The sequence below is a fragment of the Brienomyrus brachyistius genome, unplaced genomic scaffold (genome assembly GCF_023856365.1).
Source record: "Brienomyrus brachyistius isolate T26 unplaced genomic scaffold, BBRACH_0.4 scaffold155, whole genome shotgun sequence".
Classification (NCBI taxonomy): domain Eukaryota; kingdom Metazoa; phylum Chordata; class Actinopteri; order Osteoglossiformes; family Mormyridae; genus Brienomyrus; species Brienomyrus brachyistius.
In genome coordinates, this window is record NW_026042430.1 from 2,400 (window position 1) to 74,488 (window position 72,089).

Sequence of the window (72,089 nt, forward strand, 5' to 3'; positions counted from 1 at the left end):
CCTGTGAGAGCGGGTTAAAAAAAAAACAGTCCTGCGCAGGGCTTTAACACTAGCGTTTGTTTTTAGTTCTTGATGCCCCCAGTCGGTAGCCCATGTATGTAAATATGTGGGTAGGATAACGGTTAAACCCCCCGATTCCCATGCAGCATTTGATCACAATTGATTGCATTCATGCTGGGAGGAGTCATCCTGTCTTAGCAGAGTCTCTGCTGAAGCTGTGTGTCAGCTTATTCTCCAGGTCTGACTAGTTTTTGTGTCGCTCCCCACACTTCTGTCACAGTAGATAGTCCTGACTCCCATGCGGCTTAATTAATGAAGCGGCTCTTTCCTTGCATCTAATAAATGTAGCAGCTATTTACTTGCATCTCTCACAGAAGCAGATGCTCCCTTACATTTGATCTACTACAGTTTTTTATAAGGTGTTTCCTTTGCTTTTGTCAGCCCTAATTCCCAAGTTTCTTTTGCAGTTTTTCCTGATATCTCTGCCACAGCTTCAGCTTCATTTTTTGCAGCCTCTCCTACACTGTCTGCTCTGGCTGCATCTTTGGCTCCTTCAACCTCCCTCCTATAGCTCCTGCTGCAGCCAAAGCCCCCACAGCTACACCCACTATTCCTACTACTGCTCCTACACCTAATGCCCCAACCGCCTCAGCTTCTGCAGCTGCTGCCCCAAATGCCCCAGCTCACTCTCTCTTTCTCGTCTCTTGATCTCAGACTCCTCTGCTTTCTCTCCCCTCTCCTCCATCTCTTCTTTTGTCTTTTTTCACCTCCATCGCTATAGCGTCTGCTATTACCTGGAGTGATTTATTTGTGTAATGACAGGGAATCCTTATTCCCTGGCCTGCTATGTAGTTCAATGGGTTGTTTGAGCAGCTTAAAAGTTGACACCCTTCCAGTCATGGAAGAAGGCTGGACTTTGGTCTGTCTCACCTCTTTGTTTTAGGGTTTTATTTTATCCTTGACTTTTGGTGTATCCTGCTTGTGTCTTGTTTTTTCTGTGATAGCATAACATGGCACAGGCAAGGAAAAGAGTATAAAGTCTATATTCCTAGTATTTCGGTTTTGATTTTTTGTCAAGTGAAAGTCTTTATGACCATATATATGTGTGAGTAATTTGGTGATTATTGGTGGCTGTTTTGGTAATATGATGAAGACTGATGAAGTACCAGTACAGACTCTGTTTTGGAAAGGGGGGGGGGGGGGGGGTTAATTGACGGAGACTGCTACATTCACTCACCTGGAGATAATGAGACTGAGGATTTAATGGGAATTCTGTCTTTTATCACGTGTGTATCTTCCTGGTCAGGATTGCGATGTTGATTGCTGTGTAGACTTTCTTATTGGTGCCGTGCTGTGATGAGCTGGAATGATTTATTGCTTTGAGAGCGTAACCTAACTTATTTCACATGTGCTGTGCTGTTTTATCAGACGCCCTTAGTGTATGCGGGGTAATTGTGTGCTGCGAGGCATCCAACGTGAGCCCATTGATTAATGAAATAATTGAATAATAAAGTATTGTTATCGCCTCAGTTTCCCTGATTCTGAGTGGAGTATTCTGACCTACTGGACAAGACCGGGGTATAATTAAAGGTGGTGGCAGCTTAACCTGTTGTTTACTGAGGTTTAAATATCGCCCTCTAGTGGCAAGGAAAATCTATTACAGTACATTTAGTCACGTTAAGCCTTTTCCTTATAACATTTACATTTACAGTATTTGGCAGACACCCTTAGCCAGAGTGACTTACATAAGTGCTTCAAGATGCTGCGATGAATTTTTCCGATACTAGCTCAATAAGGACCCAAGCTATGAATACCATCTATCCGAACACTGTTAAGAAAGTGCAACAATTTTTTTTTTTTTTGTACATATACACACACACACTAGCATTTTATATTTTTTTTGTCAAGTGAAAGTATTTATGACCAGATATGTGTGTAAGAATTTTGGTGTCGCTATTTTGGTACATTAGACCACATTAACCCTTTTCACATTAAGCGTTTTAGAATGTCCCCAAATAAGATGACGGAACAGAAAGTGGAAATGCTGCTGCTTTGAAAAAGTGTACTGCTTAGAAAAATTTAAATAATTCCGTTACATAAAATGCACAGAAGGCTCGTGCATGTGAACAGGAACCTTCATTCCCAATAACATGTGAAACAGCGACCCTGAAGTCACACATTACGATGGTCACAAAATACGATGCAACACCTGTAAGGAGCTACCCAGCTCCGCCTGGACCCTTTGGAAATGCCAGACGGCGTTTTGGCCAGAGCGCACCGCGTACATTCTTTGTTGCTCTCCGATTTTCGTTCTGCTTCATATACGTATCTGCTGCTCAGCGGTCGCCCATCTTCTCGGCACGAGCGGGGTGACGCTGCTACACCCCCTGCTGACCGAGACAAGCCAAGAAATATGAGCGCAGGACCAGTGTCACCGACAGAGCGGTATCACCACCATCCTGCGTAAAATGTCAACGTAGATAATGTGAGAATCCTCAGCACTACAGCTAAATATACGTTGGGACCTCATTCAGACCGTGCATGTGATATACACGTATGCTATACTTACACACTCAGTTTTCTGGCACAGAAAGGGAGGCAGGACGCCAGGAAACAGGAAAATGCAGGGTTTAATTAAAGCGAAAAGGAATGAACAAGCAGCAAACACATATTGACAATATAATGACTAGTCTGGGGAAACAAACTGAAACGGGAACTAAATACATTGAACTAATGACAGGAATGAACATGTGGAATCCACACGCTGATGAGGGGGCGTGGCCACATGGGAGGATCCGATGAGTGGGGAATGATACTTTCCCTCACAAAACGAATATGAAATTCTCTATTCTACTTTAAACAGGTGTCAGCTGAGGCCCAGCACTGTTTCAAAGTAAGAGATTTTTGTTGATCGTTTAATGATTAACAGTACTATAGTGCTTTTGAATACCAGTGATTGTTATGGCATCTGCTGCCAGGAAGGGTCTCAAGGCACTGGGTCCAGTGTATAACCACCCCTTTTCTTCCAAATATAACCTTTTTCTGTTGCTGTGCTGTATTTGGTGCCAGTTAATCTTTGTCAAGAAGATACACACACTGGCCACACAGTTGCAGCACATTTGTCTGCTGTACCCTCATGACCCTGGGGGCGGCATGGTGGTGCAGTGGTTAGCACTGTCGCCTCCCACCTCTGGGACCCAGGTTCGAGTCTCCGCCTGGGTTACATGTGTGTGGAGTTTGCATGTTCTCCCCATGTTGTCGTGGGGTTTCCTCCAGGTACTCCGGTTTCCCCCCACAGTCCAAAAACATGCTGAGGCTAATTGGAGTTACTAAATTGCCCGTAGGTGTGTATGTGTGAGTGAATGGTGTGTGAGTGTGCCCTGCGATGGGCTGGGCCCCCATCCTGGGTTGTTCCCTGCCTCGTGCCCATTGATTCCGGGATAGGCTCTGGACCCCCTGCGACCCAGTAAGAAAAGCAGTTTGGAAAATGGATGGATGGATGTACAAATGAATTAAATTATTTTGGAAAATGAACAACAGAGAATGAAAAGGTATTATCTGCATTTTACTGTGGTGGCTAGTGAACATGCGCTCATAGCCATGTGATCAAATCTGGCCAAACCTGGCAGCTTCCCATGATTGTCAATCAGATCTGAATCTGCTGCTCTGGATGATAACAGGCCAGAGGATCTTTAGCCAGAGTCATTTTGCATTTATGGTTGATCTATGCAGGGACCAAGTGAGTTCAATGCAATGCAAAAACATGAACATTACATTTTAAGAGCCATATAGACATTCAAAATGATGATCTTTAAGGCTGCAAGCCATTATCACTGAAACATCACTGCGCTTTTCAGTGAGTTGTGGCTCCTTTGCTCAGTGCCGAGATGGAGGGGGGCACTCAGGAGCACCTTGATGGGAGAACTTCAGGACTGGGGCTCCACAGGCTGACCCCAAAGGGCCCTGCTGTCCCTCAGAGCCGGGAAATGCTGAACGTGGCCCCTGCTCTCAGTCCATGAGCTGGGCACACACAGCATATGTCGCGTGAAACATACATGTACATAAACACACATGTGGTGTTAAACACTTATGTGCATAAACATACACGTCATGTTAAACATACATATAAGCTCCTAAATATTCTGATATTATGACAGCTGATATTTGGAGAGGCAATCTCACCTCCTCTGTCCATGAAGTCCTGCGCTCTGACTGGGAGGCTCACTCTGAATTTCAGTTTGGGCTGGATATTTCTCCCCACAGGCAACAGCCTGCAGGGCCCAGAGAGGAGGCAGTGCCACCAACTGGCAAAACAGAGGTATGGCAGAGATGAAAGGTGCATCAAATCTTACAGCAGTCCTGACCAGTCGTGAAGGTCATTAAATATTAAGTGTGTATTTCTCAGAAACTGGAATGGAAATTTCACTTGAACTGCTTAATTACACAGGTATCGCACAGGCTGGGGCGGTGTTATAAATGTTAGGGAAACACACACACAGAGACACACATAGATATCAATACATTTGTATTCATATCTTTATGGGGACTCATTTCTATTGGCAAAACCCTAATCCTAACTATGACAACCTTAACCCCTACCCAGCCCTAACCTTAACCATAAGTAATACGGGACTTTTGGTATTTTAGTTCATCAATTGCATGGACAGACTTTTTATAACATTGAGTTTTCCATTGTGGGAACTGGAAAAATGTCCTCACAAGGTCAAAGTAACAGGTTTTCTCTCTCTCTCTCTCTCTCTCTCTCTCTCTCACACACACACACACAGTCTACTTAAAAGCTGAACTTACCTGTTAAATTACATTGGGACAGCTGACAGAATATTGATATTCTCAGAAACAGCACCTTAATCATTCTAGTAAAATGTCAAACAGTTTGGTGTCTGGGTGCTATGTGACCCAGATCATAACTGTAATACTCCTGTGTCCTGACATGCAGACACTCACAGCACGGCATCTGTGCAGGGGGCTGATGACAGCCATTGGCAGCTGATGATGGACACACTGCAGGCTGCAGAGAGCAGCTCGCCCACACAGCGATGGATCCGAGCAGCAGCTGGTGGCGTGTGCGGTGCCCGATATGAACCTGCACATGCAGCAGACACTTTTACAACATGTGGTTAGAGGTGAGACAACACAGATCACAGGCGTATCAAACCTTTGCAGTTCGTCCAGTTTGTGCAGCACTGTTGCGCCCCCTGTTGCTTGGAGGACTGGATGCGGTTGAGTAATGCTCCCTTTTCCACTCTCTGGTGCATATGTTAAGTATTGGTTAGGGGTCTGGTCGCAGTAACACAGGTAGGAAACTGAGTCAACTTTTTTTTTATTTGAACTAATAGGTGTTAGTGAAACGCATGACGTAATATGCTACTGGAAAAACATTGATAAAGCAGATAAAACAACAGCGGCAAATGGACACACTCACTGCAGTCTTCTGTTTTCTTGCATGACCTCCTGCAGCAAGAGGACCCCTCTGTCGGAGGGTCAGTTTCAACCTTCCCTAGCAGCTCACTGCTGCCATCTACAGGTGGGAAGAGTCTTTAATGAACGAGCCTTGTATGGCCGGCTCGTCCATTACCCTCCAATAAAGTCCCTGGAGGGTGAAGTATCGATTCGCGAGGGCCGCGTGCGTAACTGGAACCACCAGCGGAGGCGCAGCGGTTGCAGCTGGCAGAGGAGAAGGGAGTGCCTCGGGCTGGGCGGCTGCAGGCGGCGGGACCTCCAGGTCCCGCACAGGAGAGACGGGCGTGGCCCCTTTAAGGGTGCAGGGCACCCGCGGGATAGCGTCCCGCACCACTCTGGCCCCTCTATTAGCCAGCCTCTCGGGCCGGAAGTAATACCGCTCGAGGGGTGGCTGCAGCTCCTCGGTGACCGGCTCCCGTTCATGGAGCAGGAGGAGTTCCTCCTCCTACTTGCTCCCAAAGCCTGACGAGAGAGGAAGCTCCCAGGCTGATCGTCGGCTCATCGGGTCTCCTTCTCCTCTGCTTTCTCTTCTTGTGGTCCGTCATTCTGTAAGGATCGCTGGTTAACGGGTGCGGCGAACAGGTAGACAGACGGGCAGGAAACAGGCAAGGCAGGCAGGCAGGATACGGGGAAAAACGGGGATTTATTTCGGTAACGGGGACTTGGAAACATCTGACGCAGACTAACATCAGTGACAGACCAGGAACCAATGCAAGACACGGACTGAAATACACAAGGCTGGGCAAACATAATCAGACACAGCTGGGTACGATCAGGGAAGCACACGTGGATAATCAGGGGGCGTGGCACACATGAGGATCGTACGAGCTGGGCGTGACAACTTAGTAAGTCTTGTCAGTTCTCCTTATGAGATATTCAGCTCGTGCGTTTTTGAAAAGCTTGATATTATATTAATGTTTGGATGAAGAAATAATTCACTGTAAAAATAAATGTTTTCAATCCAATATCAGATTGTGGCTTCAGAGTTTAAGGAAAACCTGGACAAAGCTGTTGAAAGATGTGAGAACCTCCTGATACTAGCTGGATGTCTGCAAAGCATCACTGTCAGCAATAAAAACGAACTGGTGCAAGACATCATTAATTGGTTTGTCCTTCAGCACAAGGACACACTTTGAAAGGTGTGTTCATCATTATGTATTATCCATGTTCAAAGTTTTTAGGCCATTCAAAATTAGTGTTTTTTTTTCCCTATTTTGGTGAGCGACACATACGAAAATGAAGCCATCTGCCATTGGAGAGACTATCTCTTGGATGCTAAGAGTAAGTATTCCTCAACCACAATTAGAACCAAACTTAGAAGGATGTGGAATTCTAAAGAATGATAATTCTTCATAAAATCAGCACTCTATCCATCCATCCATCCATTTTCCAAACCGCTTATCCTACTGGATCGCGGGGGGCCCGGAGCCTATCCCGGAAACAATGGGCACGAGGCAGGGAACAACCCAGGATGGGGGGCCAGCCCATCGCAGGGCACACTCACACACCATTCACTCACACATGCACACCTATCGGTAATTTAGCAACTCCAATTAGCCTCAGCATGTTTTTGGACTGTGGGGGGAAACCCCACGACAACATGGGGAGAACATGCAAACTCCACATACATGTGACCCAGGCGGGGACTCGAACCCGGGTCCTATGGAATATTATTTAGTACTATATAACGTAGAATACAAGTATTATGATATTATTAAAAAGTATGCCAAATATCCATGATGTAATCATTACAATATAAACATTATAATGTAATCAACACAATGTAATCAACTGAGTATGTATTTGCACCTTTTGTTAGTCTGAGATTCTGTTAGCTACATTATGTTAGTCCTGAATCTATGAATATTCACTTTTATTAGCGTATATTTTATCACTATGTTAAAGGACAAATATATTATCAACCTTTTAGTTAGACAATGTGTAAAAGGCTGAAACTGCCTAGGTTTACTACTGAAGGAAGGGATTCGCCTGAGTTCACGGCTGAGTATTTTTAAAAAACCAAGTGGAGCTGCTCACGCCACCATTATGTTCAGCCGAGAGACCAAACGGTAAAAGAAATGATGGACAAACTTATCACCTAGGGGTGTGGATTTAAGGGAATAAACAATTATTGTGAATGGCTGAAGGAATGATGATGCTTAAGTGACGAGATATTGTTAAATGATAAGAACTTATAAAAATTTGTGTAAAACAGTACTGGACACACTTTTACGTGTCTAGCCTTGGTTGTAACTTCATTGTTGCAATAAAGACTGAATTCTGGATACTGCACAAGCGGACCTCTGACTTCTGATTTGGCGGAGAAGGAGAAATAACCACGACAGTCCCAGAGGTGTGAGGCGACAGTGCTAACCACTGCACCACCATGCCGCCCCCTATCAGCACTCTAACCACATATATTTAAGTACCATTCAGCCTTATTTACTTTATACATGAAGCCTGGCAAAAGCAGCCAGCCTTTACGGACACTGGAGGACATCCTTATTTTTGCCACCGGAAGTGACAGCATTCCAGCTCTTGGCTGTAACCCTGCACCTACACTTGATTTTCTTCATCATTCTTCAAGGTTCCCTCAAGCCAGCACTTGTTCAAACATCTTAAAAATATCATGCCATGCCTCATATGAAGATTTCAAATGCGACATGGACTTTGGAATTAAGAATTCGCCTGGTTTTGGAATGGCTTGTTTACGCGTAGTTGATGTTGCATTGTATGAAATTTTTACAGTTTAAAGCCCAGCAGTATTCTTCACTAACACTACTGGTTCACAGATTCAAGAAAGTTTTTAATAACTGAGGCTTTGTTATTGGTGCCAGCTTTTAGATACATGATTTTTCTGCTGTATCCACCAATTCTGTCACGCCCGGCTCGTCCGCTCCTCGTGTGTGCCACGCCCCCTCATTATCCACGTGTGCTTCCCTGATCTTGCCCAGCTGTGTCGCCCAGTCCCGTCTATTTCAGTCCATGTCTTGTCCGTCATGGATGTTAGTCGATGTCAGATGTTTCCTGGTCCCTGTACCGTGAATAAATTCCCGTTTTTCCCCGTATTCCGTCTGCTTGCCTGCTTCCTGCCCGTCTGCCTGCCCGTGCGATCACCCCCTTCACCGGCGATCACAACAAATTCCTCCTTGGATTATAATCCTCCACCTATTAAAAAATAAAGAAATCATTTAATATATATATATTTTATATTAATTTTGTAACTATATTAAGATGATCTGGTCAAATTGAAGCAGCAGTTTGATTTTCCGTAATAGAAATGTTCATAATATTTATGTAAATTGTTTATTACTAACTTGATTAACTTGTGATTGCCATCAATGTGCCAGAGTGCCCATGGCGATGGTACACTATAGCCTCCTCACTTGATGGTGTTAATTGTCAGGCCCCTTAAGAAAACACCAATGGGATTGACAGCCCTCATAACTTCCCTTAGCCTCTTTTTCTGCACCCTAAATTTTGAAAGACATAAAAAAGATGAATTGGTAATTCAAATTACTACAGACAGTAGTGAATGTACAGTATGTGCTGCAGTTACCTGCATACGTTCTGAGGCAAGCAAATATATATATATTTATAAAAAACTAAATTTGTTGTTTGATTATAGACAAATATGGTTGATGCTTAAGATTTATCTAAAACTTACCTCACTCCCATACTGCAAAGAAACCCTGACACGTTATTGTAGCCTGAATCTGGAAACTCTGTGATCACATTTGTCACCAGGTTATGCAGGTCTTCCTCAGATATTGATAAGTGCTATGGATTGAAAGTCCATGTTCTTCCATTCTTCTGTGGACAGTTCTTGTACTAATACCCAACATTTCTTCTATCTGTGGAACTGAGAAGTTATGGTCCAGGAAAAACTCCAGCTGATCTTTGGTGACATTAATTTTAGGTTGACCTCTAGTTCCTGTATGACTTGGTGTTACAACAAAACCTGTGCAGACATTTTTGGGTTCACACTTCAAGAGCAGCTTTGCTCTTGACAAGTTTTCTAAAACTAAATCAGTTTCACGTTTCAGAAAAGATCTGATTAGAGTAGTTTCTATCTGTTCTATTCTATAGTAAATAAAATCACTGTCGTCAAGAATTGGATTCTCAAGGTAGCGGACTGTGTTTTTAAGGACATCTGCAATACTGTCCAAATAATCTTGAGGAAGCCCTTGGAATCTGTAACAATATAGAACATATTATTAATTAACACCAGTATACCCCCACACTGCTTAATTACTGAATTTACGTCTCCAATCACCAAATGCTGCCAAATTATGGGAAATAGATTTTCCTGCTATTATTGGGAAACTATTCATTGATATAGCTTATACCAACATTCCAGATTAACGGTGTAAAATGAACTTAAGAATGCAAATCCTTTTCCCAGGAACAAAAAGTAGACTAGGCCAATGGGTGAAGAAAACAAAGACAAATATAAACCTAATGTCAGTGTATTGTCATTGAGGTTTTGTACTCAGGCACCTCGCTGTAGACAAAAACAGAGACAGAAGTAAACACTGAGGCTCAGAGAAATAATCCTTATTCTTAGATGGACATCAACAGAGTTTGCCTTTCAGCGGGTACAGATTTATTCATACTTTATCCAGCGATGTAAAATATCTGAGCTGTGTCTTCAGGTGCACATTCATCCAGCTTCTAGCCACTTATGCTTGTCAGGGTTTTGAGGTGCTGGAGTCCATCCCAAGAGGCACAGCACTGGAGGACAGGATGCAGGTCCACTTCTAGGCTATTAAAGGTACCACGCAGCCTGTGTACATGCCATTGGACTGCCAGAGGAAACCCACGCCACGGTCAGCAGAGGTGGAATTTTAACCCTTTTAACTTGACTGGTGAGGCAACAGTGTTACTGTTGCCTAGTTTATATACAGACGAAGATAGAGATGCTTTATTGTCATTGTAAGTACAATGAGATTTAGTTTGGAACACGCCAGCAGATGCACAGTAAACTTACATTTAAATAGAATCCGAGGCATAAAACAGAATCAGAAAATAAATGATGTACAGACACTGTACATGTATAGAATCATACACACACACAATACGGTGCTGGTAAGTTGGTGGGTGAGCAATTCACAGAAGTAGAGCTTATCAAGTGTTTTAAATGCACATAAATATGGATATTGCACATGTGGGGTATTGCATCAGAATGTTTGAGATCAGTGCTGTGAGTTCAGAAGTGTGATGGATGTGAGGTAAAAACTGTTCCTCAGCCAGTTTGTGTCTGCGTACAGGGTTCTGCAGCATCTACCAGATGGCAGAGGTGTAACAAGTTTGTGTCCAAGGTGGGTTGGGTAGAAATTGTATTGATTTTCTCAACTTTGTGGTATTTATGAGAGCATCGAACAGGATAGTGAAACCCAGCTCTGTAGTTACCGTGATACCACCCTAGGGGGCACTGTTTCACTGTTACCACTGTTACTGTATACAGAAAATTAAACTGCACTTGGAAGGAATGTTTTTATGGTTTTATATACTGCCACATGTCATTGCTAGCGGATGGGACAAAGACCTGCCGAGGTCACCCTTGACAAATATAGTGGCCTTCTGTTTTACAGGTAGATGGAGGCTTTCTGTTTAATAAATTGGGGGCAGTTCTTTGTTTTAGAGGCATGCAGGTAAAGGTTCTGTTTTAGAGGTAGATGGAGGCTCTCTGATTTATAGGAAGGCGGAGGCTGTTTTATAAATGGATGGAGGCTCTCTGATTTATAGGAAGGCGGAGGCTCTGTTTTATAAATGGATGGAGGATCCCTGATTTATAGGAAGGCGGAGGCTCTGTTTTATAAATGGATGGAGGCTCTCTGATTTATAGGAAGGCGGAGGCTCTGTTTTATAAATGGATGGAGGCTCCCCGTTTTAGACGCAGGTTGAGGCTCTCTGTCTCAGAACCTGACTCTCTTTTACCTGACAGTCACGCTGGCTTCCATCTCACCAGGAAGCAGAGTGACAGAGTGACACCCACTATATAAGTGACCCACAATCGGAGCCCGATGCCAGGGTGACACAGCCAAAAAGGGATGTGTCAGTAGAGGCAGAAATCAAATTAAAAATGAGCAAATTGTGTGCCGTGCGACACAGTGCTGCCGGCAAGCTTATGTTTCCGGTTTCATAGGAATTTTCATTTCTATTTATAAGCTTCATAATTATTTTGTGCTAGTCTAATACATCATACATAGACAGGTGCAGTAAAAGATGGTCTTAGAAACTCGATTAAGTGACAAACTTCTGATATTTGTTGATAAAAAAGTTTGTGAGAGAAAGCATTTTTTGTGCTTCCGGATCAAGGCGTCACTTAACTGTAATAAATCAACAAATATTTTAACCAGTAAGGTATAATTTAAAGCCGTATACGTAAATGTTAGTGAACACCTTAGTAAGTAATTGTTAATTAGGTAATACTTGCTGTTATATGTGTACAGTAGCTTTGTAGCTTGTGTAGCTGTACTTAGCTGTCCCAGTAAGATTACACAGTAAGACATGAATGTTCATGCGATGTTCCAGTGAAGTAAAAGGGCATCTTAATTTACATAGCAAATTATTTTATACAAAATAACAGCTTTTTCTGAGTTAGCAAGGGCAGCCCGTCCCTGAGCAGTATGGGGTTAAGGGTGAAGTCATTTTGCCAGCAGTGAGAGTTGAACCAGCAACCTTCTGATCACAGGCATAGCATCTTGACCCACTGAGGTGCACAGCAGCACACCCCTCGACGGTCACCTTTCACACCAAGAGTTTGTGCTGTGACTTCATATCACTGGAGGAAAATTGTCCCTCTGTTCTCCTCACTCTGAGATCTGAGATGTACGGTAATCACATGAAGCTCACTGCCGCTGTCCTCCTGACCCACCATTAATCAGCACACATAAGAAATTAGAAAAAAATGAGGATTTGCCTTTAAAAGGCTTGTGATGAGATACTATTTGACGGACAGATAATTGACAATAATGACTTTCAATGTCTTTTTTATTGATTTTGAAGACAAAAAAAATCTAGAATTTAATGTATTACCTCTTGCTCTATTTTCACACTGTACTCTCTCATATTGGCACATTAGTGATACACACACAAACACTGTTTCCCGTTCCTTTTGAAGGTTACTTGATGTCTTCCTACGATTCATGAGAACCTGTCGGATAAGTTGACGGTCATCTCTGCCATTAGAATGTCGCTTCCGCCCTTTACCTGGCTGGTTTCTGGTCGTTCCCAGTGTCTCCTCAAATTGTTCCTGGGTACTGATGTCTCAGAAATTTTGAACCTGGAAGCAACCTACTGCTCAGCGTAGCCAAATCACACAGATGTTACAGCACGTTCTTCGCCACTGCAACAGAAAGGAAAGTCCACTCACCTCTCTCGTGGCCCTTCTTGCCTTCAGAGTCAGTATTGAGTGATATGTCTGCTGTCTGAGGTTGGCCTTTTTGGGTTGCTGAGTAGTAAATACTTTGGAGGGCAGGGGGTGGTTTTTGTGTGTGGGGGTGGGGGGGCATACACATGATTCTGCAGTTTGAGTATGCTTCCCATCACAACGCCAACACTGTAATAAAGCTTACTGCCGTTACACTGCATTGATGTGATTGAGGAGCAGGGGGCCAGTGGGCATGGGGGAATTTATTTTTATCTGGCATTATTTGAAAATGAACCGCTGGCTTTAACTCAAAGCCCAGGGTTCCCTCGGAAAGTTCACAGAAAGCACAGTGTCTTTGTTGAGAGTTCAAGTCTAAGACTGGGTCTGTTTTAAGGACTAGTAACTCAGGTGGCTCAACTGCATTTTATTTATCTATGTCTTAAAATATCACGTTTATATGTCTCTATTTATATTCTATTTATCATTCCATTTGCTCTATAACCAACGAGAACGATATTTCACCTCAGTGGATCATACAGCTGAAGAACAGAATAAAAATACTTTGCTGGGTGTTTGTTTTATCAATGACTGTAGTGACTGAAATCCCACTGTGGAGAGAAATGCAATCCTGAGGCCCCGCCCCCGATCATGTGACCCAGTAAAATCAGTTAAATGTGACTGAAATGTCAGTCACTGAAAACCTGTAAACTTTGACAGGTAATAGCACTGCTGCATTCGTGTGGCAACATTTGAAAAACCCATGAAAGCCACGTTTCGCTTTGACCTCACAGTAAGGCAGCTGGGGCCTCCATAATTACAACATGAATGAAAAGTGACACCTCGACAGTGAATATTACACCTGTGCCATTCCGCAGGCTTCAGGCATCGTTCGTCTGAGAATAACAATGGCAGGTTTATGTGTCGTGTCAGAAGGGTGAAGCTTATAATGAAATGGAATGTTAAATCCCTATGCTCTACTGTTTAACCTTCAGGCAGAAAGTGTGCAGCATCTATAAAATGTCTGAAATATGCGTTTGTGTAACGACCAAACAACAACAACAACAAAAGATCAGTTTATTGATAGCAAAAGTTTTTGCATATAATTAGCTTACATATAAATCCCATGGGGGCAGCATGCTGGTGCAGTGGTTAGCACTGTTGCCTCACACCTCTGGGACCCAGGTTCGAATCTCCACCTGGGTCACCTGTGTGTGGAGTTTGCATGTTCTCCCCATGTCGTTGTGGGGTTTCCTCCGGGTTCTCCGGTTTCCCCCCACAGTCCAAAGACATGCAGAGGCTGATTGGACTTACTAAATTGCCTGTAGGTGTGCATGTGAGAATGAATGGTGTGTGAGTGTGCCCTGAGATGGGCTGGTCCCCCCATCCTGGGTTGTTCCCTGCCTCGTGCCCATTGCTTCTGGGATAGGCTCCGGACCCCCCACGACCCATTGGGATAAGCGGTTTGGAAAATGGATGGATGGATAAAACCCATACTTATGGAATGATTAAAAGATGAGGTTCTGTATGTTTTCATTAGACTAATGCTGTTTGACTTTCCACACTTGGCAGCAGCCTTTGCAGGGAATATGCACACACTATCCTGGGCAAAGTGGAGACATCATCATCATCATCACCATCAAAGGCTGTGTTTGAAATGTCCACTCGTCCACTATATAGTTAGTCACTTTGAAATGCTGCTCAAATTCTCAACTATATATTTCACCCACTTTACAGTGCACTGCAAAACAGTGTGAGGCACACCAAAATGCAGTGTATAGAAACTGTACCCTACGTCTGTCGACTTAGACCATCATGCATCATGCCTGTCCCGTGAGTGTTGAAACCATATTTGAGAAACTTTTCACGGTCTGAATTATAACCATTAACTGTTGTTAAGTAGCTTGCACATTAAATACTTGCATGTGTGCTTACATAGTGGTAGGGCTACCACTGCCTTAAAAACTCATTTTATTGTATTTGATTGCTTTACATGGGCAAAGCTAACACACAATAAATATAGTGTTGAACATTAATATAAAATACCATAGTTACAGCTGCAGTCCCCATCGTGCTTGTGTAGGTGGATACAGTGCAGTCAAGTACATTAATAACAGAGTTACATGTACAAATTTGCATTATAAAGTTTTATTTTATTTTTACTTAAGCATTGTGAATGAATGTCAATTACAATGAGGACTTGTCCAAAAATAGCAACGTTGGTGCCCATGTTCTGGTGTGTTTTCTATTACAATTAGTACAACTAGTACTATCACAAAATATATAACAAATCAACAAGTACATTTTTCAGCGTTGTAGTTTCACACTATATATTGGGATATTCTGGCATTTGTTTCTGTGACAAAGATAGCAATTACAAATTTCTGGTGCATAATTATGTAGCAAAATTACAAAATAACATCCCCCTAGTGTACGAAGTACATCCACCGTTATCTGCCTTTATCCTCTAGCGAATGTTCTATGTAGCGAAAACTATAGAGTGAGTGAATGAGCAAACAAGCGGACGTTTTGAACACAGCCGAAGTCCAATTTGAGTATTTTCTGGAAAGAGGCTCTTGTAGTTCTTCTTGTTCTTTAAAGTGGATCATTAATTAAAATCATTTAGAAATTGTGTCTGACAATAACTCATTTTATTTAATGGCTCTCCCCCATGACATAGCTATGACATAAACACTGTCTTGCGGAGCATGACTCCCTGGACGGCCAAGGTGCATATTTTAGGTCCTGGAATGAGACACTGGGTACTTCACACATGACCATGGGGTCAATGCGTTGAATTGGGGAGGCGGGGGGTTAGACTTGGCCAAGTATAGGAAGAACAGAACAGAGATTCTTGTCATACCAGCCACTGTGTCACCAAGGAGGGTCGGGGTCAAGGGCCGTGAGTCTAGTACAGACATTGTCACCAGGCAAGTCGTTACAGCCAGTACTACACGCATGCAGCTGACACGCATGGCAATGGTTTGGGCTTGGTGGTGGGGGGGCTTCTGTATATCAGAATCAGAAGGCTCAGGATTCGTAGCTCTATTACATACAATGTTCAAAAGTTTGGACACACCTCCTGTTCTTTGTTAATCAACAGGACAGTGACCCAAAACACGTCTCCTGGCTATGTGAGGAGAGTGATGGAACCAGCCAGCACAGTCACCTGGGCCAAACCCAGCTGACACAGTTTGGGATGAGCTGGATTGGAGAGGAAAGGAAAAGCATCCAAAGAGTGTCCAGAATGTTCTGGTGGCTGCCAATCCTGGGTTGTTCCCTGCCTCGTGCCCATTGCTTCTGGGATAGGCTCCGGACCCCCGGCGACCCAGTAGGATAAGTGGTTTGGAAAATGGATGGATGGTTCTGACTGACACCAGGTGAAGTGGGAGGTACGACCCGCTTTGGTTTCGAATGAGACGGCAGAACGAGTGCAGACACAGACGGATGGATTTTTTTGGCCATTGTACCATTTTGGGTATGAACTGCTTTCCAATCACAGCTTGCTTTATATATGTATTTAGAACCCTGTTAAAAGTAAGACACTGAATTTATCACTGTTAAGTACTTGCTTACCTTTCACCAGTGATGCACATTTCTATCAATTAAATGAATGTTAGATTTAACAGACAATTTCATAAAAAGCGACATTTTTGAGAAAGCAGGGCCAAACAGTGCCTGGAGTAACGGGGGGTTAAGGGCCTTACGGAGGGGCCCAGTAGTGACATTGAACAGGTGACCTTCCCATCATAGACATAGCATCCAAACTCAATGAGCCAAACAGCGCCCCCACTGGATTGCTATGTGTTTTGCAGCTCAGGTGATTTTTTTTCCTACATGTTGATTTAAATGTGGCTGGTATTACTACACCATGAAGCTTCTCCTCTTCCTCAACACCCTCTTCATGGCATCAGGATGCTGGTTACCCATGGAGACCCTGGAAGTTTGGATCAGGAAGGAGGCAAAGGGCCAAGCGTCCTATGGCATATGCAAATCACTGCAAATCACTGCAAATCACTGCGTGCAGTGTGCAGAGGTTAGGTGACACATACCATCCTGTAGCTCAGAGATGGAGGAAGGGAGAAAGCTCTTTGGTCCTGGAGAGGAAATACATAAAACCTCACAGGAAGCAGGAGTATTTATCAGGGTCTCACAGCCTCATTCTGCCCTCCTAGACATGTCTATCTACCTGCCTGTCTGTCTGCTTGCCTGTCTATCTACCTTCCTGTCTCTCTATTTCTCTACCTGCTTGCCTGCCTGCCTCTCCATCTGTCTGTCTATCTATCTGCTTGCCAGTCAGTCTGTCTGTGTACCTGCCTGCCTGTTACACTGTGGACACCTGCTGCATTCACAGCCAGAGCGCAAATACCAGAGTAAACGACTTTAATATCTAAGAATGTTCCTTGCTGATCATGACTATTGACACAACATTGGATAGTGAAGTTGACTGAAGGGTAACAGCTTCCCACTGTTACCCTTCAGTTACCAATAAGAGTACACTCACTCAGTGTGGTCTTTTCCAGTGCAGACCTCCTCACGTCGACCTCCAAGAGACGAGCTCATGTCTTTACCACTAAATTAGCTTCAGCCCCCAGGCCTGTTTCATAAAACATTTACATTTTCACTTACAGCACATATGTCCCCGTTATATAATTTCCATTTTCATTTAGTCTACATGTATATATCATTAATCATTACTCCATCCGGGAATTTTACATGTCATATACTAACATACACTGTACATATGCGCATCAAAATATTTTTTTCACCAGCTTCTGGGAAAAACAAAATATATAAAAAGATAGATTATCATAACTAAGACTGAAATAACAAAAAACCCATAAAATATTACAGTAAAACGAAAGTGATGACGATGATGATGATGATGAAAACCCTTTATTGCTGTTGCAATATACCATGTCACTAGTCACTAGTACCAGCGAAAAACAGGCCATCAACCGACCATACATATACACAAACATCACAGCAGGGGGTAGACAGGTCGGGAGACAGGGGCAAACAGAGAGAAGAAAAGAAACAGAATAACGTGAGGAGAGAGGAGGAGAATAAAAAAACAGCCCCCAGACTGTACTCCAGTGGGGAGGACATTGTAGGAACCGAAAAAAACACCTCAGCAACATAAGCACATGGTCACTACACCTTACAACATAAAATAACACAACTTGCAACAGGTGAGGGAAATGGGGAGGTGGAGGTAGTCCAGCACAGACAGACAGCCATCCGGTCCTGCAGCCACGAGGGCGCTGGTCACAGACCCGCCTGTTCACGCTGGGGGTATGAAGCAGCGAAGGCGTGGGATGGGGGGAGGGTGCGGTCAGTCCTTGGGATTGGGGGAGAGGAATGCAAGAGAGTCTCACTGTCTGGTTCTTCTGGGGGAGTTGTTAGTTCAGCAGCGGCCTTGGCCGAGGCCGGTGCTGATTGGGGGGAGCCAAAACCTGATAGAATAGGGTTGTTTGGGTTTCCGGGCGAGAAGCTGTAATCTCCAACTCCCCTAATGTCCACGCTGGTCTCCGCCATCCAATAATTTTTGCAAAGCTGTGAGCTTCTCCATGATGTTATCCAGTTTCACAGTCTGAGTGCTAACAGCTCTGCCCACTCCATCAATCATTCCGGCCAGCCTAGTGGGGCTTTGAGCGGCTGTCACCGTCTTCTTCAATCTTTGATAAACCAGGGCAATGCTTAATCCAATCAGCATAATACCTGTAATCATGGTTCCGAATAGGTAGATTTCCCCCCATAGTCCAAAAACATGCTGAGGCTAACTGCACTTGCTAAATTGCCCATAGGAATGCATGTGAGAGTGCATGGTGTGTGAGTGTGCCCTGCGATGGGCTGGCCCCCCATCCTGGGTTGTTCCCAGCCTCGTGCCCATTGCTTCCGGGATAGGCTCCGGACCTCCCGCGACCCAGTAGGATAAGCAGTTTGGAAAATGGATGGATGGATGGATGGAATGTGTATACATAATATTTAGTGTAGTAACTGCTTCTGGCCAACAGGGGGCCACAGGCAAATGTGTGATTTGAGTGGTGACAAACGCTGCTGCTACAGGTCATGGTCGGGCTCCTGCAATCATCCATCCATCCATGCATGGAGGAGAGCACCAACTTTTATGGAGGAATAAGAATCATTTCCTCTTTGCCCGCTTGACTGAGCTTGATAACTGGTCACTAGAACTGGCATTGAGGAGGTACCACGGCTCATCTGACATGCCCCTGCACCCTTCTGTGCCATCTGTGCAAGGCTGCGTTTTTTTATAACCTCTATGCAATATTTCTGAAGCCTAACCAAACCCCACTTCTTCCTTCCTACCACGGAATACAGTGCAGCACTACAGACTGGACTAGAGTCTATCAGGCAACACAGGGCACAAAGCTGGGTTCACCCGGGACCATCATGGGGCAAACCACCCTCCAGGCACTTTGGAGATACCCATCAGCCTCACTGTATGTCTTTGGACTGCAGGTGGAATCTAGAACTGCCAGATCCGTGCGTGAGAGAGAGAACATGCAAACTAGGAACACACAGGTCAGAAACAGGAACCAAGGTTCCTAAAATAAACTGGAGAAATGGCTCAGTGATTTCTTCCATCAGTAACTGGCATGCTGTATAGACAGTTCTCTGTATCGAAACTCAACCATAATCTGCGCCAAACATCCAGAAATATCCGCACTAATCACATCTCTTGTTTGCATCACTGACTGAGCTTGCAGAAGAGACCGCTGGAACGTACCAACTCCAATGAGGAACATAAAGTAAGCTTCAGTTGTTAGTATGGCTATGGACTAGCTTCAAGTAGTTGCAACTTTTCCTCCTTAAAAGTAATATTACTGGTCCTCACGCTGTGGGTGTCTTCAGGGAAGGATCTAAATCTATATTTTCTGGGGGTGCCACTGAATGTCCATAGCTGGACAAATAATCATGCAAAAGCATAATATCCTATTATGAAATTGCTCAGGTTTGTTTTATTAATGTATTTACGAAAATGAAATTGTGCAACTTTTAAAAGAATAAGGGCATCATACATACATGTGGTAGTAAATATTCAGTGATTCTCATTTAGCATTTTGAGTCCCAGCTGTGAGCCTCAGAGCCCCATGTGTCTCAGGGTAAAGCAGATGCTATAAATCCTTTGGCTGTACAGCTGTCATGTTCTATTTGTGAGAATAATGTGTACAAAGAAGAGTGGAGTCAAAATCAACAAGCATGCAATGACAAACACCCAGATTACCTGCTAATCGCATACAGAAATGCCTCAAATTTAACCAAGGACGACATTTTCCAGGTCATTTTTCTGTCTGAGGAAATGCATGTAGACGCATACACAGTACTGAAGAAAAGTCATAGGCAGTCAAAGAAAATGTTTAAAGCTATTTATGTGGCTAGAAAGTGTAGTAAAATGCTCAGAAAAAAATAAAGTAAAACAAAAACTAACAAGAATTTGTTCTGTTCTCCAAAAAGTTACTGATGTCTTGTTGGATGGCTAAATGGACACCACTTCAGTTCCTAAACCTCTATGAAGTTAAATTTTACCAGACAATTAAACGTTTGCGCCAGTACCTGTCCGATCCTGTCCTGTGTGTCTTGTGTCCTTTTGATCAGCAGGCGTCGCTCTATGGGTTGAGTAAATGGCTTAGAAGCTAAACCCCTCCAGTCATGAGTTCACCTCAAAGTTTTATTGGTTTTTGGTTTCCTTAGTATCTCTTTGTGTCCCTGTTTAAGGTGTAACCTGCTTGTCTAACTTTGTTCTGCTTAGACTCATATTAAGTCTTCTCTAGCGTTATTAAACCTTAGTGTTTAAGGTTTCTTAATTTCAGTCCTTGTTATGCCGTCTGCTTCTTGTTGTCCTGTGCTGATTGGTTATTTTAGTTGTTCCACACTGTTATGCCCTGGTACAGTGGAGATAAAAAATGTACACATCCCTGTTAACATGCCGGGTTTTCATGATGTAAAAAAAAAAAAAAATTGACCAATATAAATCATTTCAAAACTTTTTCCACTTTTAACGTGACCTAAAACCTATACAATTTAACCGAAAAACAAAAATGTGTTTGGGGGAAAAATTTTTTAAATAAACATACAATAAGCTAGCTAAGTGCGCACACCCATAAACTAATATTATGTTTGTCACGGGAGATCGCGGGCAGAGCGAGTGCGCTGGCAGGCGAGCGAGCAGGTAACAGGCGAGCAGGCAAAAGAAGGGTAAACGGGGATTTATTGGACGGACCGGACACAGGAAACATCAATGACGGACAAAGGACTCGGGTAAGACACGTTCTGAAATACACAGGACTGATTGAAAATAAGCAGACACAGCTGGGTACAATCCGGGAAACACACGTGGGTAAGCAGGGGGCGTGGCACACAGGAGGAGCCGACGAGCAGGGCATGACAATGTTGGAGCAGCTTTTGATTTAATTACAGCATTTAGGCTTTTTGGGGACACACCTGCCATCAGTTAAGTGACTGATTAACCCCAAATAAAGCTCAGCTGTCCAGGTACGTTCTCATGACCTTTACTCAGTTGTATCTTACACCAAAAGTCATATTTCACAGAAAGCTTACAAAACATGAAAAGGATCATATTGCAGAAAGGTGTGTCAAGTTTCCATGGCCTTAGATACCATGAAACACACCGCAGAGTCACCAAGAACTGGAAGTCCCTCTAAAATTGATAAAAAGACAAGAACTGGTCAATATATGTTTTATTATAGCATCTGGTCCTTTCACTCAGTCATACTGTTTAATGAAATACCGAAAGAAAATTATATACATTTATAAAGAACAAACCGTATCATCAAAAATATCTTGCGTTATCAGAATGAAGCACGTACTGTAATTGAAGGGACATTTGGATACTGAAACCAACTGTGCAACACAGAGACGGCTGTGCTACAGGTACCACCAGACTTGTCTTTGAAATATTCCTGCACACACACACTATATTATATATACATACATATAAATACACACATACATAGATACTGTAATAGCTTGGATTCAACCACGAGAGGGCAGTAGTAGCATATAGTTATAGGCAGCACAGGAGGGAAGTCGAAGAAGGCAACACAGTGAAGTTGAGTGTGTGTGCGTTAGACCCGGAGCTGAAGTTAAATATTGAACCTCGTCATCCCCTAATGTGTCTCGGCGCACACACATACATATACACAGACGAGATATAACAGAGGGAGCAGGATTATAAAACACACAGCAACATGAACACACAATGACCGAGTAAACAACTGAGCAGAGGCAGGCAGTTAAACAAGCCAATTGGGCTAATAAGAGGATCAAAGTGTGGGACATCAGACAATCGACCAATCACAGAGGGTGCAGGACAACGAGCAACGATTGGAACAATTACCAGGCACCGACCCTAGAAAACACAAACCACAACAAGGAACAAAAATAAATGTAACTAAACGAGAACAGCGGCCTGTACTATGAAGCGGAGTTACTGGCTTATCAGAGTATCTTGTCGAATTTGAGGTAGTCTGGGCAAAATGTAAGTGAACGAATATGAAGTCCATTTAAACTGCGGTACCTTAAATCCGACAAGTTACAGAAACTGCAGCTTGTGCAGTACATCTTAATGAAAGACTTCCAATTTCAGAAATTGTACGGAATTAAACTGAAAATTGTAGTGACGTATCTTCAAATAATATCTGAGAAATCAAATACACAGCTCAGATTCCAAATTTAATTTAAAAGAACACATTTTAGAGATAAGGAATACATTTATAGAGTCTTCAATTTAGCAGCGCCCTCTAGTGGATTCGGTCGAAACGGCATCCCCTTTTAAGGAGGCACGGATCCTGCGAAGAAGCTGGAGAATTAGAAGGCAACTTCAGCCTTGTCGCGGTATAACAAAACTTTGGTTGATAAGGTTGAGTCGACACTGCAGGTTCATTTCATACAAGTTTAATATATTTTCCATAAGAAAGCACCCTGGAATAGTACTAATGAGGTAATCAACGCACATTGTACATTCTTTTACGTTATAACAGTAACACAATCTTTCGGCTATTGTGGCATTGCTCATCCCAAAAATCAATGACATACGCACCAGGCATTTTAAAGAACGTATGCATACAAATAAAAAGCTGTGATACTACAAGCTGGGGAGGCGGGATCCTGCACCCGATCAGCGAAAATCTAATTTACGGTTAGATTATTCAAATTGCGTCTCATTTTTAGGCTCTCCTCAATCCTGATTGTGAAGCTTTCCTGCAGTGTTGTATTTACAGAGAACACCACATTCTTTCATTCCGCAGTCAAGCTGTCCCTTAAGCAACGTCTTATGGGATTGTTCTGGAAGCACGCCTAGAAAAGTACACACGTGTTCTCGTTGTAAGGTTTACCTTTGAAGTCTTCGCAAGATGCTAAGAGTCACCGTTACCAGGAAACCCACCCAATAGACTGTAATGTCACAGCAATTTCCTTACGCTGCCACCGCCTCTTTTAACCGGTCAGGTCATCGTCCCCAGATTCCTCACAAAAACCCACACAGAACACGGTAACAAATACACTTTCCTTTATTCTTTACTAAATATACTGTTCATAAAAGATACCAGGTTTAAGTGAATGCAGGCAGGAATACGGGTTATGTTATGTAACCTACGGAACACCAAGCCAGCAGCTAGCGCCACCCACCATCATGCAGTGTTGCACACCCCCCAAAAGGTCTAAAGCAGGGATAGGTTAGACTTTAACATACCTCGTTATTATGCATAAATAAATGCTCAATACATAAAACACTCCCAATAAGCCACCCACTTTCCACGCTAAACCATGGTAAATATACCTCCCTAATCCCCTCTCTCTCTCTCTCACACACACACACACACACACACACACTCACAGGATCTAAGATTAAAACAACCACCGAACTTCCCTCTGTCCAGTAGCCGCCAAGACCATCCCGTATGTCCGTAGATCAGTCTGTGGGTATCTGCGTCCCAAAAGCCCACCGAAAACGCACACAAAGTCTTTCCACACGTCCCTCGCTGGTCACTCCATCCGAAAGTCAATCCAACATGGCACAAAACATCCTTTCTTGTCAACTGAGCATCCAACACCGTCCCTGCCTCACGAAACAACCCCGCCGTCTCTCTCCCCTTCTTGCTTCTAAACAAGGTCCTCTACCCTTAAAACTTCCTCCAGGTGTCATTCAGTCAAAATCAAGTCCAGCTAATCCTCTGAACCGCTAAACAGCCACCTGATGACATTTTCTCAATCACATGTCATCACAAGACTATGGGTGCGTTGGACTCGGACTTAGGTCTGTGTGCAGCTGACGGGACGTGGAGCGCCATCTGCCGGCGGCTGCAGGGGTGGAGTATAAACTACTGCTCGAAGTGTGCGAGACCTGACTGCGATGGCAGCACTGCCAGAAGGGTGTAGATGAATCTATACAAATAACACCCGCATGCACATTAAATTTACAATAACCAAGTCCTGATACAAACTCTCAGCAGTGAAAAAAATTAACTATTGTATATAATGGCCCTGTATAAAAAGAGAGTTGCCAGGAAAAAGATCAAATACATTTATTCCAAGGATTCAGAGTTTATTGTCATGTACAAAATACATTGCAATTCGTACTTGAATGCCTTCCTCACAGACTAGACGATTAAACAAATAAAGCAGCACAACATTACAGTAACTAACAATAAATAAACCACTAACTTACGTGTACTATTAGAGCATTTATTTAATTTATTTAAACTTTATTTTTCCAGGTAAATTACCTGAAAGCCCGTTTTCACTGCTTTTTTATAAAGGAAAAGCCTATAGGAAAAATCTAAAACCTTTTAATTATACATGTACTTTATTTCTTTTTCCAAAGGTGATAAAACATTTGTCACAAAATACGCTCCGTGCATACATATGAACTGGTCCCTTAAAGTCCCTTTAAACATCGGTGTTACAAATTTTAACACAATTTCACAGAGCACCATGCAATACGTCTGCTCCATGTACCATTCATGAAAAGAATGGTATTTTAACTGAAATGAATTTACTAAACATCACATATATTGTTTTCTTACATTCAATGTTAGTTTTGTTTCTTTAGCAATGATTTGTCCCCGGCAATGAGCGTCTGTGATGACAGAAAGTTTCATAAATGCATAATTGTGTTAAATTAGAGTACAGGGCTAATAAGAAATATTTCTGAGCTAGTTACTAAGTGAACCACCTTAACTTTGGACATATAATGATAATAAAAATAATACTTAAAATTATTAGTATAATAATTATTATTATAGTAGTAGTATAAAAATATTGAAATGGGACCACGTCATTCAAAGGCAAACTAATATTGCAGGGGACTGCCCACAGATCCAAGTGAAAAATTTAATGGGGACCCACTGCTGCAAAAAAAAAAAATATTAAAGCCCTTTCTGTCCTGGTTCCTAGTTCTTAAGTACATATGTGATTATCTGTAGTGGAGGTTCCTCAACTTAAGAATTAGAAAATCCCTTGTTAACTTTGTCTGCAAACCATATTTTTAATTAAATGACTCACATCTGTGCTGTCCTTCAGGGCTCTGTTTACCGGTGACTGGAAGGATTCAGGAAAACGGGACTACCACTTCCCAGGCGTTTCCCCAGATACGATGCAGCAGATCATCGAGTACGCCTACGCGTACTCTGTGCTCGTCACGACTGACAACGTGAAGAACCTCCTGGCGGCCGCCGATCAGCTGAACATCCTGGGCATTGTGCAGCTCTGTAGCTCATTGGATTCTGGCCCGCTAGTACGGAAATTGGGGAACCCTGTCCTACACTATCCATTGCACATACTTCTATGTTTGTGTCACGGTGAACTTTATCTGTAAATCTCCTACCTTGTGCCATGTGCTTCCTGTGGTCGGCTCCAGCTTCACTACGACCCTGTACTTTCTGGATCTCCATCTCAATCATGTACATCATGACACTCATCACTTTTGAATTGGTTTTCTTAGATATATATCTGTGGCGGCTACAATGGAGCTGATACACATGCTACTGTGGAGTGCTATGACCCACTCACTGGCGAATGGACCATAATCGCTCTCATGAGCACTCGCCCACGTGGCCTTAGGGTCGCTGCTTATCACGGGAAAATTTATGTGGTGAGTGACTCCTTTCTTGCACCTTGAACCATAGGTGACAAGTTTCAAGTTTTACCTATCTGTCTTTGCTGCTGTCATGGATTGTGATTCCCTTAAACCAAACAAAATGTTCACTGTCAGAATAACTCACTGTGAAGGCTTATCTGAATGCATGTACAAAATATATACCACCCTCTTTAGCCTCCCTGCATTCATTTCTGGGTTATAAACGAATATGTTGGGGGACTCTGCTACAAGCTCGGGTAGTAAAGTTTCGATTTCTGATCACAGTTTTATATTCTCCAGTTCCAGACATAATTGTTGTTTTTGTCAGAGTCTGTTTAACTACAAATGGCATTTTTAGTAATAATAATAATAAAAGCAAAATATATGAGCATAAGGAGTCTTAAGGCTCATGAAGGCTCGTGATTTTCCGCTAATTCTGCTGGTTTTCCCTCCACCCTAATCCCTGTCTTTGGTACAGTTAGGTTCACGTGTCTTTAACACAAATGAGTTATAAGCTTGTGAGACAATGGAAGCCTGCTTTCATAGGACTAAAATTCCTGAAAAGTTTGTGACTTTGGTAAAGCTGATATTTGCTTATCCTTTTGGTACCTGAGTGATCACTTGCTTTTGGTGTCTCCCCGGTGGGCGGTTCCAACGGGTCACATTACCTGCGGAGCGTCGAGGCCTATGACCCTGCGATGAACCACTGGCGTGCTGTGGCCCCCATGTTCACGGCACGAGGCCGTTTTGGCATCGCAGTGGTGGATGACCTCCTGTTTGTGATGGGCGGCTCTGATGACGTCTGGGTTACAACCAAGGTGGAGTGTTACGATGCGGGGACAGGCAGCTGGTTTAGCGCCCAGGACATGAGCAGAGCCAACAGAGACTTCAGCTGCTGCGTAGTGCCTGCGCACCCCCGCATCGTACAGCACGCTGCACCTCGGTAGTCCCATGGCCACCCAGGAGGAGATAAACCCACCTGCCTGGTGGGTAACCTCAAGTACACCCCCCCTCAAATTCTTTCCCTAAAATGTACAGTGCTTACAGAACACTGGGATACTTTCTTAGTTTTCTAAGAATGCTGCAATGTAACCACACAAAGGAAACATGTTCAGTCTAACAATTATGTGGGAGCTCATGCATATGCAACAGTGTCTCTATAGCTATTTGGTGAATGCTGGGCTGGGAGGCGGGAAGAGACTACTTGTCTGTCACCAGGAGTCCGAGTATCAGATGATGGACATTTGTTCCTGTCATTTTCTGCTGTTCTTTTCTGAGACCATGATACCAATAGACACTGCTGCACTTTACCATACAGAGACATCTGGAAGCTGGGGAGGGCATCTGTGCTCCTTCAGCCACAGACAGACTGAGGCAGACGACAGGCAGGAGGACTGGAATAACAACAATTTAATTTGTTTTTCATTGATCATTGTTGACACACCACGAAATGTGAACAACGAAACAACGTTAAACAATATCGCTGGATGATTAAAATATAAAATATATATAATCAGCTGTGCTATGGAATTTGTGTGTGTGTTTTTTAGCTAAAGGGTTAAACAAACACTTAATTGTATTCATCATACCATATATGAGTAACCCAGCCTTTGATCAGTTCCTTCACTCTATTGTTACAGATTTTCAGAAAAATACATCAGGATTATTGTTGTGTTTTGCATTTCATGTAAGATATAAAATTCAATCTATATGTATGAAGTCAACAACCACACAGCGAATCTCCTCGGGATCCTGGCCGGCGATCCCCCAGGCAAATACACGGTCCAGTTCTACCAATCCATCGGCCATCCATCTGCCACAGCTACAGTAGGTGTTACATGTACGTGGGCGTCCCCTTGGTCTGGTCCAGCCGCTTGGGTCCTCAGCAATGAGGATCCTGCGACCCGGATCACCCTCAGGGAAACGCGCCACATGGCCGTAGTGCCCTAACTGACAATCCCTCACAATGCAGGTAATGTGCCCCCATTACCTGGAGATGCATGGCTTCATTGATCAAACTATCAATCCTCACTCAAGTTGGCACATTTGGTCTGAACAAATAAAATTTGCAGGTGGGGGACGAGATTGATCGTGTAACCCAAAAACACGGAAGAAACAAACACAAAAGCACCAGACTCTCGGGTTGGGGGATGGGTGTTGATATTTGAGTGCAAAATTAACACAGATGGAAGATGGACAAGTACTTTTGATTTGTGTCCTATTCTCAGTGTATGACGAATTATAATGGCTGTTTGTTAGCCGTTTGCATACTATCTTATGCGAAAACCGGACGACAGAATTCTGTTGTAGTCTAGCTGACTTAGCAAAAAAAATCCCTTACACTATAAGGCTACATTATTTAGGAAAGTCACCTTAGTGTAATTACAGAGTAATGCATTGCTTCCAAACACTGATGTTGTGATAGACTATTCAATTAAATGCTTGTTATACATATAATTCTGAATATTTGATAAATTGGGCAAAATCATATGTTTGTTTTAAACATGAAAATGATGCATGCATGTATCAGAGTTTTATAGTGGGTTTCTATTCAGGGGCACTTCTGAAACATTTTGGAGCACCCTCTGCCACTGCCACCGCCCAAGATGAGGAGCCGTCCACCTCCTCAGCCACATATGTGTCTCCACAAATGTCTGATCCCGAGGATGAAGAGCCAATAGCAGCCACTTCAGGTGTGATTGTGCGTTGCCTGAGTGTGTGTGTGGCAAAATATTTTGCAAAGACTGTTCCGCCACCATGAATGCTGTGTATTCAAAATAACTTGTGTATACTAATGCAAATGTATGCTCATAGAAATGCCTGGAGCTGAACCCCCTGAGGATAAGCCCATGCCTACAGAACCTGCAAACTGGCCTTCAGATATCACTGACAGCATTCGAATACCGCTGGTTTTGCAAAGGACCAAGTAAGGTAGCACCTGACTTTGTTTTTCCTAGAAATGAGGGTGATGGAAGAAGTTGCCACCAGCAGTATTTTAAGAAAACACTAGTTAGCGGTGAAAAGATGCCTAAAAGCTGGCTAGTATATTCTGAGAAAAACAACAGCCTTTTTTGCTTTTTTTTGTTTTCTAAAAGACACATCCGTTTAACAAGTTCTGGGCTGATAGATTGGAAGCATGCCAGTTCTCTTCTCACCTCACGTGACAATAGTCCTGAACACCATAACTCCATGAAAGCATGGAAAGAGCTGGTAGTGAGGATTAAAAATGGTGAAACAATTAACAAACAAGAGATGGCACTTCTGCAGGCTGAGAAAATAAGATGGAAAGCGGCGCTGACTCGTCTCACTGCTATCATTCAATTCTCTCGCAACTACAGGGCAACAGGCTTTGCATCTGCACAAATGTCAGCCAAGGATATGTGTGAGGACATGAACGTAGAGGCTGTTCTACAGCAGAAAAGACAGAGATCTACAAAGCGGCACTTCTCTCACAAATCATTTGATGAGCCATTGAGTGATGACTTAAAGAACCTGGAGGTGACCTTTTTTAATGTTGTTGTTGATGCTGCAGTGTCTTCCATCCAAGAGAGATTCACCACATTGGAAAATGTGGGACAGAAATTTGGAGGACTGACACATTTTCCAAATCTCTCAAATGATGACCTCACTGAACAGTGTAAGACCCTCGGTGCTACTTAGCTTTTTCAGGACCAATCAGACTTGGATGCCGGAGAGCTTGCACAGGAGATTAAGAATTCGTCTGACTTACCATCAAAATCTATGACCTGTCTTGAGCTGCTGAACTTTGTGCATGACAGCGAACTCTCAGAAATATACCCAAATTTGTGCATTGCTCTGAGAATTGCAGTTACTCTACCTGTAACTGTGGCTTCAGCAGAGAGGAGCTTTTCAAAGCTGAAACTTGTGAAGACATATCTGAGGTCCACTATGTCTCAAGAACGCCTCACTGGCCTTGCTATCATCAGCATTAATCATGCAATTGCTGGCCAGATTTCATATGATGACATTATTGATGACTTTGCATCAAGGAAGTCAAGGAAGGTCCTGATATAGATGACAATTATTTCATATCACTGTGTGTTGTGCAAAGTGCAATCATGTTAATTGTGTCATTTAGGAATGCCTTATTTTAATTGTATCTGCCTTTTATACTTATTTAATATAATAATTTTATATGTATGTCTTATTTTGACTTCTGTGCGTGCTTGTTTTATATTTAAAGTTATATTTATTTAAAGTTCTATTTGATGATGAGATGATGATCATGATGATGACCTTTATTGCTGTTGCAATACACCATGTCACTAGTCACAAGTACCAGCGAAAAACTGGCCATCAACCGACCATACATTTTATATGTATGTCATATTTTGACTTCTGTGTGTGCTTGTTTTATATTTAACGTTATATTTATATGTTAGTTATTATGTTTGTTTGTGTGTGCATATATCTATATCCAGTTAAATTCAGTATGTTTCGGACAACAGTTTTTTTTTACGATAAAATATGTTAATGTACAATCCTTAATATGTCTTGTGTGTGTGTGGGTGGGTAAAAGTAATTAATTTACTTTGGGATTTTAGATACAGTAAGATATTATACACAGACCTAAATAATTACATAAACACAGTCGTTGCTGTTTCAGTTCCATCCTACCATTTATATTGTCACAGTGAACTATATCCTAAGATGTACTTGTACAACGTTTGTATATAGTATAGCATGAAAAATAATAATAATAAAAAAACTCAGCCAGAGTAGAATTGTTTATATATATATAAATATATAAAACACTCGTGCGCTCTTGCGTTGTGTACACCCAAAATGACGATTCCACCATACACTGCGGCTAGGCTATATCGAGTGTGATGTTAGCTGCAAAAGACGCAAGCAGATCCCAACTTCACTTTGCTACACGTCCACTGTAAAAGCAGGGCCACAAATAAAACACCACCTACCTCTCTGTGCTCAATTCAAACGGAAAATGTCGCCAAATCCATTCGCCATTTCACTATGTGCTGGCTAGTCATGGCGCGAGCATTAGCGACGGACGCGAACAGCTTCAGCTTATCTTGCCACAATTCAGCTCGACTGTTTAAACTTCAGCCAAACACAACATTCTGTGTTAAGTGAGAATTCTAACGAGAAATAATAATTACTCACATCGTTCAATGGGCGCCCTCGGAATATCTGTCCTGCCGCTACTCCCATCCACTTCTAACTTAACTCGTCCATCTGTGTGGGGGTGCGCAAGAACGATGGGTGCCGTGAAGCTGCAGGAAAACAAACTTATAAACCTGCACGGAAATATATTAAACGTGGAGGAGTTAGTCGGCAGAAGTGAGGAATTACAAAAAAAAAAAAACGATTTCTCAAGAAAAGATCATAAAACAGGAAAATGGTCAATAGCACATGGAGTGATATTGCACACTGTACCTTGATTGTAACATAACTGCTCTATAATATATAATCGATTATATGCAATAGCGTTCAGGATTTGGGTGAAGTGTACACAGCACAATAATCATTGTGATAATTCCACACTTGCTGCAATACGTTTTCATGACTGTATTGGGGATATATGCGGTCCGATAAATACGTCCGCCTTGTGCTAAATGTGGACCAAAACAGACGGACTACACAGCCCAATTTTCAAGGACCATTTTTGTTCTAAATAAAGGCCACAACGAGCCGACCAGATTTAGCCCATAAAATAATGTCCTGTGGACATTTGTTGCTCAGTGGCTTATGTTTAAGGTGGAAACTAGGGAATAAGATACGAACTTTAACCTCGTTCCTGACAGACATGTGAAGGACCGTTTTTGTTTTTCAGTTTTAGAAACGCAGCTGAGGAGAAAAAATATGATTTTTTTTTTTTTTATTAATTAAGGAACTATTTTATTTATTTCGGGAATTCGTGATTTGACAATTCATACATGATACAAAACGTAAATGCTAAGATAAGCACGGTATACATTTACCAAAAGTGATATTAAAAACATTTCACTTGTTCTTCTTGTACAGCTGATTGCGCATAGAAAATATTTCCCCCCAATCAATTTCGAATCTCAAATATAGATTTAAAAATAAACGTTACGGTATCTTAGAACACTGTGACGCAAAAGTGCGGTTTTTGCGTATTAGAACGTATGTACGTCATTTCGAGTGGTATAAAAAGGAGAAAGAGACGAGACATCCACATTTTTGAATAATGATGGCACACGACATGGAGCGAGTACTGATGTCCCCGGCGTTCGAAGTGTTCAACAAGCTTCGGCTGGCAGGACAGCTCTGTGACATGGTCCTCATCGCAGACGGTGTTCAGTTCAACGCCCATAGAGTGATTCTGTGTGGCTGTAGCTCCTACTTCCAGTAAGTAGCTGTGACCCATATATGAAGATGCGAAAACAGCAAGGAGTCAGTTTTTATCTCTCATTAGCAATGACTTCTCCTTGGCAATAAGGCTCTAGGATGACAGAAAGTTTATATTAATATATATTATATTAAATTATATTAATGTAGGTCAGTGCTGATCAGAAATATTTCTGATAAGTGTACCACCTTAACTTTTACCATATAATAATAATAATAATAATAATAATAACAATAATAATGGTATAAATATATAAAAAGGGGACCATGTCAAACATGAAAAACAAAGTATTCCGGGGGACTTGCCCACCAGCCCAACTAAAATATATTAAAGGGGGAGCTACTGTTGGAAAAATAAGAGTTAAAGCCCCTGGTCCCTAGTTCTTTGATGCCTATGTGATCATCTGTAGCAGGGCGTCCTTATCTCTGGTTTATTTCCATTTGGGGGTCCCTGGTTCAGAAGATTTAGAAAACCCCTTAATTAACTTTGCCTGCAAAACCCATATTTATTAGATGAGTCACTTCTGGATTGTGTTTCAGGGCTCTGTTCGCCAGTGACTGGAGTGATTCAGGAAAGCGGGAGTACCAACTCCCAGGCATTTCCCCTGAAACATTGAGGCAGGTCATCGAGTACGCCTACACATACTCTGTGGTCATCACAGCTGACAATGTGGAGAACCTCCTGGCAGCTGCTGATTATCTCAGTGTCCTGGGCATCGTACAGCGCTGCTGTGACTTCCTGCATGAGCATCTCTGCCTTGACAACTGTGTTGGGCTTGTCAAAATCGGAGAAGTCTACTGCCTCAATGAGCTGCACCAGTCTGCATTCAAATTCCTCCTGAAGAACTTTAAGGAGGTTGCCATCACATCAAACGATTTCCTAGAACTCACGCTCGAAGAACTTTGTGACATCATGGAGCGGGATGAACTGAATGTCAGAGAAGAAGATGTGGTGTTTGACGCCATCCTCCGTTGGATCGAGCACGAGCCTGCCACCCGAGAGGCCCACATTTCAGTTCTGTTGCCCAAGGTGAGTATAGTTATACTATGTTCGCATTGACTTGTGTATATAACAATAGAATGCTCATTGAGTGAAGTCTTTATTACTGTAGCTAGAGACTGAACCTTCATTTCCATGTCCCATAAGTCTATAACCAAGGCTTCCAGGTATTACACTTGGGAGGAGAGTGTAACAAATAATGGAAAACAACACACTGACATAAAATAAGTGTTAGCTGACACATCTGAGACTTTCTATGTAAATGGCTACAGCTAAAGAAATTAAAATTTGCACTTCCTGCTGTATCCTTAATGTTAGGAATTGCTCATCTCCAGAGATTCACAGAAAGCACTAAGGAACTCATGGGAATTCTCTCATTCTTGATTTCTGTGTAGGTTCGCATGGCTCGTATGGATCCAGAATATTTTATGAAGATCGTCAAAAACAACGATCTAGTGAAGGCCAATGCGGCGTGCAGGCGAATTATCAGCGATGTCTTAAAGGTCATCTATGATCTTGACGAAAGTCCACTCTCTGACTTTGAGAACCCGCTGATCCGCCCACGCTTGCCCTCTGACATTTTGCTGGCTGTTGGTGGTTGGAACATGCGCACTACCAACTGCATCGATGCGTATGACACACGGGCCGACCGCTGGGTGGATATCACGCAGGAGGAGCAGACCAACCTAGCTGGTCATGGCATGGTGTACCATAATGGATTTGTGTACTGCATTGGGGGGTTTGATGGCCAAAACTCTATTAATACCGTGCGCAGATATGACCCGATCACACGAGCATGGCAGCAGATGGCCCCAATGCACTGGCAGCGCTGCAATATTAGTGTGGTCGTGCTTGATGGGTTCATCTACGCCATGGGTGGCCATATTGGTTTCAGGCCCCTCAATAAAGTAGAGCGGTACAACCCAGTAACCAACAAATGGACCCAGATCGAGCCCATGAATGAGAGGCGAAACGATGCCAGTGCCACCACCCTGAATGGCAAGGTAGGGTAATGGGAGGGCGTCTGCCTGTGTTTACCTTCATTTTCCCCTTGAAATTGAGTATTTTACTCAATCATGAGTTCTCTTTCTCTTCAGATTGCTGATTTTAATCCATAATTACTATGTTCAATAAATTTAAGTATTTGCATAAATGCATTATTGGTCTCCATTAGGGGCACATTGGGTAGTGCTGTGGTGTCATATCCAAGACTTGTGAGATAGATGAAATGGTGTTCCCATGTCAGGTTTCCTTTATTCTGTTCCTGGCGGAGCAGAATTCAAAACTCTTTGCAGATTTCCCTTTTCAAACAGCCATACTAAACCTGAAAATTAGCTGATTATGGTGTGTTTGAGAAGGGAAATCTGCAAACTGTGTTCCGCCAGGACCGGAACTGGGGAACCCTGTCATACACTATGCATAGCATATACTTTTATTTTTGAGTCACAATGAACTTCATCTGTAACCTCCAAACCCCAGTCATATACAGTATAACGGTGTTCACAGTTAAATTGTTTTTCATAGATATACATCTGTGGGGGCTTCAATGGAACAGAGAGCCTTTCTACAGTGGAGTGCTTTGACCCCCTCACTAATGAATGGAGCTTGATCACTCCAATGAGCACTCCCCGTCACAGCCTTGGAGTCACGGCGTATAGAGGGAAGATCTATGCGGTGAGTGATTCCTTTCTGTGTCAAATCTCACATTTTACCTGTAAGACTCATGGTTTTTTTGTCTTTGCTGCTGTGTCTTTCATTGTGATGCATTTAAACCAAACAAAACAGTTAAATGCCAGAAATACCTGCTGCAAAGGCTTATCTTAATACACATAAAAAACATATATGCTACCCTCTTTAGCCTCCCTGCATTTATTTCTGGGTTATAAATGGATCTGCTGGGGGTCTCTGCTACTAGCTCGGGCTGTAAAGTTTAGATTTTTTATTAATTATTTTCCCTAGTTCCAGATATAATTGGTCAGATTGTTGTTTTTTTCAGTGTCTGATTAGCTTCAAGTGTTCGTTTTAAGTAATAACAATAAAAAAGCAAAATATATTAGCATAAGGAGTCATTTTTGAAGGGTCACAGTTTTCACCGAATCATACAAGTATTCTGTTGCCCAAATCCATGTTTTCATTGCATATAGGTTGACATGTGTATATAAGCTTGTGTCATTTATAGACAATGGGAGGTTCTAAAGAGCCTGCCTTCATAGGGTGAAAATTGCTTAAGAGTTCATGACTTTGGGAAAGTTGATGTTTGCCCATCCTTTTGGCAACCAAGTGATAATGAATCTTTGGCATCTCTCAGGTGGGCGGTATCAACAGGCCTGATGACCTGCAGACCATGGAGGTCTATGACCCTACCACAAACCGCTGGCATGCTGTGGCCCCCATGTCCACACCACGCTGTGAATTTGGCATCGCAGTGGTGGACGACCTCCTGTTTGTGATGGGCGGCCACGATGGGTTTAGGGTAACTAACAAGGTGGAGTGTTATGATGCGGGGACAGGCAGCTGGTATCGTGCGCAGGACATGAGCAGAGCCAGAAAACACTTCAGCTGCTGCGTAGTGCCTGCGCACCCCCGCATCATAAAATACGCTAGTTAGTCCCTAACGGCCACCAAGGAGGAGAGAAACCCATCTGCCCACAACAGCATGCCCAGTACGTAACCTCATTTACACCCCCAACCCCGAATTCTTTCCCTATAATATACAGTGAGTTTCTATTGACACCTCTTTTTTTCCCCAGACTCTGCTTCCTCATTGGAAGGTGTGTTGGTGGGATCGAGGTCTTTGAAGTCAAGGCTGTCCGGAAGTCATTTTCCATGGCCTCGCTAAGCTCCTCCCACACCTGAGTTTTTGCCTCGACGACCGCCGAAGCCGCATTCCATCATTTCATCACCGCTGTCCACCAGCGGGTTCGGGGAATGCCGCCACAACAGGCACCGACCACCTTACGGCCACAGCTCCAGTCAGCCGCCTCCACAACGGAGGCATGGAACAAGGCCCATTCGGACTCAATGTCCCCTGCGTCCTCCAGGACATGGGAGAAGCTCTGCTGGAGGTCGGAGTTGAATCTTCTCCTGACATTGCATACTTAAAATAAAGTTCTCTTTTTTATATTATCTAGTTTGTGAAAGCGTCATAAATTTCCCATTTTGGATAAATGTTGTTTGAATATACTCCTTCGTTCTCGTTTGACGGTTCTCTTCAGAAATTCCGCTGCAACCATCTGTGATTACTAATTAAGCACTAAGGTTTTTCATAATCAATTGAAATACTGGTTTAGTGCAGCCCCTTCCCCTGGGACCTACAGTAAACATAACTGGCAACTTGAATTTGGAGAAGTGATGTTACCTCTGGATTGATTACAGTATGTACTGTACACAATATTATATTGTGGGTGTCAGAGTTTGCGTGTGCGAACGGGCAGGCTGGCAGGAAGGAGGCAGGGAAGGACGAAGCAGGGAGGTAGAATACGGGGAAAACTGGGGTTTTATTAGGGGGAAGACGGCTATGGGCAGAACGGGACATGACAACAGCACTAACATCAATGACGGACATCGGACAGGGCAAGATGTGGACTGATATAGACAAAAGACATGGCGAAACGACAAGGTACAGCTGGGCATGATAGGGGAAGCACACGTGGATAATCAGGGGGCGTGGCACACAACGATCGTATGAGCCGGGCATGACAGTGGGCCTGCGTTCATAGTGGGGTACCGTAGGGTTCAATTTTAGGACCAGTACTGTTCCTAATTTACATTAATGATATTGACACCAATACATACAGTAAACTGGTTACATTTGCAGACGACACCAGGGTGGGTGGCGTAGCAGATATTGATCTAGCAGCGGAGAGGCTACAACGGGATCTGGATTTAATTAGCGACTGGGCTGATACCTGTCAGATGAAATTTAACATACAGTAGATACATGTAAGATAATCATTCAGAGAGCAGAAATATAAAGTACAGATATTTTACGGGTCCCACTGAAATAAAGGTAGCTGATTATGAGAAAGATCTCGGTGTGTATGTTGATGCTTCCATGTCCCACTTTCGCCAGTGTGGGGAAGCAATAAAAAAGGCCAATAGGATGTTGGGTTACAACTCTAGGTGTGTGGAGTTTAAGACAAGGGAAGTGATGCTACGATTATACATTGCTCAAAAAAATTTAAGGAACACTTTTTAATTAGAGTATAGCATCAAGTCCATTAAACTTCTGGGATATTGATCTGGTCAGTTAAGTAGTGGAGGGGGTGGTTAATCAGTTTCAGCTGCTTTGGTGCTAATGAAATTATGAACAGGTGAACTAGAGGGGTAACAATGAGACGACCCCCAAAACAGGAATGGTTTAACAGGTGGAGGCCACTGGCATTTTTCCCTCATCATCTTTTCTGGTGGTTTTTTCACTAGTTTTGCATTTGGCGACGGTCAGTGTCACTACTGGTAGCATGAGGCGATACCTGGACCCTACAGAGGTTGCACAGGTAGTCCAACTCCTCCAGGATGGCACATCAATACGTGCCATTGCCAGAAGGTTTGCTGTGTCTCCCAGCACAGTCTCAAGGGCATGGAGGAGATCCCAGGAGACAGGCAGTTACTCTAGGAGAGCTGGAGAGGGCCATAGAAGGTCCTTAATCCATCAACAGGACCGGTATCTGCTCCTTTGTGCAAGGAGGAACAGGATGAACACTGCTGAAGCCCTACAAAATGACCTCCATCAGGCCACTGGTGTGAATGTTTCTGATTGTTTGGTCAGAGACAGACTTCATGAGGGTGGCTTGAGGCCCCAACGTCCTCTAGTGGGCCCTGTGCTCACTGCCCAGCACCATGGAGCTCGATTGCCATTTGCCATAGAATACCAGAATTTGCAGGTCTGCCACTGGCACCCTGTGCTTTTCACAGATGAGAGCAGGTTCATCCTGAGCACATGTGACAGATGTGAAAGGGTCTGGAGAGCCTATGGAGAACATTATGCTGCCTGCAGCATTGTTCAGCATGACCAGTGTAAGGAAGAGGACTCCCTTACTATTATTTATATTGTAATTTGTATAGCACGTTAGCAGCACATCCTCCTTTTTAATAACAGCACTTTATTTAGCTTCGGACTTTAACCATGGATTTGCACAGAACAGTTGCAAACAAAGTTTATTTATTGAATATTTATTGGGAATTTTAAAATCAGTTGGTAGCCTTGTTTCAGATACTGCACAGCGGCTCCTCATCAAGGAAGGTGGTGGTGTCTGTGAAAAGGAATGGTGATTGAGGGAGAATAAGGTTTACCAGTAAGGACAACTAATGCAGATGGGTGGGGGTGAAAGATCTAGAATTAAAGGGGGTGCAAAGAAGTAATTGTAAGATGTAGTTACTCACCTTTCTTTCCTGTGTTCTCTCCAAGGTGTTTGGGCAAATATTTCCCTGGGGTCCAGACACCATTTAAAGGTTCCGGGAGAGACCATGGCTTAAGGAAGGGTGGGGAATCTTTTGTGCTGGGGTTTGGGGTTTTATAATATGGGTTTTTTGGGTAAGATTAAAGAGGAAGATGTTTATTAATATGAAAATGTGAAATGCAGTTGTATATTTATTTATGTAGGTTGATGTGTTGTGTACTATGGTGGAAGGGGGGGATTTAAGAAATTACCTGTGAGTGGAAGAATGGTTTAGTCTGTGACAGCTGAAAGTATTGAAGGCTGCCAGTTGTCATTAGAGGGTTTTTTTTTTTTTTCTTTTTTGCTGTGAAGACGCTCGACGTGTGAGATGCTTGTAAGAAGAGCTGCATGGAAAATAAATACGTGTTGTTCCACTGCATTTGGGGTAGTCTTTCTCACTGTAAATCCAGCCGCTGAGGGCCACCGTATTACAGTACAACCGGTTTGGTGGTGGGTCAGTGATGGTCTGGGGAGGCATATCCATGGAGGGACGCACAGACCTCTACAGGCTAGACAACGGCACCTTGACTGCCATTAGGTATCAGGATGAAATCCTTGAACCCACTGTTAGACCCTATGCTGGTGCACGACAATGCCCGGCCTCATGTGGCAAGAGCATGTAGGCAGTTCCTGGAGGATGAAGGAATTGATACCATTGACTGCCCCCCACGTTCGCCTGACCTAAATCCAATAGAACACCTCTGGGACATTATGTTTCATCCATCCAATGGCACCAGGTTGCACCTCAGACTGTCCAGAAGCTGTGAGATACCCTGGTCCAGATCTGAGAGATCCCCCCCAGGACACCATCCGTGGTCTCATTAGGACCATGGATCGATATTGTCAGGCATGCATACAACCATGTGGGGGGCATACAAACTACTGAGTATGATTCTGAGCTACTGTAATAAAATGACAGCCAATGGACTAGCCTACCGCATCATTTTTCACTTTGATTTTCGTGGTGGCTTTGAGTTCAGCTCTCTGTAGGTTGATAATTTCATTTCCATCAATCGATGTGGCATCCTTTCATTCCTAACACATTACCCAGTCTACATCAGTATAGATATCCAGCATGATTTTTTTCCCCATTGATGTCTGATGTGTTTTCAAAGTGTTCCTTAAATTTTTTGAGCAGCGTATAAATTCCTTGGTAAGACCCCACCTAGAATATTGTGTGCAGGTTTGGTCACCATACCTTAAGAAGGACACTGCTGCCTTGGAAAAGGTGCAACGTAGGGCCACGAGAATAATTCCTGGTCTTAGAGGAATGTTTTATGAGGAGAGGTTAGCTGAGCTGAATCTGTTTAGCCTCGAGCAAAGGAGACTATGGGGGGACATGATCCAGGTGTATAAGATTCTAACAGGTCTGGATGCTGTTCAGCCAAATGGCTATTTTAATATTAGTTTAAATACCAGATCTCGTGGCCATAACTGGAAATTAGCGGGAGGACATTTTAAAACAAATTTGAGGAAGCACTTCTTTACAAAGCATGTAGTTAGAGTATGGCATAGTCTTCCTGTTAGTGTAGCACAAGCTAAAACCCTGGTTTCCTTTAAATCAGAACTAGATAAGATTTTAACAACTCTGAGCTATTAGTTAACTTCTCCCCAAATGAGCTTGATGGCCAAATGGCCTCCTCTCGATTGTGAATTTCTTATATTCTTATACATAATATACAAAGCTATTCTCAAATGAAAATGAAACGGTTTCATTCCCGCTGCAATTTCCCACGTCGATTAACGACACATGATTCTGCAGCCTCGCTGAAATAGATGTGAAGGGTACATTCAGGGTACATTTTTTTTTAATTTGTGGAATCTTAACCGAAGTGAAAAGACAGGAGGACAAAATATTATACATTTAATAATTTTAGATTTATTGGTGTTTTAATCTGGGGAATTTGTGATTTGACTATTCATACATAATGCAAAACTAAAACATAAATTCTGAGATGAACATAGTATACATGTACCAAAAACATTTCACTTGGTCTTCTTGTACAGCTGATTGTGCAAACAAAATATTTTTTCACAATAAATTTGTAACTGGGGGTATTTTCCTACCGGTGTATTTTACGTAATATTAAATTATCTGAGATCAGATGCCTCATCTTGAATGAGTTAATGCCGGTGAAACTCATCTGGGATAAGTCGGTTTTTCAAAAGTAGCTGTGTTAGAAAACTTGATCGGCAAGTCTCTCATTGGCTTCCACATTTTGTTAAAAATAAAAAGCAGGGCGCATGACTATCTGGTCAATCAATTTCGAATCGCAAATATAGATGAATAAAAATAAAAAAAATCAGTATGTTAGGACACTGACACAAAAGCGCAGTGTTTGCGTTTTAGAACATATCGTCACTATGCTGATGTACACGTCCGTTGCTGGTCATTACATGATATAAAAAGGAGAAAGAGACGAGACATCCACATTTTTGAATAATGATGGCACACGACATGGAGCGAGTACTGATGTCCCCGGCGTTCGAAGTGTTCAACAAGCTTCGGCTGGCAGGACAGCTTTGTGACGTGGTCCTCATCACAGACGGTGTTCAGTTCAACGCCCATAGAGTGATTCTGTGTGGCTGTAGCTCCTACTTCCAGTAAGTAGCTGTGACCCATATATGACGATGCCAAAACAGCAAGGAGTCAGTTTTTATCTCTCGTTAGCAATGATTTCTCCTTGGCAATAAGGCTCTACGATGACAGAACGTTTATATTAATATATATTATATTAAATTATGTTAATGTAGGTCAGTGCTGATCAGAAATATTTCTAAGTGTACCACCTTAACTTTTAACATATAATAATAATAATAATAATAACAACAATAATAATGGTATAGATATGAAAAGGGGACCATGTCAAACAGGCAAAACAAAGTATTCCGGGGCACTTGGCCACCAGCCCAAGTGAAAAATATTAAAGGGGGAGCTAATGTTGGAAAAATAAGAATTAAAGCCCCTGGTCCCTAGTTCTTAGATGCCTATTTGATCATCTGTAGCAGAGGGTCCTTATCTCTGGTTGATTTCCATATGGGGGTCCCTGGTTCAGAAGATTTAGAAAACCCCTTATTTAACTTTGCCTGCAAAACCCATATTTATTAGATGAGTCACTTCTGGATTGTGTTTCAGGGCTCTGTTCGCCAGTGGCTGGAGTGATTCAGGAAAGCGAGAGTACCAACTCCCAGGCATTTCCCCAGAAACACTGAGGCAGGTCATAGAGTACGCCTACACGTACTCTGTGGTCATCACAGCTGACAATGTGGAGAACCTCCTGGCAGCTGCTGATTATCTCAGTGTCCTGGGCATCGTGCAGCGCTGCTGTGATTTCCTGCATGAGCAGCTCTGCCTTCAGAACTGCATTGGCCTTTTAAAAACTGCCGATGGTTACGGCCTCAACGAGCTGCACCAGTCTGTTTTCAGCTTTATCCTTAAGAACTTCAAGGAGGTTGCCAGCATCTCAGAGGAGTTCATAGATCTGTCCCTGCAAGAACTTTGCGACATTATTGAGAAGGATGAGCTGAATGTGAAACAGGAAGATGCGGTGTTTGAGGCCATCCTCCAGTGGATCGAGCACGAGCCTGCCACCCGAGAGGCCCACATTTCAGTTCTGTTGCCCAAGGTGAGTATAGTTATACTATGTTCGCATTGACTTGTGTATATAACAATAGAATGCTCATTGAGTGAAGTCCTTATTACTGTAGCTAGAGACCGAACCTCCATTTCCATGTCCGATAAGTCTACAACCAAGGCTTCCAGGTATTACACCTGGGAGGAGAGTGTAACAAATAATGGAAAACAACACACTCAAATATCTTACATTAAACAAGTGTTAGCTGACACATCTGAGACTTTCTATGTAAATGGCTTCAGCTAAAGAAATTAAAATTTGCACTTACTGCTGTATTCTTAATGTTAGAAATTGCTCATCTCCAGAGATTCACAGAAAGCACTAAGGAACTCATGGGAATTCTCTCATTCTTGTTTCCTGTGTAGGTTCGCATGGCTCGTATGGATCCGGCGTACTTTATGAAGATCGTCAAAGCTAACGATCTGGTGAAGGCCAATGCGGCGTGCAGGCCAATTATCAGTGATGTATTGAAGATCATATATGATCTCGACGATAAAAGTCCACAATCTGACTTTGAAAGGCCACTGATCTGGCCGTCTGGTCGGGGTCTGGGCTGGTGCGCTTCTCGGCTGCTGCGGGGTCTGGGGTGGTCTTCTGGTCTCCTCGCCAGAGGACAAAAATGGGGTCCACATAGAGTATATATGGGGAGTGAGAGTATGTGTACAGCGTTCATTTCTGTGTATCTCTATGTTGGGTGAATGTGTAAATATTTGTTTATGTGTGCATGAGGGTGGGAACGTATGCTTGTGTATGTGTGTGCCTGTTTGTCTATACACATGTGTCAGGTTGGGTCCTAGACTCCACCTGAAATAACATCTCGGGCTCTATTCCCCCCCACCACACTCCCTGCCGGTGGATGGGGCCCCCGGCCGCTGGTGCGTTGGTGGTTCTCGATGTCCGGGGCTGGGTGCTCGGGTGGGTGCTGGCTCGCCCTTGGCGGTTGCCTGGCGGGATTTGGCCCTCCTGGCTCTGTCGGGCCCTTGCTGGGGGGTAGGGGGGCCCTTGGATCTCTGGGCCCAGGGCCTGGTTTGCCGTGGTGGGGCCGGCCGCCAGTGGAGCCTGCGGGCTCGCCGCCACGGCCCCCTGGGGCTCCTGCACGGTGGCTGCCGGATGGCCTCCCTCCGGAGCTCTCCTCTGCCCTTTTCTGGGTGAGGGGCTGCTATTCTCCCTGCGGTGGTCCTCCGGGGGCTCCCATGCCCTGGGGGGCCTCTGGCTGTCTGGGGTCCGGGCCTCCTCCGTGTCTGCTTCATGTCCTGAGGGGTGGGGCTGTGGCTCCCCACACACACTAAAAGAAAAAGAAAGGCCACTGATCCGCCCACTCCTGCCCGCTGACATCTTATTGGCCATTGGTGGCTGGAATTTCCGCAAAACCAATTGGATTGAAGCCTATGACACCCGGGCCGACCACTGGGTCGATGTAACGGAGGGGCAGGAGACTCGCCAGTCTGCCCATGGCAGTGTGTACTTAAATGGCTTCGTGTATTGTTTTGGGGGTTTTGATGGCCACAATTGTACGCAGATTTGACCCCGTCGCACGGACATGGCAGCACATGGCACCGATGCACTGGTGCCACTGAAATGTTAGCGTGGCCGTAATTAATGGTTCCATCTATGTAATGGGTGGCCATTTACGCTTCTCGCCTCTAATCATAATCGAGTGATACGACCAAGAAGCCAACGAATGGACCATCATCCAGCCCATGAACGAGGAGCGACAGGATGCCAGTGCCACCACCCTGAATGGAAAGGTAGGTTAATAGGAGGGCGTCTGACTGTGGTTACCCCCTACATTTTCTCCTTGAAATTGATTATGTTACATACTCAGTAGCTCGCTTTGTCTTCAAATGCTTGATTTCAATCCATAATTGTTAAGTTCAGTAAACGTCAGTGTTTAGATAAAACATAAATGACCTTGCATTGTTGCTCTGCATTAGTGGCACATTGGGCAGTGCTGTGGTGTCCAGCTCTGTGTTTTTGCAATTTTGCCCACAGCCCAAGACTTGTGAGATACAATAACTGGTGTTAACATAGGAGCTTTACCCAATTCCAGTCCTGGAGGGTCAGAATCCTAAACAATTTGCAGATTTCCCTATTCAAACAAACCTAGTGAACTTAATTAGCTGATTAAGCTGCGGTTCACAAGGGAAATGATCACAACTAACTGTAAATTCCCTACCTTTGCCCATATGCTTCCTGTGGTAGGTTCCAGGTTCACCACCACCCTGTACCGAATAAACTTTTATGGAAGATGGATGGATTAAACATCCATTAGCTAAATGTACATTTACGCTTTCTAGATCTCCATCTCCAATCATGTACAGCATAACACACATCACTTTTGAACCATTTTTCCTAGATATATATTTGTGGGGGTAGCAAGGGAGCTCAGACTAATTCCACTGCCGAGTGCTATGATCCACTCACGGGCGAATGGACCTTGATCACCCCAATGAGCACTCGCCGACATGGCCTTGGAGTAGCGGCATATCAGGGAAAGATCTATGTGGTGAGTGATTCCTTTCTTGTACTCTGAAACAAAGGAGTCAAATCTCAAGATTTATCTGAGACTCATATTTTTTGTCACTGCTGCTGTGTCACAGATTGTAATGCGCTTAAATCAAACAAAAGAATTCAGTGGATAAAATCATCTGCTGGGAAGGCCCATCTCAATACACATACTGTATGCTCCCTGCATATCAGGGTTATAAACGAATATTCTTGGGTAGTAAAGCTTAGATTTTTGATTACAGTTATATTCTGTAGTTCCACACATAATTGCTCTGGTTGTTGTTTTTTCCAGGGTCTGACTACAAGTATTATTTTTAGTGCTAATAAAAATAATAATAAAAGCAAAATATATGATTTTTTTTATATCTCATATCTTTTTTTGATGGATGACAGTTTTCACTGAATTGTACAGATTTTCTGTTGCCCAAATCCCCTTTTTTCACTGCAGTTATGTTGACATGTATGTTGAACACAAATTAGTTATAAGCTTGTGTCCTATATAGACAATGGGAGGTTCTGTGCAGCCTGCTATTATAGGGCGATAATTCCTTAAGAGTTCCTGACTTTGAGAAAGCTGATATTTACTTATCCGTTTGGTACCTGAGTGATCACTTACCATTGGTGTCTCGCAGGTGGGCGGTACCAACGGGGCTCATCCAGTGTGGAGTATGGAGGTTTATGACCCTGCAACTAACCAATGGCACGCTGCGCCTCCCATGACAAAACCAAGAAGCTACTTCGGCATCGCAGTGCTGGACGGCTTGCTGTTTGCAATGGGCGTCTGATGGGTTCAGAGTCACTGCCAAGGTGGAATGCTATGATGCAGAGAAAGGCAGCTGGTACCGTGCGCAGGACATGATTACGCCCAAGAGGAACTTCAGCTGCTGCACAGTGCCCCCCTGCATCGTACAGTACGCTGCACCTCGCCCACCTGCCCCCATCTGCCTGCCTGGTGGGTAACCAGGTTACGCATCTGCCGGTGTGGCTAGCAGCACTGGACTTAATCAACAGAAACAGTGGACACTAACAAGAATCAGAAACATTCACCAAAATAAGGAAAATGCCTCTTGAATAATGGACTGAGGGAACAGAACTTGGACCTTACAGTGGAGTCAGAGCATAGAGGTTAAGGCACTAGAACAGCTATCAAAATGCAATTATGGCAAGACAATTGCTTTCCTTTGTTATCGGATGCTGTAGCGGTTTGCTCCTGTTGGGTAACATGCCACTTGTTTGCATGCATTTGTTAATTGCCTTGTTCTCTCCAACCATTTCTCTGTCTTAGAGCATCTGCCAAATGAATAATACACAGAGCACAACTATAGCAGAGCTCAGCTGGGACCTCCTGCATGCTTTTACAGCAAGCAATGAGTGTGCTCTTCTAGAACGGATTTAATATCTGGCTACGGTTGTTGGGGACACATGTGTTAGATATGTGAAATGCTTTATTCATACAAATAAAGCCCTTATATTTGTATTTTTATCACATGTGGTATATTAATTTCATGAGTAGTATCTTCATAGAATTTGTGCTGTGTGTGTGGTGTTCTCCATATTAATTCATATCTCAATTAAACATTATAACCAAGATGCAGCCAAAGCCCCAAAAATAAATTCTGATTATCAGTCATTTAACAAAAACAATACAGAACAATGTTCTTCGACCTGATCCACAGGAACCCCCAGTCCGTCCACGTTTTTGCTCCTTGCCAGACAGCTGGTGCTGGGAGAGAGCAAAAACATGGACTGTCTGAGGGTCCACAAGAAACACTGATAAAACATAATATATATGCAGACCGAATGTCTATGGCACCCCCTAAAGGAGCATCATATCCGTAAAGAACTGGCTAAGGTTTCATGCCACAGGACCCTCCTGAGCATGAAAGCCAGCTTCTGCTTCTGGTTCCAGCACTTAGCCAATCTACTGACCCTTCATCACCGATTGCTGAGTTGGAAATATTCAGGTGGATCAGCTGACCTGCATGCTTGCATCCAATCAGAAGCAGCAAATTTCCCTCCATTTTCCCCTTCACCTTCTTTTTCTCTTATCAGCTTACAGTTATATTTCCTGTTGCTCATCTCATTTTGTCCTAGTCAATTGATATTCTCTCATTTGTTAAGTGCTACTATTTATTGTCTTTCTGTGAGTTAAACTGAAGGTTACTTTCCCCTATAGACCGTCTCTTCCTGCTATCAGGCAATCAATCATAGGCCAGTGGGACAGGAGGGAGAGTTCTACCCTTTTTCACTCAGGGTGACTGGAATTTTCCAAACAAACGGGCAGTTTCAGAATCCCCCATTTGTTGCGGTCTCCAGAAAAGTGTTACATATGAACCATGTGGTACAGTCTGATTAGATGAAAGCATCCCACAGAGCTGTTTCTGATCTAAATGAACACATTCTGAATTATGACTCTTGTGCTTTGTTGATTTTAGAGTTTTCTGCCATCTGGTGTAGAAAAAAAACACACATTTATCTCAGAATTCTGACTTATTCAGTCAAAATTCTGATTTTTTTTTCCCTCACAATTCTTACTTTATTTCTCATTATTCTGAGTACGTCTCTAACAACCAGCAATTAGTCAGAGACATCACTTCTGCTCCAGCTTTAAGGGTTCAGTGAGATTTGCATACAGCAGCAGACAGGAGCGAAGGCTACAATGGCTGTATCTGCTCTGTCCAGGCATTTTATTATTTCCAATTGTGTGTGTGAATGGTAGCCTACATCGGAACTTGTAATTAATTATGCTGTAAATGTTAAGCTGGTTTGAAATGAAAATGGGCAATAGAACTTATCTCTTGCCTAATAAGTTGTGGTACAAGCATATCTAACGTTAATGCTTCGTGCATTAGACATATATAATATGATGTCTACCATTAATGTAATAACTGCCAATAATGTGCTAATTTTCCCCCTTAATGTAATAAAGGCTGATACAGTAATAACTTACCAATATCATACTAACATATTTGAATCAAAAAGGCATCACATTATTACATTATAGGGTTTATTACACAAAAAAAACTGTAAAATTGTTATGTTATTAGCAGTTATATTAACAGTAGTTTACAGTAGCTGCTATTAACAGCAGTGATTAGCTGATACAGACCCTAACAATCGTGACATCACACAATTTCTTTTGACTGCTTATGATTTTTTGCACACTATTGTACACACACACACAAACATATATATATATATATATATATATATATATATATATATATATATATATATATATATATATGTAGATATTTATATGGTTGATTGCCCACAAAACTCAACTGTGATTAATCAGCCTGTTCTCCAGACAAAAGAACAGTGAAAACCATTCTAACTTAACCTACAAGAAGCAATTCCTGAACACAAAGAAGAAGATGTGCTAGATGTCTTTATGGGGACTCTGCATTCAAGTCTATGGGCAAAACCCTAATCCCAACTATGAAAACGTTATCCCCTACCCGCCCGAACCCACACTCGTTGCTGTTGTAGTTCTCTCCTATCATTTATATTGTCACAATAAACTATATCCTAAGATATACAAGTAAAAAGTTTGTATATAGTATAGCATGAAAAATAATAAGAAGAAAACTCAGCCAGAGTGGAATTGTTTATATATATATATATATATATATATATATATATATAAACACTCGTGCGCTCTTGCGTTGTGTACACCCAAAATGACGATTCCACCATACACTGCGGCTAGGCTATATCGAGTGTGATGTTACCTGCAAAAGACGCAAGCTGATCCCAACTTCACTTTGCTACACGTCCATTGTAAAAGCAGGGCCACAAATAAAACACCACCTACCTCTCTGTGCTCAATTCAAACGGAAAATGTCGCCAAATCCATTCGCCATTTCACTATGTGCTGGCTAGTCATGGCGCGAGCATTAGCGACGGACGCGAACAGCTTCAGCTTATCTTGCCACAATTCAGCTCGACTGTTTAAACTTCAGCCAAACACAACATTCTGTGTTAAGTGAGAATTCTAACGATAAATAATAATTACTTACATCGTTCAATGGGCGCCCTAGGAATATGTCCTACCGCTACTCCCATCCACTTCTAACTTAACTCGTCCATCTGTGTGGGGGTGCGCAAGAACGATGGGTGCCGTGAAGCTGCAGGAAAACAAACTTAAAAACCTGCACGGAAATATATTAAACGTGGAGGAGTTAGTCGGCAAAAGTGAGGAATTACAAAAAATAAAATAAAAAAACGATTTCTCAAGAAAAGATCATAAAACAGGAAAATGGACAATAGCTCATGGAGTGATATTGCACACTGTACCTTGATTGTAACATAACTGCTCTATAATACATAATCGATTATATTCAATAGCGTTCAGGATTTGGGTGACGTGTACACAGCACAATAATCATTGTGATAATTCCACACTTGCTGCAATACGTTTTCATGACTGTATTGGGGATATATGCGGTCCGAAAAATACGTCCGCCTTGTGCTAAATGTGGACCAAAACAGACGGACTACGCAGCCCAATTTTCAAGGACCATTTTTGTTCTAAATAAAGGCCACAACGAGCCGACCAGATTTAGCCCATAAAATAATGTCCTGTGGACATTTGTTGCTCAATGGCTTATGTCTAAGGTGGAAACTAGGGAATAAGATGCGAACTTAAACCTCGTTCCTGACAGACATGTAAAGGACCTTTTTTGTTTTTCATTTTTAGAAACGTAGCGGAGGAGAAAAAATATGAAAACATTTATTTATTTATTTTATTTCGGGAATTCGTGACTTGACTATTCTTACATAATACAAAACTTAAATTCTAAGATAAGCACGGTATACATTTTCCAAAAGTGATGTTAAAAACATTTCACTTGTTCTTCTTGTAAAGCTGATTGTGCGTAGAATATATCCACCCCCCCCCCCCCAAATCAATTTCGAGTCTTAAATATAGATTTAAAAATAAACATTACGGTATCTTAGCAGAATGTGACGCAAAAGTGCGGTTTTTGCGTATTAGAACGTATCTACACGTCATTTCGAGTGGTATAAAAAGGAGAAAGAGACGAGACATCCACATTTTTGAATAATGATGGCACACGACATGGAGCGAGTAATGATGTCCCCGGCTTTCGAAGTGTTCAACAAGCTTCGGCTGGCAGGACAGCTTTGTGACGTGGTCCTCATCGCAGACGGTGTTAAATTCAACGCCCATAGAGTAATTCTGTGTGGCTGTAGCTCCTACTTCCAGTAAGTAGCTGTGACCCATATATGAAGATGCGAAAACAGCAAGGAGTCAGTTTTTATCTCTCGTTAGCAATAACTTCTCCTTGGCAATAAGGCTCTAGGATGACAGAAAGTTTATATTAATATACATTATATTAAATTATATTAATGTAGGTCAGTGCTGATGAGAAATATTTCTGATAAGTGTACCACCTTAACTTTTACCATATAATAATAATAATAATAACAATAATAATGGTATAGATATGAAAAGGGGACCATGTCAAACAGGCAAAACAAAGTATTCCGGGGCACTTGCCCACCAGCCCAAGTAAAATATATTAAAGGGGGAGCTACTGTTGGAAAAATAAGAATTAAAGCCCCTGGTCCCTAGTTCTTAGATGCCTATGTGATCATCTGTAGCAGGGGTCCTTATCTCTGCTTAATTTCCATTTGGGGGTCCCTGGTTCAGAAGATTTAGAAAAGCCCTTATTTAACTTTGCCTGCAAAACCCATATTTATTAGATGAGTCACTTCTGGATTGTTTTCAGGGCTCTGTTCGCCACTGGCTGGAGTGACTCAGGAAAGCGGGAGTACCAACTCCCAGGCATTTCCCCAGAAACACTGAGGCAGGTCATAGAGTACGCCTACACGTACTCTGTGGTCATCACAGCTGACAATGTGGAGAACCTCCTGGTAGCTGCTGATTATCTCAGTGTCTTGGGCATCGTGCAGCGCTGCAGTGATTTCCTGCATGAGCAGCTCTGCCTCAACAACTGCATTGGCCTTCTTAAAATCGCCGATGTCTACTGCGTAAACGAGCTGCACCAGTCTGCATTCAACTTCATCTTGAAAAATTTCAAGGAGGTTGCCATCAGCTCAAACGAGTTCCCAGAACTAAGTCTTGAACAACTTTCTGACATCATAGAGCAGGATGAGCTTAATGTCAGAGAAGAGGATGTGGTGTTTGAGGCCATCCTCCGTTGGATCGAGCACGAGCCTGCCACCCGAGAGGCCCACATTTCAGTCCTATTGCCCAAGGTGAGTATAGTTATACTATGTTCTCATTGACTTGTGTATATAGCAATAGAATGCTCATTGAGTGAAGTCCTTATTACTGTAGCTAAAGACCGATTTCCATGTCCCATAAGTGTACAACCAAGGCTTCCAGGTATTACACCTGGGAGGAGAGTGTAACAAATAATGGAAAACAAAACACTCAGATGTCTTACATTAAACAAGTGTAGCTGACACATCTGAGACTTTCAAAGTAAATAGCTTCAGCTAAAGAAATTAAAATTTGCACTTACTGCTGTATCCTTAATGTTAGGAATTGCTCATCTCCAGAGATTCACAGAAAGCACTAAAGAACTCATGGGAATTCTCTCATTGTTTCCTGTGTAGATTCGGATGGCTCGTATGGATCCGGAGTACTTCATGAAAATCGTCAAAGCTAACGATCTGGTGAAGGGCAATGCGGCGTGCAGGCCAATTATCAGTGATGTACTGAAGATGATATATGATCTCGACGATGAAAGTCCACAATCTGACTTTGAAAGGCCACTGATTCGCCCGCGCCTACCCGCTGACATTTTATTGGCCATTGGTGGCTGGAATTTCCGCACAACCAATTGGACTGAAGCCTATGACACCCGGGCTGACCACTGGGTCGATATAACACAGGGGCAGGAGACTCGCCAGTCCGGCCATGGCAGTGTGTGTTTAAATGGCTTCGTGTATTGTTTTGGGGGTTATGATGGCCATAATTTCACCGATGCTGTGCGCAGATTTGACCCCGTCGCACGGACATGGCAGCACATGGCCCCGATGCACTGGCGCCGCTGTAGTGTCAGCGTGGCCGTAAGTAACGGCTTCATCTATGTGATGGGTGGCCGTTTAGGCGTGTCGCCTCTGAATATCGTAGAGCGATATGACCCAAATGCCAACGAGTGGACCATCATCCAGCCCATGAACGAGGAGCGACAGGATGCCAGTGCCACCACCCTGAATGGAAAGGTAGGTTAATAGGAGGGCGTCTTACTGTGGTTACCCTCATTTTCCCCTTGAAATTGATTATGTTACATACTCAGTAGCTCGCTTTGTCTTCAAATGGTTGATTTCAATCCATAATTGTTAATTCAGTAAACGTCAGTGTTTAGATAAAACATAAATGACCTTGCATTGTTGCTCTGCATTAGTGGCACATTGGGCAGTGCTGTGGTGTCCAGCTCTGTGTTTTTGCAATTTTGCCCACAGCCCAAGACTTGTGAGATACAATAACTGGTGTTAACATAGGAGCTTTACCCAATTCCAGTCCTGGAGGGTCAGAATCCTAAACAATTTGCAGATTTCCCTATTCAAACAAACCTAGTGAACTTAATTAGCTGATTACATTGAAATGATCACAACTAACTGTAAATTCCCTACCAATGCCCATGTGCTTCCTGTGGTAGGTTCCAGGTTCACCACCACCCTGTACTGAATAGACTTTTATGGAAGGTGGATGGATTAAACATCCATTAGCTAAATGTACATTTACGCTTTCTAGATCTCCATCTCCAATCATGTACAGCATAACACACATCACTTGTGAACCATCTTTCCTAGATATATATTTGTGGGGGTAGCAATGGAGCTCAGACCACTTCCACTGCGGAGTGCTATGATCCTCTCACGGGCGAATGGACCTTGATCGCTCCCATGCGCACTCGCCGACGTGGCCTTGGAGTTGCGGCATATCAGGGAAACATCTATGCGGTGAGTGATTCCTTTCTTGTACTCTGAAACAAAGGAGTCAAATCTCAAGATTTATCTGAGACTCATATTTTTTGTCACTGCTGCTGTGTCACAGATTGTAATGTGCTTAAAACAAACAAAAGAATTCAGTGGATAAAATGACCTGCTGGGAAGGCCCATCTCAGTACACATATGCTCCCTGCATATCTGGGTTATAAACGAATACGCTTAGTAAAGCTTAGTAAAGCTTAGATTTTTTAGTATAGTTATATTCTGTAGTTCCAGACTATAATTGCTCTGTTGTTGTTTTTTTCAGTGTCTGACTACAAGTATTATTTTTAGTACTAATAAACATAATAATAAAAGCAAAATATATGAACATAAGAAGTCTTTTTTTGATGGTTGACAGTTTTCGCTGAATTGTACCGGTTTTCTGTTGCCCAAATCCCCTTTTTTCACTGCAGTTATGTTGACATGTATGTTGAACACAAATTAGTAATAAGCTTGTGTCCTATATACACAATGGGAGGTTCTGTGCAGCCTGCTATTATAGGGCGATAATTCCTTAAGAGTTCCTGACTTCGAGAAAGCTGATATTTACTTATCCGTTTGGTACCCGAGTGATCACTTACCATTGGTGTCTCGCAGGTGGGCGGTACCAACGGGGTTCATGCAGTGCGGAGTATGGAGGCTTATGACCCTGCAACTAACCAGTGGCACGCTGCGCCTCCCATGAGACAACAAAGGAGCTATTTCGGCATCGCAGTGGTGGACGGCTTGCTGTTTGTAATGGGAGGCTCCGATGGGTTCGAAGTCACTGCAAAGGTGGAATGTTATGATGCAGAGAAAGGCAGCTGGTACCGTGCGCAGGACATGATTACGCCTAAGAGGAACTTCAGCTGCTGCACAGTGCCTGCGCACCCCCGCTTCGTACAGTACGCTGCACCTCGCCCACCTGCCCCCATCTGCCTGCCTGGTGGGTAACTAGGTTATCATGTCTAACGTTAATGCTTCGTACATTAGACCTATATAATATGTGCCCTAGAGAGGTAAAGTGGGCTATCCCACAAAAACAAAGTTTTGAAAAAATGAGCTCCAAAGTGTGCCTATACCCTATAATTGATATATATCATAGGTAGCACAGATCTCAGTATATTTAAAAGATAGATAGACCCTCAATAATTAATATTGGACACTAAACTCATTTTTGACTGACATGTGGGATAGCCCACTTTACCTCTCAAGGGCACATATGATACCTACCGTTAATGTAATAACTGCCAATAATGTGCTAATTTTCCCCCTTAATGTAATAAAGGCTGATACAGTAATATCTTGCCAATACCATACTAACATATTTGAATCAAAAACGCACCACATTACTACATTATATACTTTATTACACAAAAAACGGGAAAATTGTTATGTTATTAGCAATTATATTAACAGTAGTTTAGCTGCTACAGACAGCAGCTATTAGCTGCTATTAACAGCAGTGATTAGCTGCTACAAACCGTAACAATCGTGACATCACACAATTTCTTTTGACTGCTTATGATTTTTTGCACACTACTGTACACACACATATATATGTACATATATATGTATATGGTTGATTGCCCACAAAAATCAACTGTGATTAATCAGCCTGATCTCCAGACCAAAGAACTGTGAAAACCATTCTAACTTAACCTACAAGAAGCAATTCCTGAACACAAAGAAGAAGATGTGCTACGGCCCTGCTACACGCACACACACACACACACACACACACACACACACATATAAGGTATCTGTATCTTTGTGGGGACTCCATACTGAGTTCCAACCCGCAACACAATTAATCAGTGAGGAAATTCATAGTATTATCTCTTGTTATGTTATTTTTTAAAATTATTTATAATGTATTTAAAAGCCTATGGCAAACAGTAAGTTAATGAATTGAAATTACAGGTAACCACGTGCTCAACAAGTAGCTGGCAGGGAACAAGGGAAACGCTACAGACTGACAACAGGGGAGGACAAGAAAGACTGACAACACGTGGGACGAGATGACCAATGACACCTACTGGCCAAACAGGGAAGGGACACAGAATGGGACAGTTAAATAACATTGGCATTCCCTGAAGGGTTTGGCATTCCCTGAAGCCAAGCTGTTAATTATTGTACTCCACGCCACCTCTGGTGATTGAATTGCAATGTAATGATTATGTTGTTCTATAATCTTATTGAATAAGTGTTATAAGTTGTTGGAAGTTATTTTTGTATTCTTTTATACTTCATTTTTAACAGTGTGATTTTTGACCTGACAGCTTTGTTTGGCAGTAAAAAGCTTTAAGGGGGCAGTTTAATGGCTCTATACACAGCAATGTGTATAATGGCCAAAGTGTTCTTATTGAATATGCTTAGATTATTTTTGTATACATTTACATTTTTATTTTACAGACTTTATGTAAAGGCAACCAGCGCTTAAAAGTTTAACGTTTAAATAAATGTCTTATTTGGAGAACAATGGGTGGAAAAAATGTTATTTGTTGTCTGAAAACCAAAATACTTTTGAGAGCTTTGTACGATTTGTTAGCAGAATTACCTTATAGACCTGATACACTTTTGAATGCAATATAATTCTCCATGGCAGTAACCCAGCTGACTGGTGGAGCAAGTTCATTTTGTCTCTGCAAGACTTCAAAGTGAATTTGAAGATCATCGTCTCCACAAAGACTATGAAGATTTTCAGGAGATACATGGAATCCACAGTTTCTTCCATTAAACCTAGAGTGCAATCCAACAAAATGTTTCAATAACAAAATTTACATTTCAAAAACTGGCTTCTGGTTTGTCAGATGGGCAGTGTGCATTCCATAACTACTTGTAGTCATCTAGTTCTTTTTGCAGGACACCCAGAAAGCTGAATACTGTAGCAGCAAACATTTCTGTTGGTAACAGCCATTAAAGGGATTCCTCCGTCCAAAATTGCCCCCTAGTGGTGGAATATTGCAACGCAAATAATGGAGATTTCACTTCACTGTATTTTACAGCTAACGAAAATGTAATGTGTGTGTGTATACATTTTTTGTTTCATACATTTAAATGTACATTTTTTATATAACAAACAACATTACTTTATAGTTGTTTAAAAGGCGGAAACTTCAATGTACACGAAGTCACCAATAAATTACATCTATTTATCTAACATGTTATATAATATACATACTGTGTTTGAAAACTTTGAAAAGCTTTACGATTTCAGGACAGATCAGCCACTCTATTAGGAACATTACGCTTTTTCGTTGTGGGTGTTAGCTTTGCTGCTGCTATTAATACTAATAATACATTAGCACAAAAAAAGGCTGCATACGCCAAACTACGTCTTGCTTGTAGGTTAAAGACGTTTGACGTTCATTGCCGTGGGAAACTGCGGTTCTAGTGCTAAACCACTACCGAAAAGACTACAAAAGCTGCGTCGGTTAAAATAGAAGCGCCCCGTCAGGTTTTAAATAACTTTCTGTGTTGGCTATCGGTCCGGGTCTGTATGGGACAGCTTCTGGATCCGGACCTGGACCGCGGTCTGCCTGTTACCTCTGGTCTAAGTTATTCACTGGCAAATCAGGGTGCGCTTTTCTCAAGAATATTAATTTATCTTCCTAAACCACCCAGCAAAACGCAAATTCGCCACCGGGGTGTCCAATGAGCTCCGTACAGGCCATTTGGAATGGTGGGCATCGTTGGTAGGTTGGTTCTTACTTGAATGTGTAATATTTACAATTGAGATAGTACTTAGTTATTGTCGGTTATTAGGTGTATAATGCTACGTAAGTGGTGATGAGTAAGTTGAATATTATTTGCTGTAAATTAGAAGTAAAAATTCTGAAGTTAAAAGGCATTGGACCATTAAAATACATTGGATACATGGAAATGATTTGTACATTAGACATTCAGTTGAAACCTGTAAGAGGAATTATTTTTTATATTGGAAATGAATATGCTTACCTGTACCTTTGAGAAAGAAAATGAGATCAGCTATAAAACAAAAAAATCAATTAAAGAAAATGCCAGAACATCTAACACATTTCCCTGCACCCGGTTTTCTATCGCTCTATCCTGCCTGACAGCGATAACAACACTATTTGAATTTAAATCAGCAAATACTTAAAAGCCAATGATTGGATCATTATTACGGCTCAGCTGCGTTATGCAGCACTAAAGTGAAGTCAGCTGAGTACCTGAATCTCCTGAATGGCCAGGTTATCCCATCAATGGAGTTTTCCTTCCCTAATGGGATTGGCGTATTCCAGGACGAGAATGCCAAGATTCATCGGGCTCAAACTGTCAGAGCGGTTCAGGGAGCACGAGGAATCATTTTCACATATGAATTGGCTACGACACAGTCTTGACCTTAACCGTATTGGAAGTCTTTGAGTACTTAAGAAGACATTACGGAGTGGTTTAACTCATGTACAGTATTTTACAAGAATGAAGAACATATATGACTAATGACACATACATTTAATATAGTTTGCGCATGAGTGTTAATATGCGTTATATATTGATATATAAAGCTTACAGTATATGACTTTGGTAAAAAAGCCAATTTGTCACCCTGTGCTGTGACTGTTCAAGGGCAATTCTAAGGGAAATTTAAGCTAAAATACAACTGCGAAACAAAGAAGTAATGATTTGAATTATGTTGCGATAAACACTGATATTGTTTTGTATGAAAAAATAAATCATGAAATATTTTGTCATATTACCCTGCCCTACCCTTGTCAACTCACTTCAAAAAATTCAAACCATCCCTGTTTTATAACCGGCTGTCTGCCTTTAAAAATCTCAAGGCTGTAAAACGTTTTTTTTTTTTTTCCCAACCTTAATATTCCATTATCTGATTTATGAATTGTGTTTATAAACTTTAGTCACAGCCTGATTGCTTGCTGATTGTATGATTTAATCGGAGTATTATGGATATTGTATTGTATTTCCTGCTGTCTCTTGTGAATGTGATTATTTTGTTTTTGTTCTATTCCACAGACGCTGTTGTACATCAAGGGGCCCAGGTGTCGGCTATAAGAAAAAAATCAACACAGGAATTTGTGAGTTGAGGCACCAGGTGAAGCGGATAAGGAACATGGAAAAACCGGAGCAAGTTAAACAGGATAACAGGCTGATCTTCATTTCTCTTTTCCTTCATCAGTTCCACACCTTGTTTTAATAAGTGAAGACGTAAGACGGCCTGTTAAACAGGATAGCAGGCGGTTCTTTTGGGTCTTTTATTTTTCTTTCCTTGCTCCGGACCCTCTGCTCACGTTGAAAGTTTGACGGCTGAAGGCCAAATAAGTAATAAGTTTGACAACGTGCTTTTGATATACTTTATTTTATAACCATTACACATAGACGAAAAATTATTTTGTATGTATCAAAAAAGAATTAGAGACGTTTCTTGACTGAATACCCATTAGTCTGTGGCCTGCACCTGGCTGGTATGTTGTAAATAAATGTTATTATAGTCTTTATAATTGTGTACATGAATTGCACGTACACGTTACTATTTAAATGTGAATATTGGTAGTACATAGAAATCACGCACACATACAGTCATGAAAAAGAAAGTACAGAACCATGGTTTTACGCATCAGAACATGTATAGGATTTTGTCTCTGCGTCTACCCCATCTTGCTTTTCATAGCTTTGGGGGGGTCACAGCACAGGGTCACCCATTGTGTGGCACCCCTGGAGCTGGGGGTAAAGGGCCTTGCTTACAGTCCCACAGACATGTGACTGTTCTGCCAAAGCCAGGCTCAAACTAGTGGACCAGGTAATCCATGTCAGGAAGGACACTTCAAGCTACTCCAGGTTTTACAAACTACGTTAAAACTGAAAGGCACCTGTGCTTGGCTAAACAGCTCACGTCTTCTTGTGCTTTGACTGCTTTGATTGAAAAACTCATCCAGCTGTTAGACATTAACATTAGTGGCATATGCATGATTATAGGAGACTGACCAATCAGCACGCAGCAAGGCCTCGGCGCATAACTGAGATCCAGGTTCTTTTAATTAAAATGGTATTTTAAAAATCCTGTCATAGTTCAATGTGTCCTCCCTGACATGGATTATCTGGTCACCATAACAAAGACAGACTCTGCTATTCCGAAAGGCTAAATGAGACATCTCTGTGGCTAATGTTGATTCTCCAGGAACTATACGATGATTCGTGACGACAGCCAATAAGATTTGCTGGGATAAATGTGATGTACATGAGTATGCATCAATAAAAAGGTCCAATCTTGGCTTATTTGCCTGTATAACTGATGTTTAATGTATGACCCTGTCTGTAATAATGTTACAATACAGTAAAAATGAAGTAATTCTGGACAAATAATAATGCTTAATCCCAGCAGTTGCATTAGCTTACAATGATGCTCCAAACAGTGTAATTAAAAAAATAATGGCTTTACTTATCGAAAATACCTCTTATGCATGATTATTAAACAGGCTTTTCTACAGGCCTGCCAGCAGGTGGCACCCTGGATAGTTCAGACAGTTACCAAGGATGCGGTATTTATACAAAATATCACGTATATTAAATCACAGGGACACGGAAAAAAAAACAGCAGAAGCTGGTAAAAGGTGTATACTGTAAGTATGACAGAGAGTTTGGGCATGAACCCATAACCTGATGGATTTTCCTTCAAGGTCTGCTATTTTACACCTTTGTGATTTACTGTTAAACTGTTTGACTTTTTAACAGAAATGGCATCTGCTCAATAAAAAACAGCGTGTTTCCTTATATATTGAAGGCATGTAGGACTGTAAACACAGGGTTTTTTTTATCTAATACCTGGAAATGAATTTCAGCTGTTTTTCATCATTTCTCAGACAGATAATCATTGTGATGTGAGCTGCGGAGCTAAGGGGGAAATAATTTCAGGTTCCCAGTAAGCAGAGAGGCATCACACGCTGGATGGCAGGTTCCCAGTAAGCAGAGAGGCATCACACACTGGATTTCAGGTTCCCAGTAAGCAGAGAGGCATCACACACTGGATTTCAGGTTCCCAGTAAGGAGAGAGGCATCACTTGCTGGATTTCAGGTACCCAGTAAGCAGAGAGGCATCACACACTGGATTTCAGGTACCCAGTAAGCAGAGAGGCATCACACACTGGATTTCAGGTTCCCATTAAGGAGAGAGGCATCACACACTGGATTTCAGGTTCCCAGTAAGGAGAGAGGCATCACTTGCTGGATTTCAGGTTCCCAGTAAGGAGAGAGGCATCACACACTGGATTTCAGGTTCCCAGTAAGGAGAAAGGCATCACACACTGGATTTCAGGTTCCCAGTAAAGAGAGAGGCATCACACACTGGATTTCAGGTTCCCAGTAAGGAGAGAGGCATAATACACTGGATTTCCAGTTACTTCACACTAAGTCTAATTGCAACTCTTCAGATCACACCACTTATCTGTTCTGTATTCCTTGGGCGCTGACATGGCGGCCATATCCTACAAACTCCTTTCAAAAGACATCTATATGCTAACTGCTTCTCCTGAAAACTTCTAATTTGCCATTAGACAGGTATTCAATAACTAGCATTGACTGATCTTTTCGTGGCCCTGATACATATTCAGACATTTGATACAACCAGTCATATTTTCCCACAGTTAAGTACAGAAATACAGCTGTATCGCTATACAGTACATAAATAAAAGTAACCATCATGTAATTTAAGAAACCGAATAATAAAAACTATTATTTTTACTTAAATTAAATTTCCAGATTTCAATAATTCCACAATTTCATAAAACAAATTGTCATCAGTATTAGGAATGCAACTCGACGGAGATGTATGAATGATGAGCCAAAGAGATGCAAATGATTTCTTACTGGTTCAGACGGCGCATCTGACAGGCCGATGACAGAGATATGATGTCTAAGAAAGAAGGTGGACATTTTCGTAAAGACTGCTAAGAGTAACAAGCAAATGATTAATAACTGGTGTAACCTGTGACAAGCAGGAGATGAGCAGATCGATGATATCATGACAAAGCAAATTATTTCTCACTCAGAAGAAAATGACAAGCCAAGACAGAGTAACTGCAGGGAATTCTCTACATGAGAAAAGGGCGAGTTTCTATTGAGCTCCAGGATATGATTAGCTGGCTTTAGTGCTGAAGTAATGCCTGGTTCCCAGTCCTACTAGACGATTAATGATGTCCTGCTACCTGCTGATGACATTTTACTGGGTTTTCACATTTTCCTAGAGGGGTCTTGCTAATCCAAAGCACTAACCGAAAACCAGTGGGTGATATTAGACGTCATACCTGTGCCACTGCAGGGATACATATGGAATACTGTAGTGGTTTAGCTGAATTGGTGTTTTAAAATTCTCCACTTCACATTTGTATTTTTAACGGTATTTGGTCGTTCTTATGTCTTTTGTCCATGTCTCAATATGTCAATGGGTGGATTTGTATACCCCTGAAAAACACCCCACCCTACGTCTCAGACCCCAAACTTCACTCTCACCTCTGTAAGTGCATGTGTTTTAAAAAGCAGAGCATCGTGGGATACGTGATGACAGACATAGCCCAATGTACTTTTTCTCGTGCACTTTTCAAATAAAGCTTGATTTCAGCCCGTGTTTCATGCTTCTTGTAATATATTTGTACGTCTGTAAATGCGCTCAGGAATTTACATTAGCAGTGGAAAGTGGCCGAGAAGGTGAAAGCTGTCGCTTCTGTAATTTTCTCGGCGTCTGACCTTTTCGCGACGTGAAACGTTTGAAAAAGGTCAGCTATGCACAGAGCAAAGTTTGCATATTAATTGCATATTGAAAGAAGGCGTCCCGTTTATTCGCAGCTCGTAATTACCCAAGCGTAAAGTTTAATTAATAATTCTGTAACTTGTAATGCTTTATAATGTTGAAATAGTTTTATGAGGATATACCATTTGGGTCCCACATGGGACACACACATCTTTAGGTTATGCCAGGCCTGGGCAGTCTTACCCAGAAAGGGCCACTGTGACTGATTGGCTGAAGAGTCCTGCGTTTGAACAGACCTAAAGGTCATCCCAAAAACTTGCATTCACACCGGCCCTTTTCTTGTGTCGCTCTTTTTTCTACACTTCAATTTGCCAACTGAATATTTTCCTTTTTTTAAAATGATCCTAAATAATAAATTCATTTGTTCAAGCTTAAATTAGAAGACACGACCGTAAGCAACAATATACATTTTCATAACCGAATATATATATTTAGGCTACTCCTGAACGTTTGTACAGTACGTTCTTATTGCTTTATTTTAAAAATTGCTTTTATTTTCTCACAGTTTATAAATGACCAAATGCACGTGTGTGAAGTGAGAAATCAATGATTTTAGAAATGATGTGTGCGGGGGTTCGGGCTCTCTACAGATTGGGCTTAGCGTTTGAGGAAGAGAAGGATTGTCCGAGTGGATCTGAAGTAATTTCCAGGACTGTGTTTGTGCAGTGTGCTGTGCATGATGCAGGGGCCTTTCTGTCAAACATCACTGAGATGTAAGTAATTGAGCAGTTAGATGTCACCAGAGCACCCCCTCAGTCTGTAAATGGGTTTGCTCATCATGGCCTGTGACCAATAAAGAGACTTTTCTTCACGGTGGACAGAAAACGTTGCAGGCATTTCGACACTCTGTTATGCAACTACATATCTTCAATATTTATATAGGATAATGATCCCCGTTGAGAAATTGTCTTTTCGCCTACGTGGTCTTGCTCTCCGTGAGACACGCAGAGACAGGTGAGAGCGAGCTTGAGAGTGACGCCGCATGATCAGCCATGACATAGCACCCCTGGAGCTGGGGGTTAAGGGTTTTGCTCAAAGGCCTAAAACATCGTCACACTGCCAAACACTGGATTTGAACCGGCGACTTTACGATCACGGGCCCAGAGCCCTAACGTGTGGAGCCACACACAACGTCACCATTTTCATATTTAGTTCGTCTTGTTATTCCAAAGAAGCACCAAAGCAAGCAGATGTTTGAAGGGTTTCACATGCAAGCTTGTTATAGCAGAATTCCCTCTCAGACGACACCCTTGTTGTTAACATTTAATTAATTTTCTGTTTAAATTAAACCTGCCCCATAGCTCACATTAAGGACGGAGGACATAGGGGAGCGGCATGGATAAGCAGAGTGGGGGGGGGGGGCATTATGGGGTGTTCTATATTTAATTACAGATGGTTTTGCTGCAGTACCTGCAGTAATACTCTAACCTGGTAAATGCACTCAATTGAATATAGCGATAATACTCCAACCTCATAAAAGCATAGAAAACTTTACTGGCCAGAATAATAATACTCCAACCTCATAAATATGCAGTATACTTTACTGGACAGGTGAATAATACTCCAAATTCACAAATGCAGTGCGGTGCAGTACACTGTTGCCTCACACCTCTGGGACCAGGGTTCGAGTCTCCGCCATGGCTCCACGTGTGTGGAGTTGGCATGTTCTCCCCGTGTCATCGTGGGGTTTCCTTTGGGTACTCCAGTATCTCCCCACAGTCCAAAGACATGCTGAGGTTAATTGGAGTTACCAGATTGTCTGTAGGTATAAATACTCTGTGAGTGTGCCCTGCGATGGGTTGGGACCCCATCCTGGGTTATTTCCTGCCTTTTGCCCATTCCCTCCAGGATAGGCTCCAGACCCCCTGTAACCCTGAATGTGATAAGTAGTTACACAAAATGGATGGATTATTTCATATATTTATACTTTAGTTAGCCATATTTTCAGTTTCGGCAACTTCTACTGTTTATTTAGGACTTATTCCACAAATATATACTGTATCTCTGCAGTTCATAGTTAAGTCCTTTGATGTTTTGTGAGTGCCTTTGTTTTCTTTTGTGCCATCTAATCCAGTTACACGTTTAACTTCCCTGACTGGATGGCACAAGCAAGAATTCCTATGTACTGATGTCTAAAGGGCAAGTGAAAAATATTCATTACCAAGGTTGCAGTTTAAGTTTTGGAAGGAATGTGGCCTACCAGTCACAAAACTGAAAGGAAATGATTGTCACACACATATTTATCCCAATTATTGCATGAGAATAACTGTTAAATTATGCATTTATTAACTGTTAAATTAACTGTTAAATAGGCATAACGTTAAGACAGGCATATAAATCCACTACACATCATCATCCTTCAGTTTCAAACATGCTAAATTCAACGATCATCTGATTAAAAACATTTCATATCTCTCTTTTTATCAAAGACAAGCTTCTGTTTTATGGTTAATATGCTGATTATGATCTGTTACGATCCATGCTGACGGCCCCTTACTTTAAATGTTGCCGCAGCAGGGAATTGTGGGATGGCAGTTCTGTAAAGGATGGTCCCTATGCTAAAGGCGGTAAGAAAGGAAGCATTGAAGCACCTTTTAGAGAATTTCAACAGCTCTTCTTTTGGCTGCCTGTCAGGATCAGCACTCTTCCATCCCAGCCCTTCATGTCTCTTCCTTGCTTGGCCAGCAGGTGGTGCTGCAGGTGACTCTCTGGTTCCCTCCTCTGTCTTTGCGCTTTTTCCTAATGTATTGCCCAGGTTCCCTGCGCTTTCATTCATTGGTTATTTATGTATTATTCTCACCTGTCCTGCGTCGCGTCTTGTTAGCCTTGTGTGTATTTAAGTTCCTGCTCTGTTTTCCAGTCAGTCGCTGTATGTGGATCTGTGAATGTAGCTGGGTGTCGTCGCTCTGTTTCTAGGTTCGGCTCCCTGGGTTACCTGGTTCCCAGTCTTCCCTTGTTCCTTAGTTGTGCTTAATTTCTTTGTCTATAATGAATTCAGTGTTTTTCCCCGCATGTTTTTTGACTCCTCGTGGTCCTTTTGTTTTATACTTTCCCCCCGTTTGTTCAGTTTCTTCAATAAACTCCTTTTTGTCTTGGAGCCACTAGTGGACAGTCACCTTTTTCCCTCCTGCACCGTTACAGCTGCCACTTAGACGCTTCTAGCTCATCTCACTCAGAAACCTTCCTATGCAAAATAAAGACTATTCAACCACAGCTTAAGTTCCTAAAGTGTGTCAGTGATATCCATCCAACGTTAATGCACCATTATCAAGTCATGTCACATTCCGATGGATTTTAAGCTATCAGGAGAGCTTACCTCTTACGCAGATACCCTTCATCCTTGAGATTATAGCTTTAAATCCTTCAGACAGCTGCAGAACTTCTGTGTATAGAGAGTGTTCCATGACAGGAATTATATAAATTAATATTGCTGATGCTAACAGTCTTTTCCAAGCCCCTCATACGAGCAATGATGTTGATAGATAAGATCGATGTATCGTCCTTTGTGTACATGTATCTGGGCTTTATGGTTATTTTCAAGATCCGGCGATAAACGGCAACGAAAATACACAACGGCTGGTCAAAATGGATTTTTTAAATAAACATTGGCATCCAAATTGGCATTTGACCTGAAATATTAATGAAATATTGGTCAAATTAAATCAACACAATAGCCAAGCAACGCAATAGACAAATGTGCATTGTCGGGCGAAGATCCGGTAGATACAGGTAGATGTAGCGATACAAGTTGTGGTGGGCGGGGAGAGCGCTGTACGTTGTAACGGTGGTTAGTTTTCGTATTTTCTCTAGAAATTTGTATGTTGTATCGAAGTTTACGCTGTAAGGGTGTACGCTGTAAACAATGGCTGCTATTAGAATAATACATAGACTAAAAACGGGAATTAGAAACCTGTACGTTGAAAAGGTGAAAACGTTGTATCCGGGGTACGTAGTAACGAGGTTCGACTGTATGTGTTTCTCACAGGCTTTTCCAGAATGGGTTTGGTGTCCTTCTCTGCCATCCTGTATCTCGAGCCTCTGTGGGGCGCTGTCTCCCTGCTCAGAAAGGGCCCATCGTTATTATCTTCATAGAAGGAACAAAACATGCTTGTATTGCCTTAGCAACCAGCTGAATAGATGTTTGTAGTGAGTGAATCCCTATGTGATACTAAGATGCTAATATAATGGCATAGGGGGGAAAAAATCATTCGAAATTAAAATATTAAGAAATTATCACTGACCTTTGTGTGTCAAATTGAAAGAACCGGAGAACAATTTTATTGCTAGAGCCCTCGTCAACAAAAACACAGAAAGCCTTCTAGATGTCTTCTATGAGTTTAGAGTAGCACACATTAAAGCATTTCAGTTTGTTTGGATATGATGCAACCAAATATATACTTTCTGCCTATGAGTGTAGGATTAGGTCAAGGTGACACTGTCACATGACCGCATGACACGGACCATTCCGAGTAGAGGGTTTTATTCAGAGATAGGGGCATTATCAATACTTAAGGAAACACCCACAGACTTGTATTTCAGCCTGGGGGAGGGGGGCGGACCCACCACAGGGTCCCCCCAGGGAAGGCACTAGATTGGTGTCAGCAGTTGATTACAGAGCTGCTTGGGGATGTTAAGGCCAGTGGTGTGTTTCTTTGTTAGGTCATTCTTGGTGGCACAGTCAGAGACCCCTGTGAGGGTGCCTGATGCTGCTGTGCAGGTAGGGGGCAGTAGTGCAACTTTGGGCTTCCTGTTAAGAGGCAGTTTCCTGTTAGGATCACTGTAGTATGAGGTAGTGGCATGGTTGGTTAATTCGGGGCCCAACTTAAAAATGACCAGACCCCCCCCCCCCCCCCCGATTTCTCAAAAACTAAATAAATAGATAGTAAGTAGAGTCAGGAGCTCATAGCTAAGTAGCTGGTTAACAGAACTCTGTTTATTTAATATTTAGTGTAGTGACTGTTTGTGGCCAGCAGGGGGTTCGGCTACTGTTAAGCCTTTATATGCTGTAGTAATGAAAGGAGAAAAATGCTGTAATTCCACATCTGACGAGTAATGAATGGCTTCTCACAGGGCAGATTTTAAATGAGGTTCATGTCCTTGATTAACTCCTGTGAATTTCCACTGTTTGTCCTGAGGGAACAACATCAATAGTCCATTACAACAGTATAGCTGCAGCATACACCTACACAATGTCAAACTAAGTTAAAATAGCCTATTTTAATAATGAAACACTGTGTACATTGTGATATCAGTTCAGTTACATTCTTCTGGCTTTTATTATAGCTGGAGTAAGATAGCACTCCACTTCCTGTCCAGAAACAGGACAGAATATGGAATACCGGTAATGGACTCCACACCTCTCTAAGACATGGGGCTTCGCTTATGATGGGGGGGGTCATTAAATCCTCATTAGTGTAACCCCTCCCCCTTCAGTGCTCCAGAGGCCCAGTGCTCCAAGTTTATTGAAGAAGGAGGCAGTAATTTCTGAATGTGGCCCGTGGTAGAGCTGCCACCGATGGCCGTATGGACAGTGCGTTCTCTGACCCCATAATAGGCTTATGAAAGCCATTATATAGCCTTGACCACCTGCTTGGCAGTAAACATAACGGAGACAGATAGAGATTTAGGAGTCGTGATGGGGCCACCTCTTCTTTTCTATCCAGACCTGCCTACCTGCCTCTCGTCAGACCAGTCAGGATTTATGTCAACCCCATGCACTGACCAGTCATGTTCCATTTTAAAGGCTTCCATAGGTACCGTACCCCAACTGACCATCACCTCCAAATTCCTTCCATTGCGGTCTGCCTGTGTGGTGAGGCTCCTTCCAGGACTAACCCAGTCCTCAAAGCGGAGAAGAGAGTCAATGCAGATTTGCGAAGAACCAAATTCCCATCAGACTCAGTCCCAGTGACATAAGCTGCTTTCTGCCAAGGTATTTCTCTTAAAATGTTTTGAAACTGAAAGTTGAAATTGTGATAAGAGCCAGAGCATTACTCTCAACAAAAAACTAGCACAAACAAAAATTCTGAAAAAGTGTCAGAGTTAATGAAAAATAAAACACTTTACAGTCAATCTGAATAGTACTCTTCATAACTAAATGCTTGTGTAAAAGTAGTGCTGTACGCTAGACCATGATATGGGAGATATACATTCTGAACAAATTACTAGTACAGGAAATGGTAACAATAACAACAGTGCAATAAACTCAATAAAGTCAATTTTGACCATCACATTTCTTAAGCACCGAACTAAAACAGCATTGGAGAAAAATGTCAAATACAGCTGATCAAATAAAGTTTATGGTCAAAAGAAAGTTACTGTAACACATGCATTTAAATATATATAGGGCCCAGTGGAGCTCAGCTCCGCCTCCTTATGACCAAACTGCACCATGATGGAGCCCAGCTCCACCTCCTTATGACCAAACTGCACCTTGATGGAGTACGGCTCCTCTTATTTCAGTGTTAAGCATTTCCGAATGTCCCAAAATTAATGAAAGATTCAAAGTGAACAGTTTAATAAAAGGTCAATTTTGCAGTAAAGGTCATGTTTTTCCACCAGCTTTAATGTTTTGTTTCATTACTTGCTCTGATTTCTCTAGTGGATGAGATATTCCTACATTATGCTTTGATTTCTGTTCCATGTTTTTGTATTTTGACTCATTTCGCTTGCCGTACTACTGCCAATCTTCCCTTACTAGCTAGACTTTTCCAGACATAAGGTGTTTAAGAAGCAATCTGTGAATCACTTTATATTTTAATACATTGTTGATTGGACATTGTGAATAAATAAGCAAGAATATTAAAGACGGTATTAAGGCATTTTGATGCATTTTTATTCTGTACCCGTTGTCCAGTCCCCTGCACCCTGCTGAATGCCCTGTGCCCTGTCCCCTGCCCTATACTCTGTGCCCTGTGCCCTGTCCCCTGCCCTATACTCTGTGCCCTGTGCCCTGTCCCCTGCCCTATACTCTGTGCCCTGTGCCCTGTCCCCTGCCCTATACTCTGTGCCCTGTGCCCTGTCCCCTGCCCTATACTCTGTGCCCTGTGCCCTGTCCCCTGCCCTATACTCTGTGCCCTGTGCCCTGTCCCCTGCCCTATACTCTGTGCCCTGTGCCCTGTCCCCTGCCCTATACTCTGTGCCCTGTGCCCTATGCCCTGTCCCCTGCCCTATACTCTGTGCCCTGTTCTGTACCCGTTGTCCGGTCCTCTGCACCCTGCCGTATGCCCTGTGCCCTGTCCCTTGCCCTATACTCTGTGCCCTGTGCCCTGTTCTGTACCCGTTGTCCGGTCCTCTGCACCCTGCCGTATACCCTGTGCCCTGTCCCCTGCCCTATACTCTGTGCCCTGTTCTGTACCCGTTGTCCGGTCCCCTGCACCCTGCCGTATGCCCTGTGCCCTGTCCTATACTCTGTGCCCTGTGCCCTGTTCTGTACCCGTTGTCCGGTCCCCTGCACCCTGCCGTATGCCCTGTGCCCTGCTCTATACTCTGTGCCCTGTTCTGTACCCATTGTCCGGTCCCCTGCACCCTGCCGTATGCCCTGTGCCCTGTCCCCTGCCCTATACTCTGTGCCCTGTTCTGTACCCGTTGTCCGGTCCCCTGCACCCTGCCGTATGCCCTGTGCCCTGCTCTATACTCTGTGCCCTGTTCTGTACCCATTGTCCGGTCCCCTGCACCCTGCCGTATGCCCTGTGCCCTGCTCTATACTCTGTGCCCTGTTCTGTACCCGTTGTCCGGTCCCCTGCACCCTGCCGTATGCCCTGTGCCCTGTCCTATACTCTGTGCCCTGTTCTGTACCCATTGTCCGGTCCCCTGCACCCTGCCGTATGCCCTGTCCCCTGCCCTATACTCTGTGCCCTGTTCTGTACCCGTTGTCCGGTCCCCTGCACCCTGCCGTATGCCCTGTGCCCTGCCCCCTACCCTATACTCTGTGCCCTGTGCCCTGTTCTGTACCCGTTGTCTGGTCCCCTGCACCCTGCCGTATGCCATGTCCCCTGCCCTATACTCTGTGCCCTGTTCTGTACCCGTTGTCTGGTCCCCTGCACCCTGCCGTATGCCCTGTGCCCTGTCTCCTGCCCTATACTCTGTGCCCTGTCCCCTGCCCTATACTCTGTGCCCTGCCCTATACTCTGTGCCCTGTGCCCTGTTCTGTACCCGTTGTCTGGTCCCCTGCACCCTGCCGTATGCCCTGTCCCCTGCCCTATGCTCTGTGCCCTGTGCCCTGTTCTGTACCCGTTGTCCAGTCCCCTGCACCCTGCCGTATGCCCTGTGCCCTGCCCTATACTCTGTGCCCTGTGCCCTGTTCTGTACCCATTTTCCGGTCCCCTGCACCCTGCCGTATGCCCTGTGCCCTGTCCCCTGCCCTATACTCTGTGCCCTGTTCTGTACCCGTTGTCCGGTCCCCCTGCACCCTGCCGTATGCCCTGTGCCCTGTCCTATACTCTGTGCCCTGTGCCCTGTTCTGTACCCGTTGTCCGGTCCCCTGCACCCTGCCGTATGCCCTGTGCCCTGCCCTATACTCTGTGCCCTGTTCTGTACCCGTTGTCCGGTCCCCTGCACCCTGCCGTATGCCCTGTGCCCTGTCCTATACTCTGTGCCCTGTGCCCTGTTCTGTACCCGTTGTCCGGTCCCCTGCACCCTGCCGTATGCCCTGTGCCCTGCCCTATACTCTGTGCCCTGTTCTGTACCCGTTGTCCGGTCCCCTGCACCCTGCCGTATGCCCTGCCCCCTGCCCTATACTCTGTGCCCTGTGCCCTGTTCTGTACCCGTTGTCTGGTCCCCTGCACCCTGCCGTATGCCCTGTGCTGCCATGGATGAGACTGAAAATCCTCAAACAGTCGAGCATCAGTGTTTCTTTTTGTGTTAAATTTTATTAAGTGCTGAAACTCTTAGTTTCTTTCCCCTTATGGGGGGCTGGTGCCATCTATAAGAAAAACAGAAGCTGTCTGGTTGCAGTCTTGTGTGGTCTCCTCATCTCACTGATGCCGTAGCTACTTTGTTGAAGAAGAAATGACTGATATCTGTCTGTAAGTCACACGCCCCCATGTGGCCTGCAGTCAGAATTTTTCTGTAGGTGTCAGACACATGCTGTTGGGGGTGTAGCCCCCTGACCCCCCACTCCAGTTCCCAGTCATCCTCCTCCATCCTAACGCTGTTTGTTATTGCTGTCATCCAGAAGCAGAAATTGCAGGATATTTTTCACTCTGGCTGAGACTGCAATGAACAGATGGCAGGTTATCTGGAAAACACAGGAGTAATAGCCATTATACAAGCATACTCTGCCAGTGCATTATGGTCTCCTCTAATACATAATAATAATGATCATGGGAAAAATGAGCGATCTTTGTTAGCTTGGGTGTTTGGAGGGTTTGCTGAAGATATATTAAAATGTTCATGTACTTTGCTTTCATTTGTGGTGGGAATGACATCTGCCTGTGCGAATTTAAGCTGCTTTCCCCAAACCCTGACTGCGATAAGCGGTTAGAAGATGGATGGATGGATGGACAGACGGAAGGACTCGGACTTGTTTGTGGCATGCGGCCAAACCAACTGGTTAGATTGACTGAAAGTAATTCTGTTTCATTCATTGCAGTCTGTCATCCATCATTGCATTTCATTCATTTATGGAGGTTAGAAACCTCGCGAGGTGTGCAGTCGCAGCTCTACTAAGGTCGCTTACACCTACAGGCTTTCTGTTTCGCCTTATATTTATGTTATGTGTTTATCAGACGCTTAGCGAAAGTGACGCAGGTGTTACAGGCATCACGCAGCCAGTGCTGATATATTATGCAACATTAGAAGGGGCTGAAATTCCCTCTCTCATCATTGCAGATGCTTTACATAGTTTCACTGTGTAAGTCTGGAATTCCTGTAACAATCATTACCCGGCATGGGGGCCCTTCTGTTCTGGTCCTGTTTGCCTTAACAGGCTTTCTCATGCAATAAAGCAGTTTGGTTTGACTCTGGCTAATTTGAGCCATTACATTAATGCTCCTTGGTTGCAGAAAGGAGGTCTCACTGTAGGAGAAAATCTGCATCACTATACACAACTGCACAGGAGCTAAGAGCTGCATGGCTGAATTTGCGATTTCGATCATGATGCAGAAGCGAAAGATAATTGAATAGGACCTCGATGCTAATTGAACGAGACCTCATTTCTGCTCATTGATTCACATGTCAGGGAGGACGCTGTCATTATGACAGACAGCGACTGCTGTTTTGCTGAATAAAGCCAGTGTGAGACATAGATCTGAGCAAACGCGGCATACAGAGCTCTAACGCCTCAGCTAAGACACCTGAAGGTTGATGTCTTACTGGTAATGTCTTAGCGAACTAGAAGTTCGAATGTACGTCACCCAGCCGTGATGTTTATGACATTTGCTGTGATCTGAATAAGTCATATTGCTGTTTTCTTTATTTATACTT

General features: G+C 42.9%; 2 protein-coding genes across 3 annotated transcripts; both read left to right on the forward strand.

Annotated features, from left to right (window-relative positions):
• Nucleotides 1-32,140: 32,140 nt before the first annotated feature.
• On the forward strand, nt 32,141-36,453 carry LOC125728098 (kelch-like protein 10). The gene is made up of 6 exons (XM_049005186.1): nt 32,141-32,327; nt 32,868-33,357; nt 33,723-34,331; nt 34,852-35,001; nt 35,636-35,990; nt 36,078-36,453. Exons 1-5 carry the CDS (start codon nt 32,167-32,169, stop codon nt 35,933-35,935), a joined length of 1,710 nt encoding a protein of 569 aa, XP_048861143.1. The 5' UTR covers nt 32,141-32,166; the 3' UTR covers nt 35,936-35,990; nt 36,078-36,453.
• A 4,221-nt stretch (nt 36,454-40,674) lies between these two features.
• LOC125728097 (kelch-like protein 10) lies at nt 40,675-55,361 on the forward strand. 2 transcript variants are annotated; one of them, XM_049005184.1, is made up of 6 exons: nt 40,675-41,369; nt 50,665-51,154; nt 51,518-52,129; nt 52,721-52,870; nt 53,498-53,825; nt 54,803-55,361. In XM_049005184.1, the coding sequence occupies exons 1-6, from the start codon at nt 41,209-41,211 to the stop codon at nt 54,823-54,825; spliced, it is 1,764 nt and encodes a 587-aa protein (XP_048861141.1). In that variant the 5' UTR covers nt 40,675-41,208; the 3' UTR covers nt 54,826-55,361. The 2 variants fall into 2 exon arrangements, with proteins under 2 accessions (XP_048861141.1, XP_048861140.1); XM_049005183.1 differs by lacking the exon at nt 40,675-41,369 and adding an exon at nt 49,921-50,137.
• The last annotated feature ends 16,728 nt before the right edge of the window (nt 55,362-72,089 follow it).

Excerpts from the sequence above, each read along its gene's own strand:
- LOC125728098 (XM_049005186.1), top strand. The coding sequence starts at position 32,167 with ATGATGGCACACGACATGGAGCGAGTACTGATGTCCCCGGCGTTCGAA. Across the intron at positions 32,328-32,867 it reads GGCTGTAGCTCCTACTTCCA|GGCTCTGTTCGCCAGTGACT; the intron begins GTAAGTAGCTGT and ends ATTGTGTTTCAG. Across the intron at positions 34,332-34,851 it reads CCACCACCCTGAATGGCAAG|ATATACATCTGTGGGGGCTT; the intron begins GTAGGGTAATGG and ends TGTTTTTCATAG.
- LOC125728097 (XM_049005184.1), top strand. The coding sequence starts at position 41,209 with ATGATGGCACACGACATGGAGCGAGTACTGATGTCCCCGGCGTTCGAA. Across the intron at positions 52,130-52,720 it reads CCACCACCCTGAATGGAAAG|ATATATATTTGTGGGGGTAG; the intron begins GTAGGTTAATAG and ends CATCTTTCCTAG. Across the intron at positions 52,871-53,497 it reads ATCAGGGAAACATCTATGCG|GTGGGCGGTACCAACGGGGT; the intron begins GTGAGTGATTCC and ends GGTGTCTCGCAG.